This window comes from Citrus clementina, unplaced genomic scaffold, assembly GCF_000493195.1.
Source record: "Citrus clementina cultivar Clemenules unplaced genomic scaffold, Citrus_clementina_v1.0 scaffold_1, whole genome shotgun sequence".
Taxonomy (NCBI): Eukaryota; Viridiplantae; Streptophyta; class Magnoliopsida; order Sapindales; family Rutaceae; genus Citrus; species Citrus x clementina.
In genome coordinates, this window is record NW_006263303.1 from 17,320,398 (window position 1) to 17,390,489 (window position 70,092).

Consider the following 70,092-nt stretch of genomic DNA (forward strand, 5'->3'; position numbering starts at 1 on the left):
ACCCTTAGTCCCCCGGTTCATTTGTATTACGGCATCATCCAGCTCATGAGTATCTATAGGCTTATTGTTTGGGTTATGGAAGATAATTGTCGTATGCCTTAGAGGGTCAAGGGTTGTAGGTGCATGCTGAGGGATCATCATGGGGCTGGTTTGGGTATCGAGTGGCATGGCTGACGTAGCAGCCACATTGGGATTCACCACATGGTTTTGTGTGTCGGTTTTGGGATGCATGGCTAGCTTACTGTTTCTGGTGTCTTTGGCTGCAATAGGATACTTGCCCTTGTCTGTAAACTTTGATGGAATTCTTGTGGAGTGTCTGCGTTTGAATTCAGATGCATGAGGTTGCAGGACATAATTCTTACGTGGCTGTTTCGGGTCTGCATGGCTGATCTCTTGTCCCTGAGAGTCCGTAGCCACATGTTCATTCTCATTGTCCCCTTTATCTTGCGATGCAAGCACTGCAAAGCGAGAATTACTTTGATGTACAATCGACTGCTCCTCATCCGTGCCATGAGCAAAAGTCTTGCCAGCATAATTTCTTGGTTTGCCTTTGCGTGATACAACCATCCAAGGACCAAACTTGCTCACTCCCGTTTCAGCTACTCTAATATTCTTCTCGTTGGCCACCACTGGTGCGTTATTTGCCACTGTCTTAGCTGTACCAGTCTCCTTCAGATTCTTCTCCTCACAATCCTCCGTAAAATGTCCATATTTTCCACAAGAGAAACATATCATAGGGAGTCCCTCATACTCCACCAGTTGGATTTGCCCATTCACCTTAATTTGCGAGACTAAAGGTTTCACAAGTGAAACCCTTACCGCCAGCCTTGCAAATTTCCCTCTCTTCGAGTCCTCTGTATTATAGTCAATTTTAATAACGTCTCCAATTTTACTGCCGAGTCGTCGCAAGCTGCGTTTATCATAATATTGGATTGCCATGCCGGGCAGTCGTACCCATACCACAGTCGATGTTAGCTCATTAGAGAAGCAATCAAAATTCGGCGTCCAAGGTTGAACAAAAAGATTTCTACCCATAACAGTCCATGGTCCTTCAGTTAGGGCACGTTCTGCATCAATAGCAGTTTGAAACTTGACCAAAAAATAATTATTTTCTAGATCAATGATGGAGAAGCCAGCTACCATCGACCGCCATAGGATCTCCAATCTATTGCATAAAACCCTATAGCCTATCTGTCGTCCCAACAATTTGACTATTATAGAATAACGCCATGGCTGCTGCAGTTTCTCTTGTACCCTGTTAGAGAAATATATCGCAGGAATCCCTTCCTCTATTCTCTCAACCACATCTTCATCTTCAATATCCCAATCTTCCTCTGCACTTCCTGGCTGACCTGCCATCACCGTTACTGCCTCCATAGCCTTATCTCTCCAAGAGGGTTTATGAGGATTATCAGCATCAGTTCCCTCAGCTCGAAACCGGGCCTTCTTAGTCGTCCTGTCCTCTTGCAGTGGTGGCGGGTTAGAGTTCTCAAACCCTAGCCCTAAGTTTTCGTCCCTTCCAATATTTTCGGAGCTCATGCCCTATTTTTTTCTTCAATACTATAACCTTTTAATTGTATGATAAGCAATAATTAAGTTACGTTTCGGATTAAGGTTGAAATGTCATAAACTGCTTATTTGATAAGTTTTGGTAAAAATATTCTACAAATTTTTTTATTTTGACAGTGATTCTTAAAAGCACGTAGGAGATGTTATTTATAACTTACTAAATAAACCGCCACATCTTTTTTAAATTCATACTATAACTTTAATATTTTAATAAAATGATTATTGTACATGTTCATTTGTTTATAAATCTCAATATATAAATAAAAATAAATTTTGTCTTTTTGGCCATTATATAATAAAATATTATTTTCGTGATAAAATTTATTGAAAATATGTATTTTTCTTTTCAAACTCACAATAACTTTAACAACAAAATATATCAAATACTAAGTTGCTTTTTCAATCACACTTTATATCAACACTTTATTTCATTCATATAGCATAATTGTAGGGTAAAATTTCTTTTATTTATTATATTTTGAGGTTAGTGCCCGTATAATTTATGTATTTTAAAAAATACCTCAAAATATTCTTATTATTAAATTATTGACATCCCTGTCATTACTTTTTATTCATTTTGAATTACTTTTATAATATTATCCTCTTCCAATTATGTTTCTTTTTTTGGACATTAATAAAAAAAAATTACCAACTTAACCCCAAAAAATAAAATAGAAACAAAAGGAATATAAATTAATTTTTGTGGAACACTCTGTTGAGAAGTTAATATATTATTTTTTATTAATTTCTGAAAAACTGGTAATTTAATTTTTTTAGACATATGTGAGCTTCCACAAAAATTAATATGTATGTTTTTAATTTTTTGGGTGCTAAATTGGTACTTTAATTTTTCTCATATTAGTGTCCCAAAAAAATTACTATAAGAAGGTAATATTGTAAAAGGAAGGAAAAAAAAATAATAACAGTAGGGATGTCAATAGTTTAATGGTTGGGATGTTTTGAGCTATTTCAAAAATATATGGACTAAACAAACACTAATTTCATAATATGGAGACTAAACAAACTTTTATCCAAAACTGTAAAAACAACTTATTTAATCAATTGTTGCAATCCTAAATTAGCCCAAGCAATACTAGTATACACAATGAGTGTTTCAAACTTCCAAGGGGTTTATGTGATGACATCTAAAGGGCTATAGCAAAGTTTTGGTAGGAATCAAAATAAACATGGCAATGACATTCACTGAATAAGATGGGACAAGCTCAGCCATACAAAAAGCGGAGGAGGATTGGGGTTTAGAGATTTTACTAGCTTCAATCAAGCTTTGGTGCCCAAGCAAAGATGAAGTTTCTATCAGTTTCCCAACTCTCTAGTATCTAAAGCATTGCGGGCAAGATACTATGGAAACTCTAATTTCTTGAGTGCAAATGCAAGCTCCAATCCATCTTTTATATGGAGAAAGCATTCTATAGGATAGATAACTGATCAAGAAAAGAATTAAATGGCTTATAGGAAATGGAAAAAAGATTTTAGTGTGTAAGGATAATTGTTTACCAAGGCCAGACACATTCAAACCAATATCTCCACCAACTTTATCTGTAGATACTTTTGTGGCAGATCTAATCAATTTTGAAAATCAATGGGATGAGGACAAGCTAAACCATTCATGCATGAACATACAGAAGTAATTCTCAAGCTTCCATCACCAAACAAACAATCAGAAGATGAAGTGTTGTGGCATTTTGATAAAAGGAGAGAACACTTAATGAAAAGTGGGTACCAACTAGCACTTAAAATCAAGCTTCCAAATGCTACCAACAGCTTAGAAAATAACTCAAAACAATGGAATCCATTATGGTCTCTTGACCTACCTAGAAAGATCAAGATTTTCATGTGGAGGGTAACAAAAACCCTACTACCATCTGATGAAAATCTATGGAAAAGAAAGATTTTGCAAGAGCCAACATGTCAAAGATGTAGAAGGAGTGTGGAAACCATAAGTCATGCTCTTTTGGATTGTAAAGGAGAGCAAAAAAGATCTGGATTCAAGCTCCTTTCATAGTTTAAATCTTTAATGTTCAATCTCAGGACATTCTCAGCATTATTCAAGAAATGGGAAAAAATTAAAAGGAAATTAAGCTGATTTTGAACTCATGGTAGCATATTGGTAGGTTGTGTGGTATTCAAGAAACAAATTTTTTTTTTAAGGAAAGATAATAGACCCAAGTATCTCGGCAACTAAGGCAAAATCAATTTTGGAAGCCTATCAAAGAGTAAGAAAAATAAGATATCACACATTGATAACACATAAATGAGAAGCTGCAAAGTGGACTCCTACCCCTGAAAATGTATTCAAAATCAATGTTGATGCAGTCATTAGCAGCAACGATCAAATGATAAGGTTGAGAGTTGTGATAAGAGACTCAAATGGCAAGGTGACAGCTGCTGGTATCAATCAGGCTCATCTAAGGGGAAACATTAGCTTTGCAGAAGCTGAAGCTATACAGTGGGGACTTCAAGTGGCAAAAGCAGTCTTAACTTTACTGAGCATAGAGACAGATTGCTTAGAAGTGGTTGAGCTAGTTACCAATACAAAGGGCAGTAGAACATAAATTTGTTGGACAATTTCAAAGATATGAAAACAAAGAAGAGATTTCCAAAAAGTTACAGTCCAATATGCTCCTAGACACTTTGATGCTTATGCCTATTTCTTAGCCAAATTTGCTTTAGGAAGAAATACAAATGCTATCTAGTTAGAAACAATACCAACAAAGGCTTAAAATGCATTTGATGCGTTGTGATTAAATGAAAGGTTTACTTTCTTATAAAAAAGAGTCTCCTAGAATTAGTTAAGGCGGCAGTATTCTAATACACACCAGTGCATTAATTTGTGCATGCTTGGTGGCATTTATCATGTTATCAAGTAGTACTGTACTATTGCCAAATATTAAAAAAATAAAATCAATTTTCTTACCATATTATGTATTAGACTGTGTCTATTAAGTTTGTCCATTAAAAAAAGTGTTGACTTATAATTTCATAGTGTAATAACATATCTTTTGACGTTCGGGGATATTTATTTAGACAATGCATTTTTTAGTACTCTATATCTCATGATTCTATGAGATAGATATTGTTACATCATTTGCCAAATCAGTTGGGATAAAAAATTTGTATCTCAACTGTAAGATTATTATTACTGTTAAAATTTAATGAGTATATATAATATTTAATAATTATATGCAGTTTAAATACTAATTCCTAAGAAAAAACAACAACAATTTTTACATAGTCCAATTACCCTATTCAAAATACAAGGTTTTATTGAAAACAAGAAGAGTAATGATCGAGCAACAAGTTCTTAATAAAAATTTATTTTGCGCAAACTAATGTAACTTTGTTATATTACTCAAATAAAAATGACATGATTATAAAGGGTTGAGTTCTGGACACTCGTTTCATAATCCCTAATTGAGTTTAAATTTAGAATTTCCAACTTCTGAATATATTTATTACGTGAATAATTATTCAATTAATCAGCTCTGAATTATATTTTGGTTGATTTATTTCGTGAAGCATATGATGTCTCAATCTATATATTTTGTTAGATTTTTTAAGTTCTGAATTAATGAACTATAGTATTAACAAAATCAGTTAGGATATACTAGTAATAACTTAATATTAAAAATAATTTACATGACATATAATGTTATTTTTATTAATTATGTTTATAATGGTTTATTTATACTTCTATGCTATTTTATTTATTATTTTTATCGTAGTCTTTTATTTATATTTATTATAAAAGATTTGATTATAATTAAAGGATGTAATAAAAAAAAAAGAGATACGTGTTATCATTTCTGGAAGTAAAAGGGGTGTGTGTATAAATATATATAATGATGACCACAATGATGATGATGACGACTACGACCATAATGATATGATTAATAAAGGAATTGGATTGGTATTTAAAATTTTTAAAACGAATAATAAACGGACGTGTTGACTGAAGACATTACGTGTTTAACTCAAATTATTACCACTTTCAAATCGACCAAATTAATATTTATCCCAGCCAAGGTACATAATTCTTGTGATAATGAAATCCACTCGGCCACTTGACTAAGAAGTCATTTGAAGTATTCTTAAAATATTACAATGAGTGGTTCACAGTTCATTTTTTTCATGCAACGATTAGATTATGATAAAATCATTTGTTTGCGTATCGAAATGTCAGAATTGTCCTGGCATTGTACGTGGAGATGAAACACGATCTGAATATAGAATGTGATTGAAATTTAAAACTATGCATTTTGAGGGTGGCTAGAGAAAATTAAAGTTCGCTCGCAGTGAATAAATAAATAAATAACAACTAAACCTATATAAAAAAAAAAAGGTTCAAGGAAATTAAGATGGTGTTATTAAAATTATTGAGTACTATAATTTCAGAAGCGTACCTGAATCCATTGTTGTTGTACAAAGATTTCTTTATTTTAGTGATGGTCTTCTAATCTAATCTCTTCTCTTTGATTAAGAATTTTTGTTGAGAGGTTTTTTAGAATTATTAAGAATTAAGAGAGATTGGGGACCATAAACTCCTTTTTAAAATAACATAACTGAAAGTTTTAATAAAAACCGTTAACAGTTCTCATGTGTTTATTATCACTTCAGCCCCTCATTAAAGTGATAATTAAAACTCTAGTATCTATGCATTTAACCCACAACAATTATACCCTTAGCCGTTTAATTATATTAATTAGATCACTGAATTATTGGCTAACTAAATAATAGCACACACATTTTATTTGTTTCATGTGTGGCCCCAAATATTAGATTAATTAAAAAATAATCTAACAATCTCCCACTGGGCCACAAATGAAAACCAAATGTGTTTAACTTAATAAGCTCATAAAATTGGTATTATGTCCTTAGAGTATATCTGGGCAATCTCCTCCATTAACCATATCAATATAGGATCATAGCGGCCTTTGTTACATTAGTCATAACTCAACCCATCCATAGTCACATATATCAATACAGTTAAATGACATAGATCGATTGTGGATATATAGCATGGAAATTACATGGAATGTGATCTAAACATGTCTATTTCCAAATGGTCCTACTTTACTTTATTGAGATCGAAACTTAAATTATCCTAACAGAGTGTAAAGAACTGAAATACTTTATTTCTACAGAAAATAATCTGAATTATATAATTAAAATCCAAAAGTCACACATAGTAAATAATACAAACTCTCAATAAATCTAAATATTCTCAAGTAAAATCACAACCATGAAAGACTTTAGGTGGCAATCCTTTAGTGAGCGGATCCGCTATCATGGAGTTTGTCCCAATATGCTCTATAGATATTTTTCCACTTGCACTCTTTCCTTCACAACAAGGAACTTGATTTCAATATGTTTTGACTTTGTAGAGCTCCTGTTGTTGTTAGAATATAAAAATGCTGACTTATTGTCACAATTTATCTTGAGTGGTCTTTCTACACCCTCTAGAATGCGTAGTCCAATGACAAAATTACACAGCCATATTCCTTGATTGGATGTGTCATAACATGCTACAAACTCTGCTGCCATAGTCGATGAAGCTATGAGTGTCTGCTTGGCAGATCTCCAAGAAATTGCTCCACCAGCCAATGGGTAAATATAGCTTGAAGTGGATCTTCTACTGTCTTTGCATCTAGCAAAATCAGAGTCAGAATATCCAATGATCTCTAATTGATCCGATCTCCTGTATGTGAGCATGTACATTTTTGTCCTCTGTAAGTACCTCATAACTTGCTTGGTTGCTTTCCAATGATCCATGCCAGGATTGCTCAAATATCTACCTAACATGTCAACTATGAACGTAATATCTGGACGCGTACATATTTGAGCATACATAAGACTCCCTATAGCTGAAGAATAAGGAATCTTTTGCATTTCCTTGATTTCAAGATTGGTCTTAGGGCATTGACTAAGGTTGAATTTATCTCTTTTGACGACAGGAGTGTCACTTGGTTTACTGTTTTGCATGTCAAACCTCTTCAAAAATTTATCGATAGAGTTCCTTTGTGATAATTCCAGAATACCTCGAGAACGATCATGATGTATCTTGATTCCTAAAACAAATGAGGCATCACCAAGATATTTCATCTCAAAATGTTTTGATAGAAAACTCTTAGTGTCGTGTAGTATGCCTATATCATTTGTGGCAAGCAATATGTCATCAACATATAAAATCAGGAATATATGTTTACTCTCACTGAACTTGTGATACACACATTCATTGATAACATTTGCCTCAAAATCATATGAGATAATTATTTGATGAAACTTAAAGTACCACTGACGAGAAGCTTGTTTGAGCCTATATATGGATTTGGTTAACTTACAAACCATATTCTTTGGATCTCCTAACACAAAGTTTTCTAGTTGTACCATATAAATTGTTTCATCAATGTCACCATTAAGGAATGTTGTCTTAATATCCATCTGATATAACTCAAGATCAAAATGTGCAATAATTGCCATAATTGTCCTAAAAGAGTCTTTCGTAGAAACCGGAGAGAAAGTCTCTTTATAGTCAATTCCTTCCTTTTGAGTAAAGCCTTTAGCTATAAGACGTGCTTTATATCACTCCAGATACCATTTGAATCCCTTTTGGTTTTAAATATCCATTTACAACTAATGGGCTTCGCAAGAAGGTAATGCGACAAGTTCCCAAACTTTATTTTCTTGCATCGACTTGTACTCTTCATTCATGGCTTCAATCCATTTGTGATAGTTGGAACCTTGCATAGCTTGATGGAAATTGATTGGATCGTCTTCCATCACTCTAGTTTTATCCTCATATTCCTGAAGAAATACTATGTAATCATTTGGAATTGCATTTCTCATTTCTCTCATGGATCGTCTTAATTGCACAGGCTCTTGAGGTTGTTGAGTTTGATTCTCATGAACAATTATCTCATTTTGAATGAGGGGTTGAATAATATTATCTGATGATTGAGGATCCAAATTTACTTCTTGCTCAATGACAAGTATTGAAACATGTACATTGTTAAAAGCAACAGTGGATCTCTCTTCCTCTTCAAAGACAATTGTCCTCACTGGATTTCTCTCCCCAAACTCAACATCTTCAAAAAATACTGCAGTTCCCGTCTAAAAAATTAACTGTGCACTAGGATCATAAAACTTAAACCCCCATGATCGCTCCGCAATGCCAACAAAGTAGTTGCTTACAGTTTTGGAGTCCAATTTCTTTTCATGAGGCCTATAAGGCCTCGCTTCAACTGGACATCCCCAAATATGTAAATGCTTTAGACTAGGCTTTTGACCTATCCAAAGCTCATATGGCGTTTTAGCAGTCGCTTTAGTTAGCACTTGATTTAAAATATAAGCTGTTGTTTTGAGTGCTTTACCCTAGAGTCATTTTGGTAAAGTAGAATGATCAATCATACTCATCACCATATCCTTAAGAGTTCAGTTTCGTCTCTCAGATACACCATTCATGCTAGGCGATCCTGGCATGGTATATTGAGGGACAATTCCACATTCTTCTAGGTATTTAGCAAACGGTTCTGGACGTTGTTCACCTGAACTATCATATCTACCGTAGTATTCACCACCACGGTCAGACCTGACACTTTTAATCCTTTTGTTGAGTTGTAACTCAACTTCGGCTTTAAACGTTTTGAACACATCCAAAGACTGTGATTTTCATGAATCAGGAATATATAGCCATATCTCGAATAGTCGTCTATGAAGATAATGAAATATTGTTGATCATTCTAAGTTGCCGTGGGGAATGGTCTACATATGTCTGTATGAATTAATTCTAAGATGCTTGAAGTTTTGTAGGCACCTAATTTTTTACTTTTGGTTTGTTTTCCCTTGATACACTCAATACAAACATCAAGGTCTATAAAATCAAGAGATCTTAAAATCCCATCAAATACTAATCGCTCAATTCTAACTTTAGAGATTTGACCTAAGTGTTTGTGCCATAATGAGGCCAAATTTTCTTTCTTTAATTTACGCTTTGTACCTCTGGAACTAAAATGCATGTTTTCATTATAACTTAAAACAGTTTCTAGAAAATATAGATTGTCATTAGCATTAAGCAAACTGGTTCTAATAACATTAGAATTGATAGATAAACTAAATTGTATGTTTACAAATGAATAAGAATAACCAGATTTGTCCAAAACCGAAACTGAAATCAAATTCCGTGTAAAAGACTGAACAACAAAAGTATCTAACAAATCCAAATAACAACCAGTTTTCATAAGTAATCTAAAATGCCCAATTGTTTCAACTTCTACCATCTTGCCATCTCCTACATAAATGCATTTTTTAGCATCACTTGGCGGCCGGTAGCTCAAGCAACCCTGTAGTGAAACACAAATGTAAGTAGTAGCACCCGAATTTATCCACCATGTGTTTCTTGGCACTGAAGCTAAATTAGTTTCAGAACAAACCAAAGTAAGAAATGTACCTTTCTTTATGCGCCGTGCGTAATATTTTTTACATTCCTTCTTTACATGTCCAAGCTTGCCGCAGAAGAAACAACCATGCTCGGCCTTTGGTTTCTTTGGATCTGGACCCTTAGAAGTAGCAGCTTTACCCTTTTTCTTTCTTTTGCCCTTATCTTTAGAAGTGCTTACCACATGTGCATATTCGGTTTTCTCTTGCTTCAATCTCTATTCTTCTTGCACACAAAAGGAAATCAGTTCATTGAGATTCCACTTCTCTTTCTGATAGTTGTAACTGACTTTGAACTGATTAAATTGTGCTGAGAAAGAGATAAGGACCAAATGCACAACCAAATCATCAGATAGGTCGAGCCCTAATGCCTTAAGCTTAGAAGCAAGATGAGACATCTCCATGATGTACTCCCGAATGTTTCCCTTGCCTTTATACTTCATTGAAATCAAGCTCGCTAAATGTGTACTTGTTTCAGCCTAAGCATTTTTTGTAAAACATTTCTGAATTTCGGCAAGAAACTTACTAGCACTTGTAACCTCATCGGTTAGAACACTCCTAAATACGTCTGGAACACTGCGCTTCATGATCATAAGACTCATCCTGTTAGATTGATCACACTTCTCATAGTACAATACATCCTCAGATGTACTATTATCAGTGAGTTCGTTCGGCTTAGGGTATCTGAATGATAAATCTAGATCCATGCAGCCTAAGAGAATCATTATATTCTCTCTCCAGTTCTTAAAATTAGTCCAATTTAGAACCGAGACACTATTCATATTTGCATATATAGAAGCAGCAGACAAAAAAGCTGAATAGAGAACAAAAATAAATAAAATATAAATAAATAAATAATGGTAACATTAAACATCTCAATTAATAATCTTTAAAAATTTAAAAGCAAATTATAACAATTCAAGATACCTAGCACAACATTAGTAACAAGTCTTTGGATTATAATACTAACTGTAAATGGTACTCTTGTTGCAATGATCAAATTTTGACAATAAGTTATGTCAAATAATGAATCTATGTTTGGATTATTACATTACTCACATTAAATTATCCTAATAATCGTCACAAATTTACCATCACAAGTGTGTGTGCAATTAGGCCAAATATTAACCTTCCTTTGGGTCGATTAACATCCGCAGGAATTACACAAACACAAACATCTAACATCCCAAATAAACTAATCTACACAAGAGACATTACTTTAGTGACTTCCTGCTTTAATTAGTATATTTTCAATGTTATACCAATAATTAACATAAATGTTACGAAGCATTTTAATTTTAAAATTATAAAACCGGAAATGTACAAATTAAATTGATTTGATTTCATTAGCATATTATATATTTGCCCAGTTTGAAACCAATTATAATGCACTTAAAACATGGCCACGGAAAGAAATAAAAAACTCAATTCATGTGGTTGAATTTGAAATCATTATTAAACCCGAAACCGTGACATACATGGCCACTGCATCTTTATTGATTTGATTTAATTTAAAATTATAATTAAACCGAAGCCGAAATTAGAACATGGCCAATTTAAATTCAAAGTAAACTGATATTATTATTATATCAAAACTGAAACAAGCCACTTCAAATTTAATTTATTTGATTTGAATTACATATTATCATTAAAACTAAAACCAAAACCGTGGCCAATTAAACTCCAAGCAATTTATGATTATTATTAAATCAAAACTGAAACTTGCCAACTCAATCAAATCTATTTCATTTAAATCACGGCCAATAAATCTTAATTGAAGTGGTTTAATTTAAAAACACTATTAAACCGAAATTGTAGCATACTTGACCACCGAACTTGGAAATCTAAATGTTCACAAGAATAAAAACAAATATGCAATTAAGACAATTAAGTGGTTTAATTTAATCTTGAACTTTGCACATGATTTCACGTGTGCAACACCAGTAGTTTCGTTTCGTCATGAGGCCAACAAAACCAATTTCAACTTTTCCCAATAACTAAGTTAGGATAAACAATTTCATTCGAATATAACCATTAATCAAAAATTGCAACTCAATAATTTAATCATGGATGAGGTTCTGATACCACTTATTATTCCCTAAATCTTTATAAAAATTCAGATTAAAATTATTGAGTACTATAATTTCGGAAGCGTACCTGAATCCATTGTTGTTGTACAAAAAATTCTTGATTTTGGTGATGGTCTTCCAATCTAATCTCTTCTCTTTAATTAAGAATTCTTGTTGAGAGGTTTTTTAGAATTACTAAGAGTTAAGAGAGATTAGGCACCACAACCTCCTTTTTAAAATAATGATGGTTTTAATAAAAACCGTTTAACAGTTCTCATGTGTTTATTATCACTTCAGCCCCTCATTAAAATGATAATTAAAACTCTGGTATCTATATATTTAACCCATAACAATTATACCCTTAGCCATTTAATTATATTAATTAGATCATTTAATTATTGGCTAACTAAATAATAGCGCACACATTTTATTTGTTTCATGTGTGGCCCCAAATATTAGATTAATTAAAAAATAATCTAACATATCGATGTTACCTTCTAAAGCTCTGATCATTTGTTTGCAAAACGTGTGTAAAAGGAGAGAGACACGTGGAAGCACTTTGAAATTATTTTTTGCGATTGTATACTAAAGCTGATCTTGTGGCTAAGTGCCTATTTGGTATAATTTATCAAATAATTATAAATATTTATTTAATTAAATAAGCTCTTTATATTTTTATTTTTTATTTTTTTGTTATTGTACACGGTATTTTACTTCTAACTTTTAAGAGTACAAATTGAATTTTTTTTTAAATGTTCAAATTTCGAAAATATCATTCACTAGTTTAATAATCTTATTTCATTCATTTCATAACATTACTTTAACAAGCCTTAACTATTTAAGTAATTTTATAATTTTTAATAAAAACTCTTATGGACAACCAAATAAATAATTTCTTTTTACTAAAACTTTATTTATAAAATCTCTGCTAATAAAAATTCTATTTATAGAAGTTGTATTTGAAAAACTATAACAAACGAAGTTTAAATATAGGACACAAGCACTAGTTTTGTATGTGCCAACCCTAATTTGAAATGAGGAAGTTGAAAGCCATTAATTATTATTAAGAGAAGAGAATCATTCAATAATTGTTATTGTTGGGGCAACACAATATAGGAAAAGTACTAGAGACAACAAAAAAGGTCCGAGCCCAATCTGGCTCAGATCCGTTAGGCCGACCCTCGCTAAGGATTAAAGAGGCTTCACGATTAGGAACTCAAGCTTTCAACAAATCTGGACCTAGAGCCAGAAAAGGTTGAAAAGAATTTCTTTTCTTTAAAACCACCAACATGATTGGGGGTTAGGCCGGACCTTTACCTATAGTATAGATCAAAGAATGGAGGAAAACATAAGGAGGGGGATAAGAATCAAAATCTTTAGTCACAAAGAAAAATACATAATAGAGGCATGTAAGCACAGCAATAAACCAAAAAAGATACGCAACACTATTGTCTAACATGAGGGACTTCCTGTGCATCCAAATGAATAATACTAGATAAACTAGGTGGAATACCCCAAGGACCCAAAAAGCATTGATAAACCCAATGAGCGCAAGCCCAATTGCTATAAAATTAGTAGCAAATGTAACACCCGTTATTTTTCTGTTTTATTATTATTATTATATATCTATTTTAGAGAAAAAAGTATTTTAGGCAAATAATTCTAAGGGTTTTTTAATTTTTCTTTATTTATTTGTATTTATTTGATTTACCCATTTATTAATTACCTTATGAAAAAATGAAATATATTTCTTAATAGGTAAGAGTGCTAAAAAGCTTGGCTTTATAAAAATTCCTCTTACGTTGCTTTGTTTCTCAAAACCCTAAAAGCTATATATATATATACGTTTTTTATTTTGACATTGAATTCATTAAAGGAGATACAAATTCTATCCCTGATTTTCTAACCAGAGAATTTCTTCAAAACAGATAATGCCGCCCAAACGAAGAGACAAGAGCAAAGGTATTCTTAAAGACCCTGAACCACAAACACTCTCTAAAGAAACCCAGACAACCCCTTCTAAAGACAAATTACTCAGAAGGGAAAGCGGATCGAAGGATGGATGTGATTAGCAAAATACATAAATTAAACTTCAATTTACAGTTAAAGTGTTCTTAATAATTTTAAAATTGGTACGTGGCATTGTTACCAAAACGATGCAGTTCATAGAATGCCTTTGGAACCAGATCTGGCTTAGAACAGATCAATATTCCGCACGTTCGGGTTTCCAGCTGATATACCTAGAAAAAGTTAAGTCTTTTAAATATCTTTAGGCAAACCTAAGCAACGCAAAGGCTCATAGATAGTATTAGATCTGGATCCCAGAAATAATACTCTGATTGAATGGAGGGAGAAAAGAAATACGACTAAGGGGAGAGATCAGGTCTCTGTGCCTTAGAAGAATGTAGCAGTTTAAATAATGCTTATAAATTTAAATTGCAAAATTTAAACATACATTCAAAACTTTAAATAAATTACAAATTCTTTAAAGAAACTTTAAATGCTTACAAGAAATGCTTACATGAGTTGCTTGAATCCGAAAGCTTTCAGAAATTATTTTACAGAAAGAGATAAAAGGAAAAATCAGAAGACAGGAAAATTTCGTCTATGTCTTCAGTTCATTTTTTCCCCAGAGAAGATAGAGAGGAGAAAAGAGAAATCTAAAAAAAGTGCCGAGTAAAAGAAGTGATGAGTCTCAGTCTTCATTCACTCTTTTATACAAGAATTGCTTTACAAAAGAAAATGCTACAGCTGGTCTTCACATGCGTTGGTAGAGAATGGGGCCAAAAGGTAGTATGTGCTTTTGGAACGTGGGAGACAGCATCATTTGAGGCATCTTCTGCTTTGTAGACTTTTAGGAAAGCTTCACGTGAGTGGGTCCTTGAACTTTGTCAAAAGGTTTTCATGTGGAGACAGCAGAATGAGCTTTTGACTTGCTGGTAGAGAAGAGAAATGTCTTCACAGTTTTTCCCATAAAGGGTAGTGAGTAAAGGAAGACAAAATCTCAAGAAATACAAATAAAAAAAGAAATGTATATTAATACAAACAAGAAATGGAAAATTACCTTTTTTTTTTACATTATTTTATTTACAATGCTTTATCGGGGGCAGGATCCCGAAGCAATCGTCTTAGTTATCATTTCCAAGGGAAATGAACGACTCATCTTCATCCTCCTCTTCATCAGAAGGACTGGCAGCGGACGGTTCAGATCTAGAAGGACTGGCAAGGAGCTACTGCATTACTTTAAAATATTCATCTTCAATCTTTGCATTGGCCAAAAGGGATTGGGCCTTTGTTCTTTGAGCGAGGAATGTGCTTTGGGCTTTAACCTCTTGAATGCTTGGGGTAAGGAGGCCTCTTGAGGAAAGCTAAGCTTGAATTGTGGCTTCTGACAGTTTGGATTGTTCATCAAACTTAGACCACCATTTAACTTTAAAGGTTCTTTGTAAAATAAGTTGGGCTTCTTGAGAGTGGTAATTGAAGTTCCACATCTAGACCCAAGGAAGAAAGAAATTTGTATAGAAGTAGAGAAAATGAGGAAACTGTTAATATATATGTTTTCATAATGTTGATTTTGATGATAACAAACAAAATTAAGAATGATAAATCTTTTAAGTTCAAATTATTTTTTATCTATTTTAAATAAATCATTATTTTTACATTATAAATGTTTTATATTTAATGGAAAAATGATTTTATGAAATTGATTGTTTTTATTCTTTTTAAATAAATCATTATTTTCACATTATAAATGTTTCATATTTAATGAAAAAATGATTTTATGAAATTGGTTGTTTTTCAAAGTTTATGGTTTAATTGAAAGAATTTTGAAAACTTTGAAATAAACAAGTATTGCTTGAAATTTTGGAGAATAGCTTATTTGAAAAGTGTCATAGCATTTTGGGCTATACTATAATTTCAAAAAGTTTTGGGATTAACAATGCATTACTTAGAAATTCTGAAATTGGACCTATTTGTAAAATTTTATAACGTTTTGGGCCGTAATACAGTTTTATAAAGTTTTAGGGTCAAACTATAAATTTAGAAAATAATTTCACTGTAGCAAACGGCTAACCGTTTATTTAAAACGGCTAACCGATAATTCCAGAAAATATGTTCTACAAAGAATTGTTAAAATGATGATTCTGGAACATAATGGTGAACCGTTTACTGAAAACGGTTAACCGATTATTTTTATATTGCTAACCTTAAACTGTTTAGTAAGAACGGTTAAACTAAATTTGTTTTGCAGGTCTCTGAAATTTAACGGCAAAAGGGTAATCCTAAACGGTAAACCGTTTATTTAAAAATTTGCCCAACGGTAACTTTGACCGGCCTAAACGGTTAACCGTTAATGGTTAACGATGAACCGTTTTCGAGCAGACAGTCTATAACGGCTAATTTTTCAGCTCCAACTATAAATATGCTCAATCCAATTCAAACAAGAAGAATTCTAACGATCATCATTGAGCAAAATATTGAGAATACAACTTTCATTGAGCTTTAAATCCTTGTATTCATCTTATTCATTCACACATTGAGCTTTCATTTGTGATCAAACATATTGTGCGAGAGAGATTCATTTGTAATCCTTTTTGTAAAATCAAGTTAAAAGATTGTAAGTGTTTGGATACACTTGGGTTAAGAAATTGGGGATAATCTCTTGTTGTAAAGGTCCATTGACACCTTGAAAGTCAATTGTAAGCATTTGAAGCCTTGGGAGGCTAGCTTAGTGAAATCCTCAAGCCCGGTGAGCTTGGAGGCGTAAACGTAGGCGGGGATTGTCGAACCACGTAAAAATCATTGTGTTTGTTTTCTATTCCCTTACTCTTTTATATTGTGATTGATTTATTTGTTATTGCTTTAAATTAGTTTTGGATTTGCATTGAGTTTTGTTTTAGAATTGAATAATTTTTAATATCCCAATTCACCCCCCTCTTGGGTTGCCTAGTTAGTATTTCATTTAGTATCAGAGCGAGGTGCTCTTGTGTAGACTTAACCGTCTAAAGTTAAAGATTCATGGCAACCTATAATGACTCAACCTTTAGGGAAGGACAATCCATAATTAGACCATCGTTCTTTGACGGTAATGACTACCCATATTAGAAAACTAGGATGAGAATTTATTTACAAGCTTTAGATTATGAAATTTGAGAAATTGTTTGTGATGGTCTATTTATTCCTTTGCCTAAAAACGAAGTTGGGGAAGATATTCCAAAACCTTCACGGGAATGGAATGAATTGGAAAAGAGAAAAGCTTTTCTAAATTCCAAAGCCACGAATGCCTTGTTTTGTGCACTTGATAAGAAAGAGTTTCATAAAGTGTCTAGTTGTGAAAGTGCTAATGAAATTTGGCACAAACTTGAAGTTGTTTATGAAGGCACGAATCAAGTGAAAGTTGATTATGACTACCCATATTGGAAAACTAGGATGAGAATTTATTTACAAGCTTTAGATTATGAAATTTGAGAAATTGTTTGTGATGGTCCATTTATGCCTTTGCCTAAAAACGAAGTTGGGGAAGATATTCCAAAACCTTCACGGGAATGGAATGAATTGGAAAAGAGAAAAGCTTTTCTAAATTCCAAAGCCATGAATGCCTTGTTTTGTGCACTTGATAAGAAAGAGTTTCATAAAGTGTCTAGTTGTGAAAGTGCTAATGAAATTTGGCACAAACTTGAAGTTGTTTATGAAGGCACGAATCAAGTGAAAGAGTCTAAAATTAGTAGGTACACTCGGCAATATGAATTGTTCCAAATGGAACAAAATGAGAGTGTGTATTCTATGTATACTAAATTTACGGACATAGTGAACACTCTAGGAGCCCTAGGAAAGACCTTTTCAAATAGCGAGAAAGTTAAGAAAATCATTAGGTCGTTACCTAAAGAATGGAGACCAAAAAGGACTGTCATCGAGGAAGCTAAAGATTTGAATATCTTATCTATTGAGGATTTAATTGGTTCTCTTATTTCTTATGAGGAAGACATGGCAGCCGAAAGAGGCAATGAGGAGAAGAAGAAAAGCATTGCTCTCAAAGCCTCGAAACATGAGAGTGATGAGGAAAGCGAGCTGGATGAGGAGGAGATGGATATGCTGGCTAGGAGGTTCAGAAAACTTTTTAAGAAATCCGGTGAGCAAAGAAAATTTAGAGACCTCAAGAACCGAAAGGAGAAGAAGGAAGTAATCAAATATTATGAGTGCCAGAAGCCTGGCCATATAAGAACGGAATGTCCTATTCTCAACAAGCTCAAGAAGAAAGCAATGGTAGCCACATGGGATGATAGCGATGAGGAAACAAGTGATGATGAAGAGCATCAAGAAATGACAAATCTAGCTCTCATGGCAATTGGAGATGAATCAGATGATGAACTTGATGAGGTAAATGATCTTTTTACTTATGATGAATTATATGATGCTTTTAAAGAATTGCATGATAATTGGATAAAAATTGGTAAAAAGAATGCATGTCTTAAAAAGAAAATGGTAAAGCTCACAAATGAAAATGAATCTCTATGTGCAAAGATTACATGCCTAGAATTAGAGAATAAAACATTGCATGATAGAGTTGCATTATCAAATGAGAAACCTAGCACGTCACATGAGCATTTAGAATCATATGTAGATGACTTGAATAATGAAAAAGATGCTTTACAAAAATGCAATAATTCATTAAACGAAAAGATTAAAGGACTAGAGTTAGATAATAAAATGTTGCATGATGGAATTGCATCATTTAAATGCAAACAAAGTACTTCATATGAGCATGAGAAATCACGTGTTGATGAATTAATGAAAGAAAATGAAGTGCTTAAGAAAAAGAGTAATGAACTCAACGAAATTGTGTTAAAATTCACAAGTGGTCAAAAGAACTTAGAAAAATTACTAAGCACTCAAAAATGTGTGTTTGAGAAAGGAGGACTTGGGTATAAGCCTTATTTGAAACAAAAATATTATAAGAATTATTTTATTAAGGCTACCTCCACAAGTGATCATAAGATTATTTGTCATTATTGTAATGGAAATGGTCATATGAGTTTTACATGTCCAGTTAAGAGAAATGCGTATTATGGAGCAAAATGTATTTGGGTTCCAAAAGGAACTAAATCTAACGTTCAAGGACCCAAGAGTATTTGGGTACCAAAGCACACAACTTGAATTTGTTTTGTAGGTACCACAATCAAGGAATGGTGGAAAAGTTGCTTGATGAAAGCTTGTAAGGATAATCATTTGAGCATGATCTAGGAGAAAAAGATGAGGCAAGATGATTTAATTATTTTGGTAACAATTCTTGCCATATTAATTTTGTTGAATGAATCATGATAAATGAAATTGTGAAAGTATGCTTGTATGTTTACATGATGGAATTATCATTGTGTATAATAGTGAGTGATTTATCATGATGCCTTTGTTTGATTTTGATGATTGTATAGTCTATGATTTCATCTTCTTAATTGTCTATCATCATTGTCCATCTCTTATATATGTGTGAATTCATATGCCATTAATTGTGTTATATCATCATTCATTTATAAAATTGACATTATTGTTTGATACGATTTCATATGCTTGGTCTTGTATGCATTTATGTCTCATGTATTAATTGGCTTATTGAAAAGTTTTAAATCTCAAAATGATTTAAAATTAATCAATTTTTAAGGCCAAAAATGAAATGGTGTGTGTAGTACAAGTCTAAGAGCTTACAAAATTTCAAAAATATTTTCAAAAGATTAACCGGTATATCACATTGATTAGACATCATCTCAATAATACTCTCTATGAGCTTTGGAAATATAGAAAACCCAACATTAGTTATTGCAAAATTTTTGGATGCAAATGTCATATTTTGAATACAAAAGATAATCTTGGCAAATTTGATCCAAAATTTGATGTTGGTATTTTTCTTGGCTATTCAATCACAAGCAAAACTTATAGAGTGTATAACAAAAGAACTTTGATTGTGGAAGAATTTATACATGTTATATTTGATGAATCTAATTCTTCCTCTATGGAGAAAGTTGTGGTTGATGATAATGTAGATGAAAAGTTACAAGAAGATTATCAAAGGATAGCCAAAAGAATGCCCCACTTGAAAATCAAAAGGAGCAACATGAAGAAATAAATGCGGAGTAAAATGAAGGTACTTTCTCATACATTCCCAAAGAGTGGAGGTATATTTCTTCTCACCTTAAGAACTTAATTTTGAAAGATCCATCACAAGGTGTAACTACTATATCATCACTTAAAAATATATGTGAGCATTTGTAATAACGGATTTGATCACTCGTTCTTTAACTCATAATTATGGTTTTTCTTAATAGTTATGTTGATTTTGATGATCTATATATTGGCATATGTTGATTTTGATGATTTATATATTGTCATTATGTACTTATGTTTTTACTTAAGTTTTGATGATAAAGAATGTGCATTGATGATTACATTGTATTTGATGAAGCTTTGATCTTATGCAATCTATGATTGGTGAATGAATGCATTTTTTGTACTTTATCGATGTATTGTTGAATATGTCTTACTTGTTTTAAATGATATCGAAAAAGGGAGAAATACATATACTTCGAGAATTTTAAGCATATGAGATTTTTTTTGTTATATTGAAATGTCACATTAGATATTTGATGAGTTTAGTTGTCTTTATTTATAAAATGTGATTGATAATTATGGAGCTTGAATATTTGATAATATGTATGCCAATTTGGTAAATAAATCAAAACCTCTTTGCGAAGAAGAATTTTCAAAAATTCGGCATAAACTTGGAATGATTTGATTTCTTGATGATTTTGGTAATTGATGATTATATGTGCGTTGCTTGATGAATTGAAGGAGTTGTTGGTTGGTTATTTTTGTTTAAGCTTATATGGAAGTGTTTTTAACCATGTTGTGTATTTGAGAATTTGTTCATTTTCAAGGAGGAGACAAATATAATATATTTTTGGATAAAATCATTTCGGTTAAATTTTTAAATTGGCCATATATTTAGGGAGAGCATATAATATGATTTTGGATAATATGCATTTTGAATTTTTTTGTTGTCCAAAGGGGGAGACAAAATAATATATCATTTCGATGTTATCAAAAGGAGGAGAATAATATGCATTTTGAGTAATTGTTTTGATAATTGGTATTTGATTATATGATGATGATAATTTGTGAGTAATATTACTAAATTTGTATTTGAGGTGATGATTGTTGTTATGAGGAGATTCTTTCAAAATTTCTACTTAAACATCATGTGTAACAAATTTGCTACCTTTATTCTTTTCCTTTATGTTTTTTTTTTTATGATGAAGGGGGAGAAGAATACATGTTTTCAAATTTATAAAAATTTGCTACTTTTTTCTTTGCCAATTAAGTTTTTCTTTTTGATGATGAGGTGGAGAAAAATCCATGTCTTTAAATATGTTAATTTAGCTAATTGGCAAATTGTAAAAGAAGATTATATTTAGAGGGAGCAATTTGTGGAATCATTATTTAAATACATGAAATGTTTGTCATCATCAAAAAGGGGGAGATTGTTAACATATATGTTTTCATAATGTTGATTTTGATGATAACAAACAAGATTAAGAATGATAAATCTTTTAAGCTCAAATTATTTTTTATACATTTTAAATAAATCATTATTTTTACATTATAAATGTTTTATATTTAATGGAAAAATGATTTTATGAAATTGATTGTTTTTATTCTTTTTAAATAAATCATTATTTTCACATTATAAATGTTTCATATTTAATGAAAAAATGATTTTATGAAATTGGTTGTTTTTCAAAGTTTATGGTTTAATTGAAAGAATTTTGAAAACTTTGAAATAAACAAGTATTGCTTGAAATTTTGGAGAATGACTTATTTGAAAAGTGTCATAGCATTTTGGGCTATACTATAATTTCAAAAAGTTTTGGGATTAACAAAGCATTACTTAGAAATTCTGAAATTGGACCTATTTATAAAATTTTATAACGTTTTGGGCCGTAATACAGTTTTATAAAGTTTTGTGGTCAAACTATAAATTTAAAAAATAATTTCATTGTAGCAATCACTGTAGCAAACGGCTAACTGTTTATTTAAAACGGCTAACCGATAATTTCCAGAAAGTATGTTCTACAAAGAATTGTTAAAATGATGATTCTGGAACATAATAGTGAACCGTTTATTGAAAACGGTTAACCGATTATTTCCAGGTTGCTAACCTTGAACCGTTTAGTAAGAACGGTTAAACTAAATTTGTTTTGTAGGTCTCTGGAATTTAACGGCGAAAGGGTAATCCTAAACGGTAAACCGTTTATTTAAAAATTTGCCCAACGGTAACTTTAACCGGCCTAAACGGTTAACCGTTAATGGTCAACGATGAACCATTTTCGAGCAGATAGTCTATAACGGCTAGTTTTTCAGCTCCAACTATAAATATGCTCAATCCAATTCAAACAAGAAGAATTCCAACAATCATCATTGAGCAAAATATTGAGAATACAACTTTCATTGAGCTTTAAATCCTTGTATTCATCTCATTCATTCACATATTGAGCTTTCATTTGTGATCAAACACATTGTGGGAGAGAGATTCATTTGTAATCCTTTTTGTAAAATCAAGTTAAAAGATTGTAAGTGTTGGGATACACTTGGGTTAAGAGATTGGGGATGATCTCTTGTTGTAAAGGTCCATTGACACCTTGGAAATTAATTGTAAGCGTTTGAAGCCTTGGGAGGCTAGCTTAATAAAATCATCAAGCCCGGTAAGCTTGGAGGCGTGGACGTAGTCGGAGATTGTCGAACCACATAAAAATCATTGTGTTTGTTTTCTCTTCCCTTACTCTTTTATATTGTGATTGATTTATTTGTTATTGTTTTAAATTAGTTTTGGATTTGCATTGAGTTTTGTTTTAGAATTGAATAATTTTTAATATCCCAATTCACCCCCCCTCTTGGGTTGCCTAGTTAGTATTTTAGAAACCTCTTCTCAGACTCAGAATGAACATAATGGGTTTTAAAAAGATTTAAACAATTTATGGCATTTAGGGTTAGGATGTCTAGGCTCGGCCCAAAGTAGTTTCATCATTGTTGGAACCAATTTGGAAGGCTTTGTACGGTTATTTTTGAGTTAAAGAAAAATAACCAAGAATGGGTCTTTTTGGGGTTTTGAATAAAAAATGTGTTAAACCAAGCCTGCTGGTAATCCCAGTAAGAAAAAGATAGGCAATGATTTAAACGCATTTGGAAATTGGCGGGAAAGGTTTTTTGTTTGTGGAGTTGATCACCCCATTATTTTGGGCTCAAGACTTTTAAGATGGTGGCTGTAGAGTAAGCCGGCTCATGGTGAGACTCACTAAGAAAAAAATGTTTGAATTTTACAGACTCAGTGAACTCAAGAATGATTTGGTAAAAAGACTGGGGTTTTGACAAATCCCATGGTTTGAAAAACCAGCCTTTCGGGAAAATCTTTGTAATGGCTTGAAATGGATCAGAGTGATAAAACCCATCTTCCATAGATAAAACAATTTGATGATAGGTTTTATTAATCCAATCCGAAGATTTTTGTGAAAGCTTTGATTGAGAAACAATAATTTGTGAAGAGAAGCTTTCACAAGAAATAACTTCTTTAGAAGAAGAAGGTTTTGAAGTTGCTTTAGAAACAGATTTTTCTTTCTTAGGAATTTGAGAAAGAGTTTTATTTTGGAAAATATTTTGTAAGGCGAGCATAACCTCTGGGGACTTTGTAATGGAACTCATCCATTCTTTTACATGTTCTTCAGAGTAATGCCTTAGAATTGGGCTCATGTTCTGACAGTATCATGAATTTATAGGCATGCAGAAAGAAAGTAACTGTCCTTAGAAGGGGTTGTCTGGGTTTCTTTAGAGAGTGTTTGTGGTTCAGGGTCTTTAAGAATACCTTTGCCATGTCTCTTCGTTTGGGCGGCATTATCTGTTTTGAAGAAATTCTCTTGTTAGAAAATCAGGGATAGAATTTGTATCTCCTTTAATGAATTCAATGTCAAAATAAAAAACGCTTAAAATGGCTTGCCATATTGCAAAAATATATTTTGATGCAATGTTTTGAACATCCTTTTCTAAAACATGTTTTGCAGTTTTGCAATCAATTCTAAGTAAAAATTTTTTATTTAACAAATCACTTTGGAATTTAGAAATGCATAAAACAATAGAAAGAATTTCTTTTTTAATAGTAGAGTAATTTCTTTGACATTCATTCCAATGAGCAGAAACATATTGTACTATTTATTCTTTATTATTCTCTTTTTGCTTTAATATTCCTCCATATCCTAAGTCTAAAGCATCAGTCTCAACAATTTTAGGCAACGCAGGATTAGCAAGAAATAAACATGGAATATTTTGAACAAAATTTTTTATGAGCTTAACAACTTTAGTGTGTTCATCAGTCCACACAACAAGGTTTTTCTTTAATCTATCATGCAAAGGTTTTGAAATCCTATTGATATTAGGACAAAAATCAAGAACATAATTTAAACTACCTAAAAATCTCTGCAATTGAGTTTTGTCAAGGATTTTATCAGGAAATTTGTTAGCAAATACAAGAGATCGCTCAATAGGTGTAATGGTTTCTTTGGAAATGTAATAACCAAGGAACCTGATTCTTGTTTGAAACAAGGAAACTTTAGAACTAGAAATGGCTAAACCAGCCTTTCTAGTGGCAAGGTAAAACATCTTTAGATGTTTGAAATGTTGATCGATTGTTTGAGAAAAGATCAACACATCATCAATATAGACAATGCAAAATTCAGAGAAAGGATTATAAATATCATTCATAATGGTCTCTAAAATTCTGATGGTGTATTCTTTAATCCGAATGGCATTACAGTCCATTCATACTGTCCAAAAGGAACAGTAAATGCAGTTTTATAACGGTCTTTTAGATGAATTTGAATTTGCCAAAATCCTGATTTCATATCAAACTTAGAAAATATGAAAGCATAATGCAGTTTTTGGAGTAAATCCTTTTTATTAGGTATGGGATACCTAATCCATTTTAATGCTTTATTTAGGGGTTTGTAATTTATTACAAGTCTAGGTGTTCCTCTTTCTATTTCAGAGTTCTTATTGATATAGAAAGCGGCACAAGACCATGGAGACCTAGATTTCACAATGAGTCCTTTTGACTCTAAGTCTTTGATTTCACTTTTACAGTGTTGTTCTAAATCCATGTTCATTTGGATAGGGCGGGCTTTAGTAGGTATTTGTCTTTCATCAAAAGAATTTTCATAAGGCAAATCTACCAAATGTTGTTTTCGGTTCCAAAAGGCAGATGGTAAATCAACACATATTTATTTCTCAATTAGGGTTTTAAAATCAGAGATTTTTCTTTGTATAAAATCATTTTGTAATTGGTTTTCAATTCTTTGTAAACTCAAATCCTTTTTTAAACAAACCAAGTCATTTTGTTTAGATTTGAGAAGGGCATTGATTTGGTTCTGGTAAACAGAACAAGTTTTAACAATATTCAAATTTCTAGTTTTAGGCTTTTCAATGAAGGGAAAAATAAGTTTTCTGTTCTTTGCTTTAAAAGATATACTATCATAATTGACAGTATATGGAGTAATGAGATTGATAAAGGGGGTTCCTAAAATGACAGTATGGTGTATGTCATTTGTAAGAATAAAAGAAGTCTGAAATTCAAAACCATTGTTATGAATAGAGGCGTCTACTTTAGATTTGACATTAAGTTTTGAATTATTAGCGGCAGAAAGTCTTTCCTTCGTTTTCTCATGAAACTTTCTCGGGACAATATCTTCTTTAATCCAATTTAAATCAGCACCAGTGTCAAAGAGGGCAATGGTGTCAATTTCAAAATCTTTAGAAAATATTAAGGTAATTTTAATCAAGTACTTTCTTGTGGTGATTTGTTTTAAAACAAACAGAAAATTATTGGGTATAGATTCAATGTTTTCGAGACTTTATTCTCCGTTATCACCATCAGATTCTGATTCTTTATCAGAATAATCCTGTAATTGTCTTTGTAAGAGGAGTTGGATAGTATTAGAATCATTATTTTGTTTTTCTTTTAATTCTTTTATCTCGAGTTTGATATCTTTTATTTCTCTTTGAAGGTATTGGATATTGGGAATTGTTTTCTTTGTTTTCTTTTTATCCAAGATTTCAGTTAGATCGTAAGTATTCTTTTTTATCATTGGGGTTTTAGAAGTTTCTGTTTTATCACCTACTTCTGAGGTTTTTAGAAGTTTATCAAGGTATTCTCTTTGAAGAGTAGGGTCAGAAATGTGTTTGACTAATTCTAGAAAAGTTTCTTGATCTTTAGTCAATACATTGATTTTCTTTAAACGAAATTCTATGTCAGAATCACTACTGCTTGATTCTGAAGTATCAGAATCCATCAATTCATCAATTTATAGAGGGTCACTGTCTCCTGTCATGGAAGACTCAGAGTCGGAAGACTCAGAGTCGGAAGACTCTACAAGTAAAGAGGCAACTTTAGAAAGTATTTCTTCGTCAAGGCCAAGCTCATGGAGCTTTTTGTTCATCCTGCAAAATTTTGCAATATGGCATTTCTTTCCACATTTGTAACATGTGGCTTCTTTGTAGTTAAAAGGGGTTTTTTGTTTAGCCTTAAAATCCTTCTTTTTAGAGAAGTTGAGCTTCTTATAAGGCCTTAAAGGTTTCTTATAAGAACGTTCTCTAAAATCTTGAAAGAGTTTTTTATGACCTTTTGATTTGTAATGTTTCTTGTAAGGTTTTGAAGAACACTTACCATTACAATCTTTAGAGGTGGAAGTTTTAAGGGGATCGTAATTGAATTGCTTACAGAAACTGCTTAATTCTTACTTAGATTGTCTAAGCTCCCATTTTAGACGTTTCTGAAGTTTCAAGTCTTGACAAATCTTTAAACATTCCTTATTAATAAAGCTAACTAATTCACCATAGGTGAGTTCGTCATAAGGAATACGGTTGTCATACAAGGTTTTAATAGAATTCCTAACCTTTCTCCTAATAAGGTAGGTAAACCTGCAAGGAATTTTTCCTTCCAAGTTATATGATTTGCATCATCCCTAAAGAAGAGTCTGGTAAAGAATGTGGTTTTGTAGCTTTGGAATTCACTAAACTTCCTACATCTCAGGTTGTGTAGTAAGTCAGCATTCTTGTCTCTAAGGTGTGAAGGATCACCTATGAAATGAAGGGATATAGTCATAATCAGGGTAGCAACTGCATCCTGAATTGGACTATTGAACTTGTCACAGATGGGGGCTCCATTCTCATCTGTTTAAATTGAATTAAGGATATCTAATTATTGTTGTTTGGTGAGAAGATGATCCCACCAACCTTTAAGTTGACAAGTAAAACCAGCAATGAGAATTTCTGCAATAGCTTTGTCAGAAGTTCCCGACTGAGTTTTATATGCATTTGCTGCCATGGTCATTTGTTGTAACAATCCTAGAATGTTGTATTCCGACATCCCATCAATGTTCCACTCATAGACAGAGGATGCATTAAATCGTGATTAGTTTAATGCGCTAGGTCTATTGTCTATGGCTAAGTCAGGTGGAGACTTGACAATAGGTAGGGCTAACTCACAATGCATTTTATTGGCTTTAGAAACAGGTTCTTCATTAAAGGCTTCTATATCAAAAGAGGCTATAGACATCTTCTCTTGTTCTAGTACATAAATTTTACTAGATTGGGCACTATCAGGGGCTATTTGGACCTTACTAGACGAGGAAGAAGCTTCTATTTTATCCAATTGGTCTCTAATGGCTTTAGGAAAATCTGATTTTGACTCTTGAACAAGCTTTTGACTAGTTTTCGAAACTTGAAAAGGTTTGAAAATAGGCTCTTTAAGCTTTTTGTCAGAATCTGATTTTGATGTAACAGGAGAAACAGCTATGGTTGACTTCTGGAATTGGCTTTCTATCCTAGTCAACTGTTTTCCTAATGTATTTAGGTTAGCATTACAGAAATTATTCTGTTGAATAATACTGCCTAAATTTGTCTCGGGATCATTTGGTTTATGGATTTTATAGGGTGAGGCTTTTATCTGAACATGAGGTTCACCATGATCAATGGTTAGACTCCTAAATGGAGGATGTTCAGATTCTATAATCCTATCACTATCAGAAAGATTCCATTAAGTGATTTTCTTCCTAACAGTAATGGGATTTGATTCTTTAAAAGGATAAGTAATTTTGTTATCCGAAGCATACATCTCAAACCAATCAAAAAATAATATATGAATTTTATGTAAATTTACAAATTCATAATAGACTTGTTGGATCTCTTTCCTTTGGTTTAAGAAATGTTTGAAAAACCAAAGTCTTTTTTCTTTATTAGTGTCAGAATAAAAATCATTGTGAAGAAGAGTTTTATTTAATTCAAAATCTTTTTCTATGACACTAATTACATTTTTTGTGACAGCTGAAAATGTAGGAGAAGTTGAAGGAGAATGTTCCTTCTCTTCCTGGCTTTGTTCATGTTGACGGCTAGTGTAAATGGGATGTGGAACACTAGTAGTATAGTCAACAGAATGTATAGAAGAACTAGGTATATCCGATGTGGAAAACCTAGGTTGGCTTTTTACTGGTTAGAAAGGGAGATTTATAACGGAATGAATCTTTAAAAATTTCCTTTCTAATGAAGGAATACTTGAGCATGAATCTTTATCAGAGAATCTAGATGATGTAGATCTCCTAAAGGATAGTTTGACTTTACTATCAGAATACTAAGTCACATTTTGTAACTCTGTATTTGGCTCAAGTTGTTTAGGAATCATTGGTTTAGTGGCTCCTTTTAAGATCCATTCTTCAAGGAGGTTGACATCCTTCCATTGAATTGGTCTAGAAATAACAGTATTGGCTTTAGACAAGTCAGTCTGCAAGAGAAGAGTTTCATCTCTTTTTTACTGATATAGATGTTTTGTATTGGTAAACGCAGATATCATGGCTTTGTAAGATATTCTGAAAATTAGGGCAATCGGAACAGATCCTTCAATCATGTTGTAATTATGGGTTTTGATCTGTAAAATCATGCTTTTCAGAATGTTTTTATCTTTAAGGGAAACTGTTATATTTGGATAACAGCTAAAAGATATTGGTCCTTTACAAAGGCTTGATTCTATACTACTTAGTAAATAATCATCAAAAGAGATGAATCGTCCATCTCTTAGGACGGCAAGGATAGAAGTCTTTAAACATTCTTTAGTAAGGGGTTTTATGCCGACTTGTATTAAGCCGATGTGAACATAATTAAAATTCTTTTCTTTTAATTTCTTTAATGAATGTTCTGTAAATAATTGAATTGTTTCAAAAGGCTTTGAAATGATTATGTCACGTTCTTCAGTTTTTATGACATAATCATTTTTTAGAAAGTCAAGCTTTTTTGTTTTGTAAATCATTTCTTTAGAAACCTTAGGAAGTTCCCAACAATCAATTGTTTTATTGAAGTCTTCAATTACGAATTCTTCTGAATTCATAACATTCTTTGAAGCACTAGTTCTTCTAGAGGAGGAGCTAGAAAAAGACGATGCTCTACAGAGTAGAGAATCCATGAGTAAAAACCTATATTCTAGTTTTAGTTCTGTAGGTATGGCTACAATCCAAGGCTAAGAATTGGTTTTACTGCCCTTCAACCAAATCGGGACTTACGACCAAATGCTACCAAGGCACCCAGAGGTAGCACTCACCACACAAACAATGTTCAACTAAAACACAAGTCTTTAATCACGAAGTCTCTATCCTATATTACACTATCCTTCCTGTGGCTCTGATATTGTTGTTTCAAAAAAAAAGAAAAAAAGAAAAAAAATTGTTGTTTCAAAAATCAAAATAACAATAATAGGTGAAATCCACCTTACAACTTCAAAAAAAAAAAATTCTCTACATTTTTCTCAAACATACACTTTGTTTTCCTTATTTCCCTTCTTTATTAGCCATGTCCCTAGCCTATGTTACGTTCTAATAAAAATCTTTCTTGATTTTAGGGAACTATAGTCTGAAGTAGAAGCTAGTTATATGGGCTAAAAAGATGTAGTGGTGCATAAAAAAATAATAATAATAAATAAATAAATTAGGTTGACTAGCATTTTTTATTTGACTTGAGATCGTATTATTTCTAAACTGAGGGCATATTTCTTTCATCTTGTTGAGAGCATGTGATATCACTTCTTTATTATTTTTCTCTCTCAATTACCATTCATTGTAGTGACTATTTTTATTAGGTTTAATTTCTTTGTGAGAGTGTCACTATTTCCAGTGAGATTTTGGGGTTTGACATCTCATTCTTGAAAGTAGCTATGACAAAGTCTACTGGGCTGATTCATGTGGATAGTTGATGTGGGTGTGATGTTTCTTTAGACTGGAGATAATGCTTATACTTTTATTTGATTGCTATCATTAATCTGATTGAATAAAAACGTATTTCTAAAAAAAAAAATCATTTTGGATTTGAATTTTGTTTTCGCTTTATTTGCTAGGGACTAAATATAAGATGGTTGGGGGGGTGTGTGTTAGAAAATATATATTTATAAAGGAGAAAATCTTCATTTTACATTTCAAGTCTTACTAACAACCCTTACTTTTATGTATTTAAGGTTATTGTAATTTAATTATGTGTATTTTATTTTAATTAAGTATTTTGTATATTTTAGGGGCATCATAGTCATTTCACAATAAACGAGAGATCAAACGGCAAAACGGACATCACTTTTGAACTCAGGACGGTCGAAAACCTTAGGAGGAGTATAAAAGGAAAAATGGCATTGTTCACATATACAGTACTGTCTACGTTACTGTTCACATAGACGGATCAATGACGTGGCATTGACCGATGATATGGCATTGACTGATGAGGTGTCATAATCCTGTTGGTCTAAAATTCTTATGTACTGTTGATGGTGACGTGGCAGCATATTAGTGGACTAAAAAAAACGCGCGTACGGTACATGCAACACATGGGATTATTTTCAACCAAACTTCATTACTGTTCAAACCGTGTCACTGTTCACACCGCGTGGTCAAATCGCGTACTGTTCACGCGTACTGTTGACGCATACTGTTGACTGATGACATGGCGCAATCCTGAGCGTCCAAACTATTTTTAATCTGATGGTCATGATTTACTCAGTGTATCTATAAAAAGGAGACCCCTGCCCCATAATTTGGCATCTCTGAATCCATTTTTGGACTTCATTTTATGTAATTCCTTCTCTATCTTGTATTTTCTATGTATTTTAATAAATTTCCATTTTGCCCCTAGTTCAATTATGAGTGGCTAATTTTCTTTCATGGGCTTTATTTGGTAAATTTATTTTCTCTTCTCCTCTAATTTTTGTGAATGTTTTGACTTTTCATTGACAAATAATAATAATCTTGTCTAGTACCGCCCTGGTTTCACCGGCTCTCTAGTATAATGTTATTATTATTTGACACAATAAGACTTTAGCACCATATTGATCAGAGCGTGTTTCATGAGGTGTGGATTCCCCCCTCATGATTTAATTGACATTAATAAGGAATATTTAGCCCATGGTGCATGTTGATACGGATCTAGGTATCCAAGTATGTCATTTCAATAGAATTCTCTTCAATTTATTCTCGTCATTTCAATTTCAATTTTAAGATAATATAAATCACTTTCACCACAAATCCAACCACCCTCATACAAAATTAATTCTACACACAATTAAAATCCACCTCCTCGTGGGATCGACACTCGTCACCATTAATCTATACTACAATAAATTTGTGCACTTACGAGTTCAATAAAATTTGCACAACACATGGGTCCAAGAGGATGTAGATGGCAGCACATAAATGCGTTGGCTAATTTGGCAACATTCTATTTAATTGGCATGCCACTTTCAGCTGTTCTTACATTTAAGTTGAAGCTTTATGTTAAGGTTAGATCAACTAATTACTTTTTCAAACTTTCACTAATTGTTTCACTTCCGATTCAATGACTTTATTAGCTTTATCATGTTTTGAAATGGGTTTGTGGATTGGCGTAACCTGTGGCCTCTGCTGCCAAGCCATCACCTCTTAGAACTCATTGCATCGTGTAGAAGTTGGACTAAATTGAGTATTCTTGTAAACAGAGAGATAGAAATGTCTATTTTTGTTTAACCAAGTTTCTTTGTGAACTAAGAAACAAAAACGTATAAAAACACATTACATATTAAATGCCTAACTAGGGGATTTAGAAATTTAGAGATATGTGTTAATCTCAAGTGGACCTATTGGATGCTGAAACTTCAATTTATTCATTCATATGAAATAATGCTTGAAAGAATTTTTTATCTATAAGAGAGTTCAGTAAGTTCAGTATACTATGTTTTTGTTTCCGAAATGTTCCATATAGGGCATGTTTGGTACATTGTATTATATGATATTAAAATATTATTTACATTAAAATAATATCAAACCCATGTTTGGAACAAAATTGCAAGGAATTAAGGTGGGGGGCTAATGCGTCGGTTGACGCATTAGCTTTGCTTCTTTTTTTTTTTTCGTTTTGCTTTTGCTTTTAACTTTTGCTTTTTGCTTTATTATTATTATAATACTAAAATAATAAATAAATATAGTTTTTAATTTAATATAATATTTTTATTTTATTTGCTTTTACATTATAATTATTAATATAAATTAATAAATAAATAATTTATCATTCAATAATAGTATTTTTTTATTTTTACATTATAATTTATTAATAAATTTATAACTTATTATAACTAATAAAAATATTTAAATTTGAATAAATTTGAATAATATTAATTTAAAATTAATAATAATATAAATAATAACATAAACTATTAATGCAATTTAAATATATTAATATAATATAAAACATTAATATAATATAATATTTAATTTAAATTAATTAAAAAAATAATACAGTACAGTGTAGCACCAAACATTATACAACATTATTATAATACAGTGCTAATGCAATACAGCATAATACAATACACCAGTATTAAAATAATGCATACAGCATAATACAATGCAGTGTGCCAAACGCACCCATAAGGTAGTCAAATTGTAAATTATGGACATCTTCTCTCTACCTAGATGAATTTATTTAGTTTTGAGAAAACTTTAAATATATTACAATCGAGGGTCTAGGAACCTAAATTTATACACTTAGGGTGCGTTTGACACATTGTATTATATTATGTTATATTGCATTATTTTAATGTTGGTGTGTTGTATTATGTTATATTGCATTAGTACTGTATTATAATAATGATGTACAATATTTAGTATTACACTATATTGTATTAATTTTTAATTATAAAATATTTGGTATTGTACTGTATTGTATTAATTTTTTTGTGATTAATTTAAATTATATATTCAAAAATAATATTTAGTAGTACTTAGAAATATATTAAATATAAAAATTTTAAATTTTAGAAATTTAATATTTAGAAAAATATTAAATATTAAATATTTAAATTTTAGAAATTTAATATTTTTAATATTTATTATTAGTTATATTAAATTATAAATCTGCTAATAAAGTATAATGTAAATATAAAAAATATAATAATGTAAAATTAAAAATATCATATAATATTATTGAATAATATTTTAGCTTATGGGATTACATTCAATCCATTTTCTTCCGCATATTCCTTCACAAGATCCCATAAGAAATGTTCAGCACCATAAAATTACGGCAATTTTTTTTTTTTTTTTTTTTTGGTCTAAGAGGCTATTGACTTTTCTAGTAAAACTTTGTTATTCATCAACTTAGCAGTTGCTTTGCCTGAAGACTTGCTTCTACCCACACATGAATCCATCGAAGATCTAAACCAATAAATCTATACAAACCATTAAATAATTCCACTCTCACTTCGTTAAACTATATCTTGAACCAATGCTTGAATAGAAATTCTAAAGTACGAGTATCTAAACGCGAATTTCATTCAGGCTATTACATTTTATGGCATAAAAGTTAATTGAACAGAAACACTAACGCTATATGGTGTGATAATATATCTGGATGAAATTTATTAGCTACACTATGACAAGTAATAGTATCTTTTAGGGCTATTAAAAATACCTAAAGTAAATTTAATTTAAATAAAAAAAAGAATCAGAAGACTTAAAGAAGAGATTGTAAATTAATTTGGATGGGCGATTTAGGTGCTAAGATAAAGAAAATGCAAGGCCTAAGTTTGAGAGGAGCTTATTAATTTATACATAAAACCTGAAGAAGAATTAGGGTTGGCAAAATTTTCATATCCGGATGTGGACAGATATTCCGGATATCCGGATCCGCAAAAACTTAAAATTAAATAATTTAAAATATAATTTAAAAATTCAACAGTTTAATTAATAATATCAAATAAAATTTAATTATAATCCAACAATTAACAATTTAACATAAATAACATATAACATCAACATAAATCCACAAATAAAAATATCACAACATAAGTCAAATATAAAAAATTACTGACAAATTAATTCCAATCAGGCGAGGCTTACACGGCCAGGGTTGAACGATAGCGAGGCTTCTTCAACGAGTACCGCAAGGCTTGGACAACAAGGCTTCAACGACAAATCAAGCAAGGCGATAGAAGACAACGACCAGTTGAGAGCGAGATTTGAGGGATACGACTTATGGCTGCTGGTGAGGTGAGTGTGTGTGTATGAAAGTTGAATGAAGGAAGCGAGTGACACTGACAGCTAGGGATTAGATTTTTTTTTAAATTTAAGTTAATATATTTTAATTTAAAACAAAAACCAACCGGATCTGGATATCCAGTTTTCCAAATGCAAATGCATCTGGATTCATATTCAGATATGTGCGGGTTTTAGTTTTTCAAATCCAGATCCGCATTTTCAAAAATATAAATTTGGATTTTTCCAGATCCATATTTTATGGATCCTTACGGATGCAGGCCGAATCCAAATTTTATTACCATTCCTAAGGAGAATGAACATATTAAACCATAAACATTGCTTCTTGGATGAATATATGGAAGTCAGGGTATGTTTGAGATTGCTTTTGCTTCCCAAATAATCTATTTTAGGCTAGATTTTGAAATAATCAACTTTGCTAATAATTTGGTTGCTTGTTTGGTAAATTTAGATTACAAAATAATTACTTCCCAATAAATTTGCTATACATGTTTGGTAAATTGATCTTAAATATAAGGTGTCTATGTAAAATGATTAAAATATCCACATTTTGTTAAGAAACTGGTATTTTTATTCAAATTTCAAACTAATTATTAAATAATTACTGAAATTATAACAACTCATCTTTTATCAACAAATAAAGCACATATGCAATAGATAAAAATTGTTTTTTAATTAAATAAGTATATTATTATTATTATCATCATCATCTAATAATTACAAAATATTTTTTGTTGCCAACCTTACCACCATTGCCAACACCGGAGACAGTAATCGTTCATGTTCATTCACTATAGGTATCATTGGATCGCAAATTAATTTTGCGATCTACTCAATAGTGGAACTTAAGTCAGTATCGAAGGCTTTGTAGCGAAGCACATACTGCCCAAGTGTATATGAAAACTGTGTGGCAACCGCTCAAAGGCAGTGGTAAAGAGCACAATCCCGCCTGATTCTTGACTAGCGTTTATCAACCCATCAGATGATAGTGGCAGGCAGCTTACCTTTATTTGTCTCCTTTTCATGGCAACATTATAGTAGCCATTTTATTTAAGGAACACACGAGGCACCATCATTTCTTCTCCGCTAACGACGGCATAACAGATTGTGTACGGAAGATAGTTTGAAGTCTAATAGGGTTTGTGGTGTCACACTAGGAATACTTCCACTAGACGCTGATGATGGTGACAGAGACATTGCTGGCACCGGCGATGGCTTAGGTATTTTGTTGTTTTTGAAAAATTAAATTTCTAAATATTAATAAATTACGTAATTTAGTGCATGGGTATTTTTGGACATATGTTTCTAAGATAAGGATAAAAATGGTATTGCAGATTCTAATATCAGATTTTTTTTTTAAATGTGATATTCCAAAGCTAATCCTAGTAACTTTTAATGTTTAGTACAAAAATAAATTATTTGAGAATCAAATTTTTAAATAATTTATTTTTTAAAAGTGTTTTTGGGTGCTAAATTATCAAAGAATGATATTGATATGTGTATGTATGTATGTAGAGAACATGATACATCATATGCATAATAAATTGCCAAAAAAAAATAAAGTAAAATAATCATCCTGAAGAACAAACTAATTCTTGTTGGGAATGACAATGAGCCGGGCGGAACTCGGTTTACAAGTTCCGACTCAGGTCCGTCATGTGGCGACGGGCTGGTGATCCCGATTTTTATTGAGAAAAGATATTTGATCCTTTTAATAAAGATTTTACCTATTAAAATTATATTTACATAAGTTTTAAGGGCAATTAAAGTTAGAAATATTTTTAAGTGCAGTAAATGTATTCATGTATAACGAATAGTAGAAAAATTTGTGTGTGTGTATACATTATATGAAATCAACGTAGGTATTGATGGAAACAAATAATGTCTTAAGTAAAACTATATGGAAAAGTATATTAATCATTTATACAAATTATGGAAATAAATTTGTGCGATTCCATATACATATGTGTATTTGTTGAAACAAAATAATAGAAACGTATGAGATTTTTGCAGTTATCGTATCATTATCACTAATATATTGTATCAGTTATAATAAGGCACTTGGTTTAATTATAATTAAACATTAAAAATTGGTACAATTTTTTAAAAATTTTTAACACCAGTCTTACGTCGGGCTTGGGCTATTTCTGTAAAGCCCTAGCCTGACCCCCTCATATGGTGCCCGGCGGCGGCCCAAGCTATAGCATCATTTTAAAATATATTTATTTATTTTGTGATTTTATGGGAAAGTTTTAGAAATTTGAAGTTACTTGATCACATAATTTTCATTGTTTCTCAGAACCGGATTATGATCTGATGGAATTTGAGATGTGTTTGATTGATCTTAATTTTTTTTTTAAAAAAAATGAAAATAGACATTTCGAATAAGTCAAAGTGTCAAACTAAAATATATTAGTAGGGAAGGCTGAGATTTTTGTCATTCGAAGATAGTGAGGGAATAATTTTATATGAGGAAGGGCATGGACCATTTTATATCTAATATTTTATTCGAGAAAGAAATGGGAATTAGATGAATGTCATCCCCTGTCAATTTCTCCTTTATCATTTTTAATTTTTAATTTTTAATTTTTTGAAATTGTTGGTGAATATATTTAAATTTAAATTAAATTTTAAAATATGAGTGTAATAACAAATATCATAATATTTATTAAAAAAAATATAGGTTTTATTTAATATCAAGACTTTGACGTAACTTGCCACTATTATTTAATGAAGATCGAGGAGGTCATTTTGTCATGATTTGAATTGTGTGATTTTTGTAACAGATAATGCAAGAAATATTATCACGCTTTGTTTTTTGGGGATAAGTTTAAAAGATGGGAGCCCCTATGTTACAATTAATATAACATACACACTCAACAACAACCACACAAATAATGGACCCACACAATTTGTGTGGTTGTTGTTGAGTGTGTATGTTACATTAATTGTAACATAGCATTTGCCTTAAAAGATTGACTTGTAATATTGACAGCATTGACTTAGTTTAATAGTGAAGTAATTTTATATTTATTATTATTATTTTTTTAATATAGTTAAATTATGTTAAAAAATTAAAGATATAATAGTCATTCAGGAATTGTGTACTCTTTAGAGACTTCTATTCCTTTCTCTCGTGTAATTCCAATGGAAACGGAAGGATATAAGGACAAATAGTCTCCCCTTCCCATTACCATCAGCAAGCATGTAGTTAGACGAATCAAGGTTAATATCGTCATTTCATTGTCATTTTGTATTAGGTTTCATAGTTTCATACTGCTTCTATGACATTATTAATAACACAAGCAAAGAGTATTTATTTAATCAAAACCATCATGGAAGGCTTGAAGCTCGGTAGCCGTAACCAGATCTCGTGTCAACTGTCAAGTGCACAGTTTCTGTAGCCATCAACGTTTTTTTTTTTGCCCCTGTATCTGGGTGAGTATTTTCTTGCCCGAACTTTGTTCATTCAAGTTAAACTTTTAGAGCTCTTGCATTATTCAATCTAAATTTTCAGTTTTGTAGGAAATTGCTCATGAGTATCGCGAATTTATAAAACTGAGAACCAGAAAATTACTTTTTATGAACTGGGTATTTACTTTTAATAGCTATAATAATGCGATTGAAAGCAAAATTTGATCTTGCACTTGCTTCACCTGCATTTTGTCTGTGATAATGGTATTATGTATATATTAGCAGTAGGATCGGTGTAGAATTAGATTCCTCCGTGATTTTCAGCTTAATTTGAGTTGCTGTTTTGTTCTTCTTTAAGCTTTGATGGTTTATATGAGCATTATGTTATAGAGTTTTGTTCATTTGGTTTTGCTGTAGAGGTACTAGAGTGTTGGCACTCGAAGGAAACATACTGTGCATTTTATGCTTTTTCTCAATTCAATTTGTGCTGGAGATGATCTTTGAGTCAGTTGGTCCATTGAAAGGAAGCTTAGGCATGAGAGCATGTGGTGGATGGCGCCGTTTCCTTTTCTTTCTCCCTTTGGTCTTCTTCCTCCCTTATCTGTTATCAGGTAATAGTTTTGGTCTACTTCTAATTATTCCGTTTACAGCATTTCAATGTTGTATTTATTTATAAAGGGAATTTTTGCTTGAATAATGATTGGTGTCCATCTTCAGTTCTGGAATTGCATGAAAAGTCGGTTGTAGAAGATCTTCCCAGGAAAAATAGACAGAAGTTTGATCATCTGATTCTTGGTCCAGCTGCTGGCCAAGGGTTGCCTAACCGTTTGCAATGCCAAGGTAGGTTCATTGTCCTTGTAAATAATATGCTAGTATTTCCTGCTAATATAGACTTACTATTTCTATTTTGGATTTCTAAAATGAAATCCTTCTTAATCCATTATTATCTGTTGATCATCTACTTTAAATTTGAAAATAGTGGTTTCAACATATTTGAAATTGATTGGCTAATTAGCTCCATGGTATTTTTCTCCCAATTGAAACTGGCCCTGCAGTTCCGTAGCCTTTTTCCGCCAATAAACACGTATGTGAATGCTCAAATTATGAATTGGATCATATTGTGTATGTTTAGAGTTTATTTATTGAGAAGTTTCCATATTTTTGGATGTGAAGGCCTTTTAAATCTCACATTGTAATTTATACTCTCACTCATTTGGTGGTCATATGACATAATCTATGGAAACATCCTCTTTAATTGTACTTGTCAAAACTTGTCTTTAACACAATTATCAGGCTCTTGCCTACCAATTTAAGCTTTTGGGTCAAGTGGTTTTACTACCAATACTAATGCTGAAGGTTTTATTCCATGTTTTCTGTCTCAGGATTAAAAGCTCTCAACAAGACCTCTTTCCAAGCCTCTAGCATTGGAAATAGCATTTCCTTTGTCACTGTTTTCACAATTTATAACACATCACTTGATGTTCATGTAGATAGCAGAGCATCAAACATGGTTACAGTTGGAAATGCTTCATATGGTAAGACAGAGAGGTCAATGGCGATACTGAATGTCTTCATTAACTTTATTCAGGCAAGTCTTTGACAAATCCATCAGAAACTGGGGTAGAGTTCATGTTTCTTATCCAAAAAAAAAAATCTGAGAATAACGTTCATTGATTTTACATGGTAATTCAGATATTAACTTTGAGCTTTACTATTTTTAGCATCTATTGTTGCAACTTTGGGATGACTCATCTAAAACTTAAGAGCGATCTTTATGTTGGTGTATTTGGGAACTCTTATCATTGATAATTATATTTACATTTACTTATTGTCATAACTACCTTTGTCTAACATAGTAGAATTGAGAGCTATTTCATCTATTAATGGACCTGTATGGTTTGCAGCTTTCAAATTTTACTAATTCATGACTTCAAACATAAAATTATTGCAGGTGACAATGCCCAAGAGTGATGTTTTCATTCTGACTGATCCAGCTTCAGACCTCTCAATGCCCAGAAAAGGGGTCACCATATATCCCATTCATGGTGAATATTCACGAGACAAATTGATGCTTCAAAGAATCAGGTCTTACATTGTAAGAGCAAATCGCACTGATAAATAGGTAGAATGTTTTTGTTTTTCATTCATATTTCTGAGAAATAAAAATCATTTGCAGAAATTGTCTATAATGTCTTAATTTATCTATGTATATTTCTGCAGCTTTCTTACCAGCTTTTCATTTGTATTTTATGTTCCCTTTCAAGATTTTTTTTTTTTTTCTTGTTCTTTCTACTTATTTTCCCCCTAGCAATCCTTCATTGTAGTTTTTCTTTTGCCCCCTCACCAAACTCTTGTGCAGACTCACAAATAAATTCATTTTGCTTTTGGTCTCATTTCTTGCGAGAAGAACATTCTATGCCCTAGTTGCATTTGCCACAAAGAGTTAATAGTTACTTATTCATATCAGAAGATATCGTTGAAAATTGTCTTATTTTGCTTAACGATTAAGATTGCAATGATAAAATAATTAGTCAAGAATTTTGCTTCTTGAACTATGAGGGCACTGTTTTGAATTTTATGTTTCAATGTTATTCTGTTTATGCAGACTTTTCTAGAAAGAAGAATTCGGGAGCATTCTCAGGGGCAAGGGCATATAAATCATTATGTCTTCACTGACTCAGATATAGCCGTGGTTGACGACTTAGGACATATATTTCACGATTACCAAAACTTTCATCTGGCTCTGACTTTCAGAAACAATAAAGATCAACCTCTGAATTCTGGATTTATTGCTGTCAGGGGCACCCCAGATGGGATTTCAAGGTGCCTAATTTTCTCCTTCTGTGCAAGGCTTTTTCTACTAGAATAAAATTAGGTGGTGGAAAAAAGTTTGAAATGTTTCTATTGTCCGTTACGGAGACTTTGAAATTGAAATCTATATCTTGCAAATCTTTGTGGGTCATTGGTTGGAGTTATTGGTCCATTAGTTCGTTACAGATTATAAGATACATGAACCAATCTTGTCTTTTTCCTATTTCCTTCTTTTTTTTTTGGGGTCCTTCCTTCACAATTTCCTGGTGCATGAAAGGCTGTATGAATAATGACAATAAAATTCACTTGAGAAAATTACAACCTGAAATTGATTTCAGGGCGAAGATATTTCTTGAGGAAGTATTAAGGGTTTACAGTTCCAAATACATGAATGCCTCCAGAATGCTCGGTGACCAGTTAGCTCTTGCCTGGGTTGTAAAATCGCACCCTTCTTTTGATGCAAGGAGATTTACCAAAGCACAGCCCTTTGTTGAAGACATTATTGGAGCTTCTGTGCTATTTCTACCATGCGCTACGTACAATTGGACACCACCTGAGGGTGCAGGCCAATTTCATGGAATGCCTTTGGATGTTAAGGTATGCTTGAATATCTAAATTCAATTGCTTAGTTTAAATATTTTGTTTTTTTCATATGACTTCCTCTTGCTGTCACATAAAAGTTTTCAAGTGTGCATTATTTTAAAATATTGATTTTATTATTGTATAGGTTGTTCATTTCAAGGGATCAAGGAAACGCCTAATGCTCGAGTCTTGGAACTTCTTCAGTTCTTCTTCTGACATTTCAGATATGCTGTGTCTCATCTTGATGAGTGGGAGAACAAAGTATGACTTTTGAAGAGACCTTTTTGTTTTCCCTTTTTTTTTTAATTTTATGATATTACACATTCTCTTGAGGGAATGGCTGATTTCATTCATATGAACTGGGTGGGGAATTCTTGGTGCATCATGTGAATTCCATTTGAGTGAAAAAAGTTGTTTGTTTGCGGGGTATTTGGTTCACACAAGCCCTCGACACCACCCTTTTCCCACCTATAATGTACATTTCATATGAGTAGTGACAGAGGTAGCTGAATACACACACAGAAACTCAAAATTATGGCTCTTGTTATAGTTCTTGGATTCCTTTACTCGAGGGTTGAAGATTGTTTGACCATATTCATTCATTTCCTGCAGATTACACTTTTTTTCCTTTTCCACACTTTTGTTGTTGAATTTTCAAAATTAGCGGACAATTTTTATATACACACACACACATGCATGCATGTTATGACTTCAGTAGATATGGATAGGTACATGAATGTCATAGCGCACCCGTTGATCCTAGACTCTACTAAACAGTAGATGAGAGTAGGTACCATTCGTCTACTCCTGTGTTCTATGTAAGAGAACCACAGCCACTTAATTCAGGATGAAAGTCATAAAAACTTGGAGGGTCATCCTTCATTTTAACCCAAAGGCTATGAGACTCAGTAAACTTTCCCTACACCAAAGCATGGTTTAATTATTTATGGTGAAAGGACTAATGGTGGCCATGAACAGACTATCTGTCTACTCCTGGGGCCAAGCACTGGATATATGAGCCCTTCGACTTGAGCTGGTCCAATCTTGCATAACTGTGAAGTCAACACCAACGGACAAAGAGGCATTAATAGTTCAACGGGAAGAACAAGTCTTATAATCAATTTTGGCCGACTAAAATGTATTGATGATCATAAAGATTAACATTTTAGCCTCCAAATTTAGCTCGGCTAATTGTGAGTGCAATCACATGAGTTTTAGTGCTAATAGGAAAGGAGTTGTGATAAGTGTGTGCTTAGTGAGTGAAGTTTTTCATCTCATCCAAGCCCCTAAATATTAAGAGTTAATAGCTCGAGTGAAATACGTACCGTATGATTATGAACAAATTTAAGATACAATTGAAACGTGTATCACACGGTTGTGCGAAGAGACACATGGGAGGCTCCAATCTACCCCACAATTGACACTACATTAATTTCAATTGCATGATCAACGTTCACGTTCTCTGATTTTGCCACCTGTAAAAAGAAACAGAAGACCAAATACTAGGCGTAGACTAATAAGCAGACAAACAATAACTTCACCTGGCTCGACTCTAATAAAGTTTTGGGATTCATTGATTGATTGCTATTACTATTCAAACGGTAATCTGAATCTCTCTTTATATATCAACGCCACTGCCTCTATCTTCACTTTCCTTCTTATCTCTGATTTTCCTTCTCCAATCAAATCTCCAAAATCTTTTACTTCCAAGTAAAAAAGCAATACCAATAAAAACTTCCAATTGGCAGATTTTCTGTGAAGCTTCTGGGTCATCGTACATATCTATATCACTTTCATCGCTATATAAAAACAGAAAACACACAATTCTAGAGCACATTTCTGTTCAATGGAGTTTCAGAAATCTCTTTGCCTTTCCTTGGCTCTCTTTGCATTTTTCATCTCTTCCTCTCACGCACTCAAATTCAACGTGGGTGGCAAACACGGCTGGGTTACAAACCCTGGAGAAAATTACAACAAATGGTCTGGGAGAAACAGGTTCCTCGTCAATGATACCCTCTGTAAGTCTTAAGGTTTACTCTGTTTCTGTCAGCGTTCTTTGAGGATTTTCTGTTTGAATATCACTGCTTAACCTGTGTTTGGGGGTGACGATCTAATGAAAGAATGCTGATTTCGATTTTTTTTTTTTTTTAATTTATGGCAGTTTTCAAGTACAAGAAAGGATCAGACTCGGTGTTGTTAGTGAACAAAGATGATTACGACAGCTGCAACACGAAGAAGCCTTTGCTGAAACTGGATTCGGGTGACTCAGAGTTCAAGCTTGATCGTTCGGGTCCTTTCTATTTCATAAGTGGAAACCATGATCATTGCCAAAAGGGACAGAAATTAATCGTCGTCGTTTTGCATGAAAGGCCCCCCCCTCCCTCAACTGGACCCCCCACCACGAAACCTCCACCGCATGCCCCGTCTCCTAAGTCTCCTTCTCCGGCCACACAGCCGCCGGCGACTTCCCCCTCCACCTCACCAACATCTCATGCACCTTCGGCTAATCCTCCTAAAGGGTCCTCTCCGACGCCGGCAACTTCACCTTCCACGTCTTCGCCTTATCCTCCAAAAGGATACTCTCCAGTGCCGGCGACTTCACCTTCCACGTCACCATCATCTCATGCGCCTTCGCCTTATCCTCCAAAAGGGTACTCTCCGGTGCCGGCAACTTCACCTTCTACGTCACCATCATCATCCCAATCACCTGCGGCTAATGCTCCAACTGGGCTGTCACCGGCTCCGGGAACTTCCCCCTCCACGTCACCGTCATCGCAACCACCTGCGGCTAATGCTCCAACTGGGCTGTCACCGGCTCCGGGAACTTCCCCCTCCACGTCACCGTCATCGCAGCCACCTGCGGCTAATGCTCCAACAGGAGTATCTCCCCCGCCGGGAACCTCCCCTTCCACGTCACCGCCGGCGGTTCCATCGTCACCTGGTAATGCGCCATCATTGGCGCCGTCGAACTCAAGTAATCCGGCTGGTGGGACGCCACCGCCGTCGCCGTCGGGGTCGCAGACGTCGGGGTCGCAGACGTCATCAGCAGTGTCTACTCCTTTGAGTTTGGGGTTGTTGGGAGTTTCTCTTGTGTTGGGTTTGGTTTCGGGTATTATATTTGTTGGGGTCTAATTAGAGATATTATATGATTTAGGTTTAAATTTGTAATTTTTGGATCCTATTGTGGTTCGTTTGTGAATTATTGATTTGTTTGTTTATTATTTTCGGAGAAATAAGTTAGTTTAATTTTTATGTGGTCGGAGTTTGTTTTATTGAAAATAATATTGATTTATATAAATTGGATGTTGAAAGTTATGGATATCATTGTCATAACCAAACATTATTTCTTTCGATATATGATTTCTATTATATATCATCTTAATTGCTTAAGGCATGAAATTTTGATCACTTCTTGATAAGGTTATCCGGTAATTCTTGTCAATTTTTTCCAGCTTCAATCCATCAAAATAGTTGATAGGTGTGTGATCGTGCACATGATATAACTTGACCTCATTTGACTTTATTGTTTCTAGTTAGACTTGTCATTATATACTATAATTATTTAGTTGAGATTCATAATTTATAGCTCAAATGAGACTGATATTACACTTTTAAAGTATTATTTCAATTTTACAATGGTAAGTGTGGTCACATTCATCCCATTTGGGTGATGAGATGGAATATAAATTAAGTAATTTTATAAATTATAAAATTAATTATTTAATTAATGATTGTCGCATCAACTCTGGGGATCAAAATATTACTTGAAAAGTCTTAGTATAATTCTTATGTATAAGACATATGGTTGACTAACACATTACATATGGAAGTCAATGATGAATATGTATCAATTCAAACACAAAATATGTATAATTACAGAGAGATAGCGCAATGAATATTAATTGGAAAGTGGGTTATAAGAAAATTAGAATATCTTTACCATTAAGGAAGTGTATATAATACTAGACACTATGAGTTGGAAAATTTAAAGGACAGCTTGCAGCATTATTAAGTATTTTAATGCATAAATGGGTGAGGATTATTTCAATTGATTTGCTACCAATTTTTTTTCTTTCTTTTTGGGTATAGGAACGAGACAGATTCTAAAAAAGAGCATTTTACACATGGGGCTTTCTTAAAATAATTGATTTGCTGTCTGTAGTATCACAGATTCACAGTGGATGATGATATCTGGACATACCGACATAGATTTAAATTTGTAAGTTTTGGATTTTTATAGGGGTTTGTTTGTAAAAATCTTGAATTGTTTATCTTTTTCCTCAAAAGTTTAATCAAATTAAAATATTGGAATATTACTTGATAATTATAGTAATATTTGCAAGTGATAAATATGCTTCTATACACGTCAAATTATAAAGAATAAATAAATAAAAATAAAAGCATTAATAAACATATCTTGGCTATAGTGAGAATATTCGTCCATTTTATAATCCTTTTGTAAACAAACTATAATTGGAGGATACAGAAAGAAAAGGGCAAGGTGATGATGATAAACTTTTGATTGTAGTTTCAATTATCAAAACAAGAACTATTAAGCTTATTGATGAAGCCCCCCATCTTTTTTGTGCTTTTTAATGCATGTTTAGTCAAATTTTATCAATGCGTGATGGTGGGGCCTATAATATTTTTCCAATAAAAAGATTATGAAATTAGGGTGTGTTTGGTACATAGATTACAGGGTATTAAAATACTGTTTATATTAATTTAATACTAATATTTTTTTTTCTTTTTTTAATAATAATAAATAATATAATTTTTTAATTTAATATAATATTAATTTTTATTTCTTTTATTTTTACATCATAATTATTAATAAATTATTATTCATATTTTAATTTTTATTATATTAAAAATATTACTAAATAATGTATTATTTAATTATATAATAATTAATATATAAAATTGATTAATAAGTACTTAAATAATATATAAAAATAAGAATATAACTTGATATTACATTTTTTAATTATATTATAGTAATTAATATATAAAAATTAATATAACTAATAAAAATATTTATATATGAATAAATTTAAATAATATTAATTTAAAATTAATACTAATAAAATAATAATATAAAATATCATTACGTTATGATATTATTTAGAGATTATTTGATTAAATTATTTACTTTGATCTTTATTTCACATGTTATATATTTAGAAAATACCAAAAAATAAATGTTATGTTGTCGATTATAAGGCTATAAACTTCAATCTTTATAGAAAAATTATTTTTTAATATTTAAACTAAAAAATAATGCTAAATTTCTAAAATTTAAGACTTCTAGATTTTGTATTTTTCTAGGTACTAATAAATATTATTTTGTAAATATATAATTTAAGTTAATCATAAAAAAATTAATACAGTACAGTGTAGCACTAAATATTGTACAGTATTGTTATAATATGATGCTGATACAATACATATAATACATATATTAATATTAATATATACAATATATATACCAAACACACCCTTAAATGATAAACTATATCAGAACGTTCAAGAATATCAAATTAAAGAGAAGGTATGCGTAGCATCCTATCGTTGTCTCATTATGATCAATTCTTCCAACTTAACAACATTTGATGCGTTGGCCGAAAGGGGAGGGTAAAAAAAAAAAAAAGGAACCCTTGGTTTTTTTAAATAGGCAAAAAGGGGGGGCAGAAAATCACCCCCCCCCCCCCCCCCCCCTTATATTAAACGTTGATTCTATGTTTAAGACAAAAAAAACAATGAGGGCGGCCCTTATCCCGAATACTCTAAATGCAACGGCTGTGGTTTTTTTTTTATTTTTTAAAAAAGACAACATTAGTTTAAAGTTTAAACCTTTTTAATAATAAAAGATGAAGAGTTTATATTATTTTATCGTGCGTCAAGTTTTTTGGCCTTTTATTTATCGTCAGGTATTATAGTCAGAGTTTTATGATTGCCACCGACACACCTGAAAACATCTAATCTATCTATTTATACGGATGTGTGTGTGAGTGTGTGTGTATTTAGCGACCTCAAGTCATCTTATAAATTTGACGACATAAATTAAATAAATCTTAGACTAATTATTTTTGGTTAATTTACCTCCATTCACATAAATCTTTATAATCATGCACCACATATTTCATTCAAAATTTCAAAGTGGAGTTCCCACGAATGTATGCAAACCTTTAGTTAATGTTATCTTTTTAGCAAATTCACATGGAATTTTGGAGGATCAATCATCTTTTATATTCTTCTTTATCTCATTATCTGTCTCTCCATTAAAATTTTTGAACCGCTTGTTCAAAAGTGAGACTTTTTCCTATTGAGTAGAGACACCTTACTCGCTCGTCACAAGGCGAAAACGACACCCAAATAAGAAAAAGCCACGTATGTGGGGTACAAAATTGACAAAAAAGGGTGTCCCAAACATGTTACCATCACTCGTTTCTCCACGTAATCCCCTCCCACGTCAATCACAGGACAAAATCTTAGATTGTTACTTGCAACTCCCCCAACTGAGCTTATAATCACATGCAAACGCACCTATGTTAATGTTCCCACCCGTATTCTTTTTTTGATGGGGCCCCAACCATATTCAATCATCCATCCATTTTTTGAAGGCTTAACTTTTCCCTGAACTACAGTTCAAAAAAAATATATATATATATATAAACTCTCCCTGAACTAACCAATGGGCCTTTACCATATTCAATCATCCACCCGTGTTGTCTTTTTGTCACCACCCGTATTCTTTTTTTGATGGGGCCCTAACCATATTCAATCATCCAATTTTGAAGGTTTAACTTTTCCTGAACGGTCTTACTTCCATGGGAGAATCATTACATTTATAATGGTGAATATAAGGGTTCGAGCTTCTATAAGAATTTTATAAAGATTAATTTCAGTACTCTCTTAATTATTAGTTAATTGAGTAAAGATAGTCTCTTCCTTACTTATAGTGTGAGTAGAGTAGACACCCCTCGAATATTAGAGAGTGTTTAAAGAATTTGAACAAGTGCTTAATATTAGTAACAATCTGTGTATAACAGAATTCAAAAAAAAAATTTCACTGACTTAGCTAATAAGCTTCAGGATTAAGGCTAGTTTGGTAATATTATAATATTTAAAATAATTGTCATTATTTGTATTTTAAAAATAATTAACTAGAAGGGAATCAATTAAATATTTAATAGAATTTATTTTAAAAGTGTTGCGAGTCTTATTGTTAAACTGTTGTAAGAATATAAATAACTGAATTCGACAAAATATTGAATAAAATCTACTTAGACATTTATAAGCATGTATATAAAATATTTTTGTGTTGTGTATATATAACAATTAATAACTAAAATAAATATTTTATGTTATTAATTTTATTTGTTTATTTTGTTATCTCTAGATAATTGGTTATAACAATAATCTTTTACTATTAATGATTTTATTTCTTAATTAATAAGATAATTTTAGATTTTTATAATATACCTGAGGATATATATGAAATTGTATTAAGTATACAATAAATTCTCAAAGTTAAATTTTTCAAAAACTACTCATTCCCTATTTTTTAAAATCTCATATAGGATAAAATAATTTTACCAAGAGTGATTTCTAAAAGAGTTTACTAAATTAAATTTACTTTTAGATTTTCAAAATCAATTTTAAACTTTCCAAAAATAATCTTAAACAGACTCTAAGTCGAGTGATTTTCAAATAATTTTTTTTAATTAATTATTGGAGATAGAATAAGTAGTTAAAATCTCCTGAATTTGATTATTTGATAGGACTCGATCAGGCATGTGCTCTCGCAACATGTGTAATGTATAGAAGTTTAAAAAATATATTTGAGATGTTTAAATTTAGACTAATAGGAAATTAACACTTATTGGGATGTCGATCTATTCATTGCGTTTGTACATGGAGTGTCGTTTTGGAGGACAAGCAGGGAATGCCTTGGTCAAATCAATAAATAAAAAGTGCCGTTTGCTTTCATCTTCAAGACAAGAAGCTGGATGGTCGCTTGACAGGAAGAGTTATTTTCGGTCCATCAGTATGTGTCGGCAAGGGAAGGGGGTTGCAATTTCCAGCTTTGATTTTTCCATCTTTGATTTGGACATTTCGAGGTGGCAGTCCATCACCTTTTTAAGTCAATGGCGTGACTGAATGAATGCAAAGACCAAAACAAACATTTGCCGTCTTGAGTGTGCGCAAAAGACTTATGAAACCGTACAAGAAAAAAGTTCTGCAAGTGTACATCATTAACAGTCTGCATTTCCAAGTGCTCTGGAACTAGAAGAAAAATGAATATCCTCAAAACAAGTATTAGATATAAATCCCGGCATATCGCAGGGGAACAAACCTTTTTGGACAGCCGGGAAGTGAAAAATAAGGGCTCAGGGCATTATTGAACACCGAGTAATATTAATAACTTGGAAGGCTAAAATTCTCTAGAGAGAAAGGACACTCATTGCATCGTCAAAAAATACTTTTCTGCAAGTGAGAAGAGTACTATCACGCGGATTACAAATTATACAACATGAGGCAAAAAATGATACAGAAAAGATAGAAGTATGGCCATGGCACTGACCGTATGAAAAACTTGGCTGAAATAGCCTAGCTAGAAGAACCACCATCTCTTTTGCCGAGCCTTCTGCAACAAAATATAAGCAAGCACTGTTTAAGAATGCATAAATAGAAAGGAGATGAAAGTGCAAGTGTACTTTTCATGTAGTAATTTTTCCGAAACATTAAAGCAAGATCTAAAAATTCCTAGTTACACCCAGCTGAGAAGAGACAAATCAATTCAAGGTAACACCCTGCCATACTGCTTAGTGCTTACCCACCCCCAACTTAAAAGTTTAAAAATATATATATATAATTGCTAAGAAGGGCAGAGAAACCTTCTGATTCTTATTCTTATTTTCATTCTGTGGATGCATTAGAATAGGCCGAGAAAGGACAGCGTTGTCAATGTTCTGCACGAATGGCCGCACCTTCTCCTCCAACATCTCATTCAACTGATAATAACAAAATAATCATACCCTACTTCAGAATGCAACAAAAACGTATTGACAACACTGCAAATTAGCCCACAGAAAATGCAGGATAGTATTTAGGAAATGCAAATCGATGTATATGTATGATTGTATATGCCATGTAACATGCGTGCATGAGTTCTAAATGTCATTCCATCTTCTGGTAAGCTTCATGATTCTTCCTCTTTCAGTTCACAACAGCCAAACTTATGAACAAGAATGAATGCATAACTGAGTGCAACTGTGTGAAAAGCAAAATAATCAGAAAAAAGGCTAAGCTTATCAACTTTCTGCAGCAATCAAATTAAAGAAAAAGTTTTTAACATTTCTTTTTCTTTTCTAGGTTCTCTTGATTAACAAATCATAGTTACCCAAAAAGACAGATGTGCAAAAAATTTTGCCCTGATTTTGACAAAGATTTGAAATCTGATCTCTTAAATAAACAGAAAGCTTTTCAGTCAAGTCTTTATAAAATCCATCATGTTATAAGCCATAGTAAATCTTGTCAGCAAAGCCGTAATCTCACCCAAAAGGGAAAAAGGAAAATAATATACTGAGCGTTCAATCAGGGAGAATAAACATTAAGTTTTCCAAACCTTTTCTTGCCGCCATTTAGTTTCCCACTGAGCATCCAACATTTTATCAGCAATTTCTCTTTGAGCATTAAGAAGAACAGTCTTCTCATATAACTTTTTTGGGTCTTTGAGATCATCCTCACTCCAAGAAGAGGCATTTAGTGGAAGGTCCAGGTCCTGCAAGTGCTCAACAGTTGGCTCCAATAATATTTCCTTAATTCTATTTAGCACTACCAACATGTAATAAAAATTCAAGCAAATACTGGATATCTAAACTACAGTGTATAGATTAGCAATATAGGGTACGCACACCCCAGTTTTCAGGCCGCAGTGGAGGATCAAGCTTCATGACTTCTGTCTCTAGAGCCTTCTTGGCCTTGTAGTAAGGGATGTTTTTCACTATAACAGGGTCTTCCCTAGCACGGACAGGATCTATGGAGATCAAGGCCTGCAAATGATAAATGATTTCATATTAGTGACTTTGAGCAATAGTGCACAAGTAGGTAGAGTCCTGCTCTTGGAATCCTCAAAGAGAAGGATTGGCGAGAGCCATTTCCCAGTAGTGGAGTGGACCGAGGAGCATAGCATTCGAAGGTCAGCATAAGGAGCGTAGCGTTTGAGGGTCAGTATCTATCTTCTAGTTTTTTTCATTATTTATTTTATAATCATTATGTTGATTTCCGGTTGCATTGTGCAGAAGTTCAATTATCAATACACAGATAGGAATAGGAACAGAAAGTGTTTGCATACATACACACAGACAAACAATGGAGTCATCAACTGATTGAAAGATATCAATATATGTCATTAATCATGATCCTCACCAAATAGAAAAAGGTAAATCAGTTACATTTCTAAACAGTATAAAATCCAGACAATTAGAACATCTTGAATATTGAAATCTTTTTCACTCTTTCATATTCATTCCAGGATAAACAAATAACTTCGTACAATCATGTTTGATACATCAAAATTGGAAAGGGATTCTGGAAATGAAATAGAAAAGGGGTGGAAAATTAGAGCATTAAGAATGGAATTTCAGTTATTCAATAATATGAAAATATTGCATAATTCATGTGTCCTTTAGAAAGAGATAGGCCATAGGGGGGAGTTTCTGTCATGTCAAGTAATCCCCACAAACTCACAAGTTCATCATGTGTAAGTACTAAGGTCAATATTCAAAATGTGATAAAACTTCAGGAAAAGGAAACAAAACTGAAACCAGAACTTAAGGACTGGTTAGATAAATCAGGACTTGAAAATTCATCGGAAGTCTTTTTGTTTTAAACAGAAAAAAATTTAAATTAAAGTGCTTAAACTTTTTATTCAATATGAATCTCTGCAAAAAGGGAACACACTAGATGGAAACATAGTTTAATAAAGACAAATTTATATAATACTGGGAAGTACTTGGAAAGTATGAAAAGAAATAAGAAATAACATAAAGTAAATGAAATCTTTCACAACTTCCCACAGAATCCAAGTATTAACCACATTGCTTTTCAACATCCATCCCATGGAAACATCCAATTGGCCATGACCATATCATTATCATTCTTTTACAGGACATTACACAGCAGACTGCCAACTTTTTCTTTTTTGTAGAAAAGTCACATTTGTGAACTGAAAGAGTCAGTGAATTTCGGAAGAAGAGATATTTGCAGTAAGAAGATTATCTTACTTCCTGCAAGTGCTCCCAACCGGGACTTCTCTTGGCCACCAACTCACGAAGTTGATCGTACCTCATAGATTCCTAACCATGCAAAGACCAAAAAAATACAATCACCCACCATTAGCAGCAGTAATTTCAAAGATCAAAATACTGAATAACCATAATAACAATATCAATTCAATTGTTAGCCTGAATATGAGATGTTCAGCTCTAAGCATACTGTTAGAGAGTTCATATTATTTTTATGTTCTTCTTTCAGCTTGCGTGGAATAAGCAAAATGGTGAAGCCACAACTTTAGGTAAAATAAATAAGAATTAAAACATGTGGCATTTCATAAATGGAAGTTCAAGAATTAGCTGGAACCATATATCCAGTTACTGTTGGGATGAAAATAAAAGGTCAATGACTCTGTGCAGCTAATGCATGGATTAAAAAGAGCATTATCATTATGCTTTCAAGCTCAGGCTAAGTACTGGTGCCAAGTTTTAGCATGCTTTTTTACAGACACGGTTTTAACCAAAACTTCCACACACTGAGCAGGTAATATGGAATATGGGATGTCAGACTCTAATTTCTAAAGTATACAGCAAAATCAATAATCTAGCCAAAACCTTTTATTAGACAACGCTTAAAGAAAATGAACAATTTTATAAAATTTTATGCATGCAATGACATTTTTTATAACAGCGGCAGAATCTTGACTTTGAAAAAATAAATTTGCAATCCATAGTACATAAGGTGTAGAGAGAGAAAGAGACAGAGAGACAGAGAAAGAGAGAGAGGATGGAAAATTGCAAAATAAATAGTAACCAAATAATAATAGGGGGAGAAAGAAAAAATCATTCTGGAACCTTGTATTGCCACCAAATTTTCTGCTTGACCTCATCATCAAAGTCAAATCCACCCACAATTTGAGGAAAGGTCATCAACCAGAATGCTGCAATACTGGGGTCTCTCATGCTTTCAACTATATGCTGAAACAGTAAACAAAGTCAAAAAACATAGTATGAATTAGAACAAAATGTTGTTCTAAGGCACTAACTCTGAAATCTGCATTAGCTATATTTTTATGTAAAAAGAATTTATAGACAGTAATCATATTTATACATAAAAAGAACGATGATTTAAAAAGCATTGCATACCGGGAAAGGAATATAGTAACAACAAAGTAGACAATAAAATTGACCTTCAAGAATGACTATCCCATGAATAACAGCAAACTATATATATCCATTCGAAAGAATGTTACAACCCTAATTGAACGTTTTCCCAAATCCTGTAATTCCTTTCCTACATGGAGCTCCACTGAACAATTTGAGCATTTCTTCAGTCAGGGTAATGCCCATTGAGGACCAACAAAAGGAAGCCTCAAACAACGTCTTTACAAACTTTAAAAATTCTTTTGGAGGACTGAAAGTGGATTGTCCAATGTTGGAATGTTTCAAAGAACTTAAAGAAGATTGCCCAATGTTGATAACTACGATGATTTCTAAAATTTTTACAATTTGTTGTTAAGTAATCAAGATATGTCCTTCAATTGTACATTACTTCCAAAGTGTGAATATTAACAAAGTTGTGTGATGAAGCTGTACAAATATTATCAAATCACCAAAAAGTTTTCCAATCAAAACTAGAATATTGCAAAGAACAAGAAAATTTGAAAAGAATTAGAAGAGACTCCATCATTTTGATAATTACAAACTGCAGCTTCCATTAGTACATGAATCCAAGATATGAAGCAACAAGGCTTTTTAAATATTCATAACAGTGAAAGATTTAAAACTACTGCTAACAATAAAATTTTTTTTGAAACGGATATGATACTGACCTCATACGGGTAATCCATCTTTCTCAGTACATTGTAGGCTTTCCATGGAGGTTCCATGATCTGCAGAAAGAAAACAAGGATAAAACTGCATCAATTCAAATTTATAGCAAATAGACATCAGTGTAACTAAGTACAGCTCTTTTAGCAGTGTCACAAATATCTACAATTTGTCGGACATTTCTACAGTAGAATATTTGGCGTGTCAAAGAATTAGTAACACATCAAGCGTGTCCACCTTCTCCAACATCTATGTAGATGGTTACAGCATAATGAGATTCATTTTTCGTAGATTATAGGTAATATTTTGAGGTACTATGTAAACTTTGTTATGGAACTCCTACATACTCACAAGCTTGATTGTTGTTTTATTTTCTATGATCCTTCTAAACAAACAAAACACGAAACTTTATGAGTGCACAAACATAGAAGTACAGACGTACTGTATCTAAATTTCTGTAAGCTGCCATGTCTGGCACTGCATGTATGTATTAAACAAAAAACTCATTTTTGTATCCACAGACCATATCATAACATTGAAGTATCAAAAAATTCATAGAACAACTCACATCGTCGGCAGAGATCGTGACTTGTAGCTTGTTTTTGCATTCAGGACAGCCCATTACGCCCTGCAAACACATTTAGTTATTTCAATCAGAGATCAAAATAAAAAGAATACAAGTCAAATATCTGTCCAGTCTCTTGGCTATAACTTTCATTCTTTTTGACCCAAACAAAATAATAATATGGTTGAAATATCTCTTTCTAAAATGCTGCATGGGAATATATTCAAAGCAGCAAACTATCTGTGAGACAAGAAACATGAATGAAGGGTGGGAAGAACTTGTTAACTTAGTCACATGTGCTAGGAAATAACAGCCTCACCGTTCCATCACAAGTTGGGCAGTCTTTAGATGGCAATGGTGTGTTAAGATCAATTGTTGAAGGAAGGTGCACCAACTCAGCTCGATTGTCAGCAATGGCATCTGCAACGTGTTCTGCTGTTGCCTTCTCCCCACTACAAGAAAATTTACCATAAACATCAAATTACTACGGTTGGATTGACACTTCATACTTATAATAAGATAACTAAGATGATAAATCAATAAGACCAACAGTACTAGCTTCTGATTCTAAGCGCACGAAACCCTACACAATTTGCAAGCTAAAAGAAATCAGACCTCAAGGACACCTGCATGGAATCCTCATGCATTCATGAAACTGATAAAGATCACAGGAGGCAAAGCAGAGTCTTCACACCTTAGGGATTCCTATGCTAATGTTGAAACCAGTAATTACATGATTTAACTACAATGTGGTAGATATAGTGACCAAGAAGTCATATTACATCACTATTAAACTATATCAGCGAAGACATAGTAGAAAGCCAATTATAGTAATTCTAAGAGATACTTAAGAGGCGGATGAGAAATCATATGCAACATGTCCGCTAAAAAATGGTTCAAGAGAACAAATGAGAGTAATAACCAATCTGTGATCATACACATGCTTAGAAGTTAACATACTGAAACTCTCTAGCTAAACTGACTCCCACAAACCAATTATTGAACCTTCCATCTTTGTCTTAGATGAAGAGAATAATAATCCAGTATGCTTAAAAATATCAAACTGATTGGAGACCAGTCTCTACCTTCTCAAGGTGTAACCTTTTACTTGATACTGCACCTGACCTGATCCTCGGCACATGGTACACCGCAATGCCTGCCATCCGTTGCATGTCCGACAATGCCTGCACTTTTTAGACCAAGTTCTTGTAAGAAACCAGGTAATTCTTTAAACAAAATGCATATATGTACTCCCCTTCAATTGTGAAAAGCTTGATACAGAAAATTCTATCTTGATGAAAGAACTAAAGCGAAGACAAACTAAAATGACAAACAGAAAACGATCAACGATGATAACAGAGCGCCAGAATAAAAAATTCAAGAAGATATCGAAAAGCACCTCTGACAAATCACCTTCTTCCCCAGCTCAAATGCAATATCATAGGTCCCAATTGCAGCAACAGCCTGCACTCATACCCGTCCAAAAAAAGACAACAACAATTCATTTTAAAATGTTCCCAATAATTTAGCAACCATCCAAATGAGAAGAGAGAAAAAAAATAATTTTGAAGGCATTAAATATGAAATTTCACAAATTCTATAAATAGTTGTCAATTACAAACTGTTTTATCTTTCTATAAACACACTGAGAATCGATTGAATTTCGAGAAAAGCTAGAGAAAGAGAAGGCGCTTACGAAGACAGAAACATAAGAGAGCTTGGAGATGAGCTCGGGGACACCGAAGCCGCGAGGGGCGGAGCCAGCGATGTCAAAAGCGAGTGTAAAAGGAGACAAGACGAGCTTAATTGGGAACTCGAATATGTCAATGAGTTGCTGACCGTGTCGAGTCGTGAACTGCTTGTAATGAAAGTCCGTGAACTGCTTCACGCTCTTCATAAAACGGTCGGAGCCTCTCGACATTTTTCAGAATCATTTAATAAGCGTATCAAATGAGAGTCAGTGAGGGAGAAAATGTAGAAGATAGGCAAAGTGTTTATGTTGGGGACTTGGTGGGTTTATCTTCTGGGTTTTGGATAAGCTGAGTTCAGGGGTAATGTATCACTGTAACCAAACTGCAGCGTATCAATTCCTTGACGTGTCTTTAAGGGTAAACTGGACTTTTTGTAATTTATATGGGCATATACCTCAAGAAGGTGAAATTAACAAGATAAAAATGCCTACGAAAAAGAATATCCAGTTGAGTGGAATCATTTCTTGATTGCTTTATGCAATGTTCTGTATAAGATCATATCCAAAATGTTAGCTAACTGCATAAAATCAATTCTTGATTTGGTTATTTTAGATTCTCAAAGTGCTTTTGTCCCAGGTCGAGCTATCACTGATAATATAATCATTTTCGGCTGAAATTATGCACCTCTTAAAGTGAAAGCGGCAAAGAAAAAATGGTGTAGCTGCTCTGAAAATTGATATGTCTAAGGCGTATGACAAGATTGAGTGAAATTTTCTTCAAGCTATGATGCTTAAGTTGGGGTTTGATGCCAAGTGGGTGGAGTTAATTATGCTTCGTGTATCAACTATCTGATATAGTGTGCTACGGGAGGGGAAGGAAGTTGGTCCGATTGTTCCTTGTAGGGTTCTTCGTCAAGGAGACCCATTATCTCCGTATTTATTCATTATTTGTGCAGAAGGATTAAGCTCTTTAATTCGAAGGCAAGAAAGGAATGGCTTGCTTCATGGTGTTAGAATTGCGAGAGGTGCTCCATCGGTGTCTCACTTGTTCTTTGCCGATGATAGCTTCCTTTTCTTTAGGGCAAATAACAATGAACCTTCCTTAATCAAGTAGTTACTGGCAGTATATGGTCGAGCCTCTAGTCAAGAGGTTAATTTCAATAAGTCTTCAATTTCATTTAATGCTAATGTGCTTGACTCTGTAACTCGGCAGGTATGTGATGTTATTGCGGTTAACACGACCACTAATCATGGAGCCTACCTTGGTCTTCCATCATATATTGGCAGAAAAAAGAAAGAAGTTTTCAGGCATATTCGGGACAGGCTCTGGCAAAGGCTTCAGGGTTGGAGTACGAGGATGCTCTCTCGGGTTGGAAATGAGATTTTATTAAAGACAATGGCCCTCACTATGCCTAATTATGCTATGAGTATTTATTTGCTGCCAAAGGATATGTGTAGAGAATTAGAAGTGATGATGAATTCATTCTGGTGGCGTAGCAATCGTAGTGGAGGGAAAGGAATTAATTGGCTTAAATGGGAGAATCTATGCAAACTAAAGGGGTGCGGTGGCCTTGGCTTTAAACAACTTCATTTATTCAATATAACGATGCTAGGAAAACAATTGTGGAAATTGTTAACTTGTCCTGATTCTCTTGTAGCTAAGATTATTAAAGCTCGCTACTATCTGCGAACCTCTGTCCTTCAAGCTTCTGTGGGGCATAATCTTAACTATGTGTGGCGCTCTATTTTGGTTGCAAAGGATGTGGTGATTCAAGAGAGTCGACTGCAAGTTGGATGTAGGCATACGATCTCCATTAGTAAGGATCCATGGCTTCCCGATCTCAATGATGGTTTTGTTTCTTTTAATTTTAATGCAGAGCTTGCTACAACACTTGTTAGTAGTTTAATGGTGTCTAATCAACAAGCCTAGGATTATGATATTGTTTAGGATATGTTCAACACAAGAGACAAGGAGATGATTCTTCAAATTCCCCTTAGTTCCCGTTGAGACAATGATGTATGGTATTAGCTAGCTGATCCTTGAGGCTGTTATTCGGTTCGTAGCTGTTACAAGTTATTTCACTCTATTACCCTTGGCTCTTTCACACGTGTGTGGCGAAAACTATAGAACTTGAATGTGCCGAGTAAGGTTAAGAATTTTGTTAGGCAAGCAGCAACAAATGTACTGCCTACTGCAGTTAATTTAATTTCGAAAAAGGGTGAATCTTATCTCTACTTGTGTTGTGTGCCATGCTTTTGACGAAACTGTTCTACATTCTTTGCTTAAGTGTTGTTTTGCTAACTCTTATTGGTTTTTTTTCCTATGTGGGTTTTGTTGGCCATTGCTCTTCTTTCTTAGAGTGGCTTGATCACATTTTTACACGATGCAGTAAAGAAGAGTGCCATGTTGCCATGATGATTTGCTGGAGAATTTAGGTTAATCGTAATGACAAAGTATGGAATAATAAAGCTAGTTTAGTGTATCAGGTTCTTAACTCTGCTGGGCAGCTTCTCTATCAGTGGCAAGAAGCAAAGAAGCAACATTTTTATGTTGATGCTGATGTTCAAAAACTGGTTCATGGGGCAATGTGTTGGGAGAAGCCAAAGTTTGGTTGGGTTAAGTGTAATGTAGTTGTTGCTATTTTTTCATCCCAGGGAAAGATTGAGTTTGGTTGTGTGCTTCAAAACTCAGAGGGCGTTTTCTTGGCAGCAAGATGTGCTGGTATGGTTGGAAATTTTGGAGTAAGGGAGGCTGAAGCTCTTGGCATCCAAGAGGCCCTTAGTTGGCTTAAAGGATTGCAGTTTCCTTGCATTATTCTATAGATGGATTGCTTACAAGTGTTCCAAGCTTTATTTGAGGAGTTTTCAGGGCCTAATGGTTTTGGTTTAATAATTGACGAATGTCAAGCTTTAGCTATATCTATAGGAGAAGTGTAATTCTCGTTTGTGCGTTGGTCTATGAATCTAGCTGCTCACTCTGTTGCGAGGCAGGAAGTTCTATGTCAGGTTCCCAAGAGTGGAATTTTGTTCCACCTTTGTGGTTATTAAACAGTTTGTAATTCGTTTTGTTTAATGAAATTGTTTTCCTTTAAAAAAAAAAAAGAATATCTAGTTGAGAATTATCAAACTTCATTCTTAACTTTCAAGTATCAAGTCGGGTACATTTAAGTAGGTGGAAAAAAATCAAGTCGAATGGTAAATAAGTCAAGTAAAAAGTTAAGTAGTAAGTTGAGAAATAGATCAAATTAATATATTTAATTTTTAAATAATTATAATATTATATATCTTTATCTAAATGAGTATAAGATTTTTTTAGGGGAAAGGACCGTGAGACCCTAACGTTTAAGTAAAGAAATATAAAGCATTTTAACATTTCAAAATAGACATATATTCCCTTTCTGCTAGTAAGTTCTGTTTGTTTTAAGAGTAAATTTATTTTTAATTTATAATTACTATTATATTCTTGAAATAAGTAAATTGATATATTAACAAAATATATTTGATTAAATTCAATCATCAACTGGGCTACCACAACTCCTGACGCCATGCGCTTTGATAATGAGATCAGAGCCAAATACACGTAGCAAATAATGACAGCTGCCATAAACTTCATATGGAGGCTATTCCAGCAAAACACTTATGCCAATGGTAGAAATATACCTCAAGTTGCCTTATTCATTGATGACTTGAAACTCAAGGAACTTGCTTTCACATACAATAATAGAATCCATTTCGGTGACGATTTTATTCAAAACATTCATGCTGATTCGACAAGCAAGAGTCTAATGGAGTTATGTATCATGATACGATGCATGTGTGGCTGTGAAATGACATGCCCTTAATGTTGGATGTATGGATGGAAATAAAATCCGAATCTGACCCGCATCTACAAGGATCCGGATCTGAAAATGAAAATTCGCATGGATTCAAATGTACTTGCATCCGAAAAACAAATATCCGGATCCATATGAATTTTGTTTTAAATTAAAAAATGTATATAATATATTAACTTAAATAAAAAAAATCTAATCCCTAAACTTAAGTCAATATTGCATTCAACTTTCACACACACTCACTTACTCATGTTGTTGTTGCCAATGCCCAAAACCGAAGTAGCTCACCACCAATAGTTGTAACCGGTAATCCTCAAATCCCTAACGCCCAAAATCAAAGGGTTTGTAATGCTATCGACCAGTCGTTGTCTTCCTCGCAATCTCACCCGAGCCTCGCGTCAAAGCTCGCCTGAGCACGTTGTTGTCACTATGCACTACACGCCTTGCTGTCATCTAAGCCTCACCTATGTTGGAGCCTCGTCATGCCACTGTTGCAGCATTTATCACCACCGTGCAATCCTTGCCTGATTGGATCGTTCTTGCCTATAATTTGCTCTTTTGTTTCTATTAATTTTATGTTCTTCCTATTAATTTCATGGCTTTTTTTTGTTAATATTTTGGTATTATGGTTAATTGTTTGATTGTATTTAATGAGTTCAATCTAATATAAATCTATTTAAACTTGAAAATGTTGCTGGCTTAATTTAAAATTCCTTGCCGATTCAATTAAATTTATTTTTTATTAATTGTCTTTGTTGTTTTGTTTAATTATTTTAATTAAATGCATTAAGTTTCAATATAATGTAAATGCTTAATCTCATTTTTTTTTTCAGTATGCTAACTCATTTTACGAAGTACTTTAATTAGGTTTTAGGATTAGTTGAACATGGCCGAAGAGGAACAAGAAAGTAATTTTTCATTCTCTCCAAATAGCGTTAATAATGCGGATGTTAGATTGGAGGATGTTCACAAACTTGAAAATGACAATGTTGTTGAAGTTGAATCGATGGTAGAAAGTAGTAGTGGTCGTGGTCGTGGTCGTGGTCGTGGCGATGCGCGTGGTGTCGAACAAAAAGGAGGTAATGATAGTGGAGGTGTAGCGGAAGGGTCTACATCAGCACAATCTAGTAGTGGTGTGCTAATTTCTGATGTATGGAATCATTTCAAGAGGTACAAAGACGCAGATGGGGAGTATCAAGCAGTTTGCAACTATTGTAGTAAAGTATTGACTAGACATTATTCTAGTGGGACTACACACTTAAAAAATCATTTTACTAGTTGTTTAAGAAAGAATTTCAAGGATGTTGGCCAAATGCCTCTTGCCAAGAACAATGATAGAACCGTCATAGTTGAGAGTTGTTCTGAAGTAAAATGTGATATGGTGGATGATCATTTTACACGAGCTTACATTTTCATTTGTTGGATATCAAGGGTTTCGTGGTTTGATGAAGTTGGTTTAACCATCACTTGATATAATAAGTAGAAACACTATCAAGAATGAAGTTTTGAAGCTTTATGATGTTGAGAGGTCGAAGACAATAAATTTGTTAGATGCTTGTGAAAGTAGAATTGTAATTACTACGGACATGTGGAAAGATAGTAACAAAAAAAAGTTTGTATAGTTATTACGACCCATTATATTGACAACTTCTAGGTGCTACAGAGTCACATTATAAGGTAACACTTAATATTTATATTATGTTTATTTCAATATTAACGCATTTTAATGATTTCAATTACATTATTCTTTGTTTTTTTTGTATTATTAGGTTTATATATATGACAACTCCACATAGTGGTGAAGTGATATGTAATGTTTTGTATGATTGTTTGATGGATTAAAATATTGATAGGAAAGTGTCAATTGTGATTATGGATAATTGCGCTGCTAATGATGCGATGATTAATATATTGTTGGATAAATTTTCATCAAGCTCATTGATTTTAGGCGGGACAATTTTTCACACGTGTTGTTGTGGCCAATAATATTTAACATCCAAAAAACTCCCAAATAAAATGCGCCCCAAGCCGAAATATCAACTATTCCTTATTCCTGGTCCAACCCACCCAACTAGAAGAAAGCGGATGGGTGGGGCAAATAAGAATAAAGTAGAAGCTTGCTAATAGAAACGTAGTGAAGTAGATTTGTCTTGTCTTTTTTATTGATCAAAAAGATCCTTTACTCTCATTGAGCACAGATGTTTCAATACTCTGTAGCTTGGTCGACAATGACCAGGCCACGAAGTTTATAAAGCCTCCTCGTAGATACACCCACCCTCTAAGTTAGTCGACAGCCACACCAACATATAAAGTGTAAGTGTGAAAGTAGGCCAAGAGTTGTAGAACTCGAGCGGCTACCCATGGGTAAACCATACTATGTTCGCCTTCTTCTCGCTTCCCAAACCTGAATCACTGAAAGGGGCTTGTATTAGTAACCACACCCATGACTCAGTCAAGTCGTTACTTAACAAGCCTTTACAGCTCAGATCTTTATGCCAACCATAATACAAAAGAAAAATCAGTCAAAGTTATTTTTAAACTAAATGAATCAATGCCAAAGCTTCTAAACTAAATGAATCAATCTACTAAAGCTTTCAAGATAAGAAGTCACAAGATGTAACAACACACAATTTTCAGTATTTTAGATTTTTAAGTAATAACACAAGCTCAAACTATAACGACTTTGTTAGCCAAGATAATGAAGTAGCTAAATGTAATCACATTTATGCAATACTAACTAGGCAACCTAAGAGGGGGGTGAATTGAGATATTAAAAATTAATCAATTCTAAAACAAAACTCAATGCAAATAAAAAACTAATTTAAAGCAATAACAAATAAATAAATCACAATATAAAAAGATAAGGGAAGAGAGAGCAAACACAATGATTTTTACATGGTTCGGCAATCCCCGTCTACGTCCACGCCTCCAAGCTCACCGGGCTTGAGAATTTCACTAAGCAAGCCTCCAAGGCTTCAAATGCTTACAATTGACTTCCAAGGTGTCAATGTACCTTCACAATAATAGATTATCCTCAATCTCTAAACCCAAGTGTATCTCAACACTTACAATCTCTTAACTTGATTTTACAAAAAGGATTACAAATGAATTTCTCTCACACAATGTGTTTGATCACAAATGAAAGCTCAATGTGTGAATGAATGAGATGAATACAAAGATTTAAAGCTCAATGATAATTGTTGGAATTCTTCTTGTTTGAATTGGATTGAACTTTCTGCTCACTGTCAGATCGCCGCTAATTAGATGTCGGATCGCCGTTTGACTGGTCAATATGACCGTTGGGCTGAATTTTCAAATTGTCGGATCGCCGTTTTATAGATGTCAGATCGTCGTTAGCGTCCAGAGGCTAATCTTTCAATTATGTGCAATGTCGGTTAACCGTTATCTAGATGTCAGATCGCTGTTAGTGTCTAGAGACTAATCTTCAATTCTGTTAGATGTCGGCGAGCCGTTATCAAGATGTCGGATCGCCGTTTTCTACAGTGAACTGCTACAGTGAATTATTTTATAAAATAACAGTTTGATCCCAAAACTTTATATAACTGTACTATGACCCAAAACGTTATAAATTTTACAAATAGGTCCAATTTCAGAATTTCTAAATAATGCTTAATATTCCTAAAACTTTTGAAAATTATGATATGGCCCAAAATGCTATGAATACTTTTCAAATAAATCCTTCTCCAAAATTTCAAGCAATACTTGTTGATTTCAAAGTTTTCAAAACTCTTTCAATTAAACCATAAACTTGAAAAACAACTAATTTCATAAAATCATTTTTCCATTAAATATAAAACCTTTAAAATGTGAAAATAATGATTTATTTAAAATGTATAAAAATAATTTGAGCTTTTAAAAACTGAATCATTCTTAATTTTGTTTGTTATAATCAAAATCAACATTATGAATACATAAATGTTAACAATTTATTCATTAATCGAAGACAAATTATATATAAAAAAAGTTCATAAGAAAGCTTTTCATCTAATAAACTATATTCATCAATTCAACAAAAATTAAACCCTAATCTACTAATCCCAACACCAAAAAAAATAATTAAGAAAAAAAAACTAAAGAACAATAAATAAGAAAATAAATTCAACACAACTCATCTTCACGGACGTGGCAACAATGACTGAGAGAGGCTTCAACAGGAACGATTAGTGATAATGACTGAGGCGACGAGCTTAGGTGACGGATACAATCACAGTCACGAGAAGATACATGAAATAGTGTGGCTGACTGAGTAGAAGATGACGACTATGAAACGAAAAGTGGAAGAGATGGCAAGCTAGTGACGGTGGTAGATGGGGATTGCAATGCATCAACATTGGCATGAATGAGAGTGAGAGTGAGAGTGAGAGAGAATAAGTAGAGAGTTAGGGTTTAGAAATTAGAAAATATTAATTTTAGTTTTTATGTTTCTTTACTCATTTATTTTTTTAGTTTTAATTGAAAGATCCAATCGGTTTTTCGCTGATGAAGATGATCATAGTCGTGAGAAGTTCTATAAAAATTGTGTGTCTGGCTAAGTTGAAGATGACAACAACGAGACGAACAGTAGAAGGGATGGCAAACAATTAATGGCGATAGATAGGGATTGGGGTGTGTCAGTGTTAGCATGAGTGAAAGTGGAAATGGAAGGGGGGGGGGGGAAGAGAGAGAGAGAGAAAGAGAGAATCGCGAGTTAGGTTTAGAAATTAGAAAAGGGAAAAAGTCATTTTCATCCCTAGAGTTTCATGCAATAGCTCATTTCATCCATAATTTTTAAATCATAACCCAAAACATCATTCCGCTAATTCACTGTTAGTTTAATGCCGTTAACTAGTAATTCATTGAGGGCAAAATATGATTTTTTTTTATTAAAGTGGTACAAACTATATTAAAATAATTTTTTTACACAACTAAATAACACTACAAAATATGCAAAATTCATTAATTTTTTCTTAAATGAAATGAACAATGAAGTGGTTTGATATAGCCACTGAATAATTGTCATAAGCAAAAAATTGTAATTAGCACAATATCTTTAAATTATTGGAAGAAAAACTCAAAAATACAACCAATTTTTATGTGCTTGCATGTGCTGAAAATCTTCTTAATCTTCAACCAATTTTTATTTTGAGTTTTACCACCACTCTTCTTTGACCATTATTGTCTCCCCAAGTCCTAACCACTATCTCCCAAGTCGGCTCACAGTGTAATTAGAGAGTATATTTATACGAATATGAAAATTGTGATTATTTTTTGTACTTCAATCTAGGACTTCCATGCCGCCAAAATATAGAGAAGTGCAAAATAATTGCTTAAAATATAAGTTTTTATTTTTTTTCGGTATTTCCTGTTCAGTGCGATTAGATAAACATCTTTTTTAGTTATATGTCAACATTTATTTATTTTTTCTAATTTTCTCTTTAATGAAAAATCCTTTTTACCTTCAATGAATAACTAACAAATGACATTTAACTAATAGTGGGTTAATAAAAGGATGTTTTGAGTTATTGTTTAAAAAATAGGGATGAAATTGGCTATTGCATAAAACTCTAAGAATGAAAAGAGATTTTTCTCATTAGAAAATAGAAATTTTATTTTTTATGTTTCTTTACTTACTCATTTTTTTATTTTAATTAAAAGAACCGATCGGTTTGTTGGTTTGGTTTAGTTTTTAGTCAAACCTAACATAAACCAATCGGTTACTCAATTTATGGCCTTTTCGATTTTTGGCCTTGGAACTTAACTAAGAAATTTTGGTTTCTTTTGGTTTGGTAGTCACCCTAGGAATAATGGGAATAGGTAGTGAATGGATTTGATTTTTTTTTTTTTTTGGGTTTATTGTTAGTGTTTGTGATAGACATGTGTTGATAAAATTGCTCCAAATGTTTAAAATTATGAAAAAAATATATAAACGAAGCGGCTTGAAAATTGAAAAACACAAAATAGGCCCAATAGCCTTATAACCATATAATCGATGAACAAAACTAGAACCGAATGGTTGGGTTCTTTCTCTTACTTGGTTCATGTTCAATTAAAAAAAAAAAACTTATTTGATTCAGCTTGATTTAGCACTGAATCGCACCATGCCTAGGATTGACATTTCTCAACAAACTAATCAATCATTCAAGAATAACAATCTCTAAGAATAAAAAGAACTAATCTGCAAAAAGGGAAAAAAAAGATTGTTCTCAATTTGCGCAAACCAATTGAATGGACGAGAGCCACAAATTTAAAAAAGTTAAGAAATTGGATTGATGATTGATATAAATAGTTTGTAGAAAAAATAAAAACAAAAATAAAAAGCATGCTTATGCGAGTAAAATGCTTTGAAGAGAGAGAAAATATAAGTTGGATTAATAAGATTTTTATTTGTTCTTACGTGTAATTGAAAGTTCGAAACAGAAGTGGGGTTTTATGAGAATAATAAACGGGTGCTAATAGCACGACTTTTAAGCGTTCTTAAATGCAATTGAAATAGTGGTTCAGTTTTATGAGAACAACGCGGGCGCCGGGGGGGGGTTGGGGGGGGGGGGGGGGTGGGGTTGGTGGTTATGAGGAATCAGAAGTTCTCAGTTGGGCCCAACAAGGCTCTCTAACCCAACTATTACAATTGATTCAATCATTTTATCGGGTAGGATTCCCGTAACTTACGAAATTACCCTTTGACTGTAACAGTCAAACAAAAGAAATGTTTGGTGCGGAAGAGTCAGCGCCAATTTGGACATAAAATTCATTTACGTGTAAATTGAATTTAATCGAGGGGAGGATAATGAAAAATAGCCAGCATTGAGTGAAAAATTGATAATATTAATATTACTTTAGATTTAATTTAATTTTTTTTAATTTCTAGCCATTCGTATGGGATCTACCTTGAATCAACAAATTTCATCAAATTGACTAACTTCGATTCAATTGTTAAGTATAGGATAGTGTGATGCAAGAATTTTGTGATTCCCCATTTCCATGAATAAAATTAGAGTTTAATTTTCATTCATACAATATTTAATGGGAAAAAAAATCGGATTGTATAAATTAAAGTTGATTTGTTTAATTGTTTCCCAGGTTGATACCTCAACAACATAAATCATGGAACCTTGAACGACCAATTGTTGATGATGTGTTGGTGTTGGCATTTCCCATGCCGCTAAAATAAATTATTCCAATTTCGAAGAAAACAACATCGCTTTTGTAAGTGTAGATTTATTGAGATTTGTTTTTTTAGGGTGTCAATTTTTCCCTACAATAATTAATATATATAATTTTCCTCTTTTCATTTTTATAATGACTAAAAATCTTCATGACAGCATAAGTTTATAATATTACTTTTATTTTTAATTACTCTTTTATTTATATTTATTATAAATTAAATAAATCTCATGAATAGAAAATAAATAAAAAATTAAGCATTAAAAAAATATATGTTTTGATATGAGTAAAAAAATTAATAATAATTTTTTTTTGTACTTATTTATTTTGTAAAAATTTTCTTATAATAAATATATAAGAAAATTATTATAAAATGATAAAAAATTATTATAAGAAAACTTGAATGACAAATAAAAATTTATTATAAGATAAATAATAAAATATTTTGCCTATACTTTTTCCATTTAATTTTAAAATATTACAAAATGTTTATTATAAGAAAATGTTCACAAAATAAATAATTACAAGAAAAAAATTTATTATTAATTTTTTTGCTCATATCAAAACATATATTTCTTGTTTTTAATACTTAGTTTTTTTATTTAGATTCTATTAATGTAATTTATTTAATTTATAATAAATGTAAATAAAGGAGTAGTTGAAAATAAGGATAATATTATAAATTTATACTGTCAAAGAAATTTTTTGCCATTATAAAAATAATAAGGGGGTAAATGGTATATGTTGATTACTGTAGAGGAAAATTAGCAATCCCTTTTTTTTTTCTCCTTTTGGTTCATAGAAACTTATAGTGTTTGCAAATATATTTTTTATTTTGTTCATAAATACCACATTATTTTAGGTTTAAATCTTAAATCTTATTCTATATATTGTATTGTATTTGAATTCGATGCAGTCTTATTTAGTTATTATTAGTTTCTGAATGAAACACATTCCTTTCAGGAAAAAAGAAAAAAGAAAAAATAGATTGATTTTTTTTTATAGTTAAAATTCCAAACACTATGATTAATAGATAATGATTAATTTGTACTTATTCATCTTTTTTCTGTCATCTTTTTTCAGTCATTTAATTTTAGAACAGAAGTTGTTATTAAAAAAACGTAAAATAGATAAGAAATTTAAATGACATATACCTACAAATAAAAATGGAATTTACTTAAAGCCTTTGATTGCAACAACTCCACAATTAAAGCAATGTCAAATCTAACTACCACATTAATCACCCATTTACCCAAACTTAATTCTTGAAACGAAATCCCAACAACAGCAAATCTAATTATAAGAATAAGAAAATCACATGAAAATCCACAGAGCAGACGTGGTCAACTTTTGACAAAAATCACAAACAGGAATAACATGTGACCCCTTGAGTTTTTATATTTTTCATATTTAAGGACTTAGGTTGCGATTGTTTTTTTATCTGAAATCTGAATATATCTGAATTTATCTGAAGTCTGAATAAGTCTGAATGACATGTTTGTTTTTTCTTTTTCAACATCTGAAGAGAAAAAAAAAACTTAAAAACTAGTAGTTTAACATAAATATCCTTTTAAGTGATACATATATTTGTTCTTTATAATTTATAATTTTCACAAATTAATTAGTTTGGTGGCATTAAAAAAGATACTATCATTGTTGATCTTAATTTAATTTTTTAATAAAAGATGTAATGATAACATCAAATTTTATTATAAAGTCAATATTGTAATTATATTTTTTATTCATCACAATAGATATAATTTGATTTGTTCAATATTTTAGTTTTGTTAATGTTATCATGTGAATCAAAATTTAAAGCAATTAAAAAAAATAACTTCAAGAATAATACAAAAATTAATGTTTATATATAATGTTGGAAATACATAAATTGTTAAAGGTATTTTTGAGATTTGAAATTGAAAATTTTCATTTAAACTTCAGACTTCAGATAAAAGTGAAAATTTTCTACTTTTTCTATTCAGATAAAATTATCTGACAATAAGTGATAAGTTAAAAAAAAAACCTAAAATAAACAAATGTCTGAAAAAAATTAAATTCACATTTCAAACTAAAAATCAATCAGCACCTTAGAGCATCACCAAAAGGCTCTTCAAATAAGATTTTATTACTTATTTAAAGAGCCACATCAATATTTAAAGCTCCAAAAGACACTCCAATAAAATTCTTAAATAAGAATC

General features: G+C 32.4%; 4 protein-coding genes across 11 annotated transcripts in view; 2 read left to right on the forward strand and 2 right to left on the reverse strand.

Moving 5' to 3' along the window:
- LOC112095684 overlaps positions 1 to 1,539 on the reverse strand; it is a 1,722-nt gene extending 183 nt beyond the window's left edge. The window contains exon 1 of the mRNA XM_024177787.1: positions 1 to 1,539. This exon is cut by the window's left edge and continues 183 nt beyond it. Coding sequence (XP_024033555.1) covers positions 1 to 1,539 — 1,539 coding nt within the window.
- Positions 1,540 to 37,871: 36,332 nt separating this feature from the next.
- LOC18054091 lies at positions 37,872 to 42,102 on the forward strand. Of its 3 annotated transcripts, XM_024178336.1 has the most exons (9): positions 37,937 to 37,954; positions 38,072 to 38,167; positions 38,561 to 38,754; positions 38,861 to 38,983; positions 39,526 to 39,731; positions 40,095 to 40,238; positions 40,749 to 40,966; positions 41,293 to 41,551; positions 41,682 to 42,102. In XM_024178336.1, exons 3-9 carry the CDS (start codon positions 38,637 to 38,639, stop codon positions 41,808 to 41,810), a joined length of 1,197 nt encoding a protein of 398 aa, XP_024034104.1. In that variant the 5' UTR covers positions 37,937 to 37,954; positions 38,072 to 38,167; positions 38,561 to 38,636; the 3' UTR covers positions 41,811 to 42,102. The 3 variants fall into 3 exon arrangements, with proteins under 3 accessions (XP_006451815.2, XP_024034104.1, XP_024034105.1); XM_006451752.2 differs by having other exon boundaries at positions 37,872 to 38,167; XM_024178337.1 differs by lacking the exons at positions 37,937 to 37,954; positions 38,072 to 38,167 and adding an exon at positions 38,316 to 38,320.
- Positions 42,103 to 43,140: 1,038 nt separating this feature from the next.
- On the forward strand, positions 43,141 to 44,852 carry LOC18054092 (early nodulin-like protein 2). Its single transcript, XM_006451753.2, has 2 exons — positions 43,141 to 43,554; positions 43,698 to 44,852. The coding sequence occupies exons 1-2, from the start codon at positions 43,383 to 43,385 to the stop codon at positions 44,666 to 44,668; spliced, it is 1,143 nt and encodes a 380-aa protein (XP_006451816.1). The 5' UTR covers positions 43,141 to 43,382; the 3' UTR covers positions 44,669 to 44,852.
- Positions 44,853 to 49,463: 4,611 nt separating this feature from the next.
- LOC18054093 lies at positions 49,464 to 57,299 on the reverse strand. Of its 6 annotated transcripts, none has more exons than XR_002903997.1 (14): positions 56,907 to 57,299; positions 56,610 to 56,674; positions 56,296 to 56,394; positions 55,530 to 55,662; positions 55,214 to 55,273; positions 54,648 to 54,707; positions 53,671 to 53,793; positions 52,828 to 52,899; positions 51,457 to 51,594; positions 51,168 to 51,323; positions 50,437 to 50,553; positions 50,124 to 50,186; positions 49,896 to 50,026; positions 49,464 to 49,695 (listed from the first exon to the last, which is right to left on the reverse strand). XR_002903997.1 is itself a non-coding variant. In XM_024178340.1 (13 exons), the coding sequence occupies exons 1-12, from the start codon at positions 57,129 to 57,131 to the stop codon at positions 50,154 to 50,156; spliced, it is 1,281 nt and encodes a 426-aa protein (XP_024034108.1). In that variant the 5' UTR covers positions 57,132 to 57,299; the 3' UTR covers positions 49,464 to 49,778; positions 50,124 to 50,153. The 6 variants fall into 6 exon arrangements, 3 of the variants coding, with proteins under 3 accessions (XP_024034108.1, XP_024034107.1, XP_024034106.1); XR_002903996.1 differs by having other exon boundaries at positions 49,464 to 49,778; XR_002903995.1 differs by having other exon boundaries at positions 49,464 to 49,825.
- Positions 57,300 to 70,092: the final 12,793 nt, after the last annotated feature.

Coding starts and splice junctions, on each gene's coding strand:
- LOC18054092 (XM_006451753.2), top strand. CDS start 43,383: ATGGAGTTTCAGAAATCTCTTTGCCTTTCCTTGGCTCTCTTTGCATTT. Junction 43,555..43,697: donor CCTCGTCAATGATACCCTCT/GTAAGTCTTAAG, acceptor AATTTATGGCAG/TTTTCAAGTACAAGAAAGGA.
- LOC18054091 (XM_006451752.2), top strand. CDS start 38,637: ATGATCTTTGAGTCAGTTGGTCCATTGAAAGGAAGCTTAGGCATGAGA. Junction 38,755..38,860: donor CCTCCCTTATCTGTTATCAG/GTAATAGTTTTG, acceptor GTCCATCTTCAG/TTCTGGAATTGCATGAAAAG. Junction 41,552..41,681: donor GAATGCCTTTGGATGTTAAG/GTATGCTTGAAT, acceptor ATTATTGTATAG/GTTGTTCATTTCAAGGGATC.
- LOC18054093 (XM_024178340.1), bottom strand. CDS start 57,131: ATGTCGAGAGGCTCCGACCGTTTTATGAAGAGCGTGAAGCAGTTCACG. Junction 55,274..55,529: donor GCCCAACTTGTGATGGAACG/GTGAGGCTGTTA, acceptor ATGTGTTTGCAG/GGCGTAATGGGCTGTCCTGA. Junction 51,324..51,456: donor TGCGGCCTGAAAACTGGGGT/GTGCGTACCCTA, acceptor GAGCACTTGCAG/GACCTGGACCTTCCACTAAA.